Source organism: Mesocricetus auratus, unplaced genomic scaffold, assembly GCF_017639785.1.
Source record: "Mesocricetus auratus isolate SY011 unplaced genomic scaffold, BCM_Maur_2.0 Super-Scaffold_100020, whole genome shotgun sequence".
In the NCBI taxonomy this organism is placed as follows: Eukaryota; Metazoa; Chordata; class Mammalia; order Rodentia; family Cricetidae; genus Mesocricetus; species Mesocricetus auratus.
In genome coordinates this window covers 35,725,034-35,797,122 of record NW_024429201.1, presented here as the reverse complement: position 1 = coordinate 35,797,122, position 72,089 = coordinate 35,725,034, and the positions used below count along the sequence as shown (strand labels likewise).

General features: G+C 39.9%; 2 protein-coding genes and 1 long non-coding RNA gene across 3 annotated transcripts in view; all 3 read left to right on the top strand.

Moving 5' to 3' along the window:
- Positions 1-12,303, top strand: part of Cetn3 (centrin 3) — a 16,111-nt gene extending 3,808 nt beyond the window's left edge. The window contains exons 3-5 of the mRNA XM_005065694.4: positions 1,044-1,158; positions 6,077-6,268; positions 11,913-12,303. Coding sequence (XP_005065751.1) covers positions 1,044-1,158; positions 6,077-6,268; positions 11,913-11,956 — 351 coding nt within the window. The 3' untranslated portion in view covers positions 11,957-12,303. The remainder of the gene's footprint in view (positions 1-1,043; positions 1,159-6,076; positions 6,269-11,912) is intronic.
- Positions 12,304-42,060: 29,757 nt separating this feature from the next.
- Positions 42,061-68,900, top strand: LOC121133136. Its single transcript, XR_005869882.1, has 7 exons — positions 42,061-42,389; positions 42,784-42,857; positions 44,433-44,802; positions 46,135-46,368; positions 47,716-47,775; positions 65,649-65,731; positions 68,594-68,900. It is a non-coding gene; the product is annotated as an uncharacterized LOC121133136 (long non-coding RNA).
- LOC121133135 (S-phase kinase-associated protein 1-like) lies at positions 55,394-56,654 on the top strand. Its single transcript, XM_040729022.1, has one exon. It carries the CDS (start codon positions 55,409-55,411, stop codon positions 55,853-55,855), a length of 447 nt encoding a protein of 148 aa, XP_040584956.1. The 5' UTR covers positions 55,394-55,408; the 3' UTR covers positions 55,856-56,654.
- Positions 68,901-72,089: the final 3,189 nt, after the last annotated feature.

Below are 72,089 nucleotides of genomic sequence, written 5' to 3'. Positions count from 1 at the left end.
TCACTGCGTAGCTGGAGCTCCTTCACTCCTGGCTTGCCTTTTACACTGCCCTCCCTTAAGTTTATGTCTTTCCAATTCTTTGACCGTGTCCACTGCTCATAAGCCTTGGCTGTGTGTTTTCTTTTGAATACTTTTCTCTCTTGCTAATTACTTGTACCCAGACTCTTCCCATCTAGAGAAGGTGAACACCTGTTCATTGTCCCTCTGTCCTGCTTCCTTTCAGCACCTCTTGTAATCCCACACCCTCTCTACTGCCGCTTCACCTGCTCAGTAAGGGCTGAGTCAACTGTATACTTCAGTACTTTGTGGTACATCTTCCCTTTCCTGTTACTGACAGCAAGTGCTTCTGTTTAAATTACCCTGAGGCTCATTGCTTGGTAGCTAATCATGGTTGCTCTGATGAACACTGTTTGTTGAGAAAGGATTTCTTTTTCTTTGTTTTTTTGTATCCCACACTACTTTCAATTTATGACAATTGTGTCTCAGGATCCTGAGTGGTAAGATTATGATGTTCGTGCAATTTTATGCTTTTTACTACTTTTACTTTTTTTTTTTTGTGGCAGGGTTTTTCTCTGTAGCAGTTCTTGATGTTTTGGAACTCCCCTTTGTGGACCAGGCTGGCCTCCAACTCACAGAGATCCGCCTACTTCTGCCTCCCTATTGCTGGGATTAAAGGCATGCACCACCATGGCAGACTGCTTTTATTGTTTTGGTTAGCCTTTTAATATTTATGACATGTCTTTGATCCTTTGGTAACAAATGAATTGTTATCTGTGTATTAAGTGCATTGTGTTATGTATTTTGTGTAATTTTTTAATTAGTTGGTCATATAAAACAGCAGAATGTCAATGAAAAAATTTCTATTTAATTTCAAAATGAAAAACCCATATAATATTTTGTTATTTTAGAGATATAAAAATGCAGAGTAATTGTGCTTTAGTAATATATTGTCATCTGGTAAGATGTAAAGTTTCTTAGAAATCAATGTTTGCTTCTTTTGTAAAGAGAGCTTTATAATTTGTTTTTCCCTTTTAATCCAAAAGGTGGCAATGAGAGCCTTGGGTTTTGATGTGAAGAAAGCTGATGTACTGAAGATTCTTAAGGATTATGACAGAGAAGCCACAGGCAAAATCACCTTTGAAGACTTTAATGAAGTTGGTGTGTACTTAAGTGGTCTTTGTTACAAGTATTTGTTGGGAAATCATGAGGTTTGTTTGTTTCCAAAGACCACAATGCCTTGAGCTGTGCTATGAGAGTTACTTTTGATGACTTTAACAAGCATTATTGTGTCACTTCTTCTGGTTTACTAATATGTCACTAAATGGCGACCAAAACATAAAGTTTAGTATGCTGATGTTGAGGAAGTATTTCTGAAGACTGCTGCACTGTGCAATTTTTGTTGGTAAAGCAGAAGAAGACAGAGAAAGGAGGACTCAGTGTCTTGGTGGGAGATGGGGAGATAGAATACATCTTCTAAAGTGGACAGTTGCCTACAATGTTATACAAAGATTATATAAATATTTAGGTTCAGTTTTGGTAAGCTACTGTTCTAAACCAATGATACTACTTTATGTATCATAATCTAAGCATGCCGTGCAGTTATTTTTATATATTTAAAAAATTGAAAACTAATGCAGTTATCCATACATGCAAAATCTTTATTTAATCTTAAAGGCAAAGTACTCAGACAAAGAAAAAGAAATGGTAACTAGAAAACAGAAAATAGATTTATATTCTCTCTTTCTCTCATTAAAAATCTCATACCTAAAGGCCAGGAGACAGAAGTAAGATGGCAAATCTAAGAGGAATAAACATTTCTCGTAACACTGACAACCCTCAACTTAGGAACTAGTGCATGCCTGCTTAGAGAGGCAGACTGTCCACTGTAGCAGCAGATTTATTTCCCCTTCTAATTTGTAGAACTGTTTCCTTGAGAGGAGAGCAAGAGCCACCATTCCCTCACAGTGTAGGCGGCCTCCTGAGGTTGCTCACAGTAGCCAGGTGCTCACATGCGTCATTTACAGAAGCCAGTTGGCAGTTCATCGTGGAGATGATGCGGCTAAGACATCGCTGTTATGGAGCCAGATGCCCTCCCTGGCTTCGGGATCTTGGTTCTGATTCTTAAGTGTCTGTGAAACTTTGTTAGTTTACTTGTCTGTGCTTCGTTTTCTCCTACAAATGGGGATAGTGTAATGTGTCAGGGTTAAGGAGTTGATTAGAATGGGAAATGTTAAACGCTGCAGTATATAGGAAGAGCTACGTGCTGTTATGATTAGAATAATCCCCACTCAAGAGGCAGAGGTAGCCCATGCACTGTGAGTTTGAAGTCAGTCTGCTCTGCATAGTGAGTCCCAGGCCAGCTAGGGAGACCCTGTCTCCAAGAGAAAGAGAGGGGCTGGAGAATGAATCCTTTGTTTTGTTTGTTTCTGAATTCAGAAGTTGGAAATATATTTGTATTGTTGGGACATTAAAACATTCTATTCTATGTTCTCATTGTCTTATTTTGTTTTTCATTGTTGAAGGCTTCTTTAAGCATTGCTATTTATAGTTTTGTCAAACATCTTTTACATAAATACAATTTTTAGAGTTGTAATTTTTATATTTTAATACTTAAGAACAGAGTTCCATACTACCTAGACCTTAGCCTTATGGACCATTTGTTGTTGCCTAAGGACACTGACCCAGGGTATTTCCAGATGAGCCTGGCACTTCCTGAGCTTTCCCATTGTAAGAAAAAAGAATTAATGTCCATTCATTGCAAGGGTAGTTAGCATCATTCGGCTAATGAGTAACAGGTGTTTCAGGAGTTGCTGCCTTTAAAGTAAGAGTAGAAGTGAGATGTTTTTATACGTCATCTGTTCCTGGCTTGTACTACTTACATTTTAAATTCTATGTAAAATCCAATATTGTATTATTTCCATTTTGATTATTTATCCAGCACTGAAATTTTTCATTTGGTGGGAAGAATGGGAGTTAGTTAACATTACCAAGAAATTGATTTTAGGACCTTAGATTTAGGTATGGGTGACTAGAACAAACTCTGGTTCTGTGATAGAGGGAGATTCTTAGGTAGGGCGGAAGTTGTCAAGTGTAGCCCTGGGGCTGAATTTGACTGCATACTCTTTACTACCTCCCATTTATTTATGCTGCATTTCTGCTACCACGAATGAGTGACTACTTTAGACTGTGAGCTTAAGTACCCAAAGCCTAAAATGTTTTTCATCTGGCATTTTATGGGAACTCTCTCTCAAGGCTTCATCCAGAGGAACTAAGCCTTTGCAAAGGGAATTTTTGATTTAAATCTTCAGGAATCTAAAATTGCCAAGAAGATTGTAGGAGTAGAGGAGATGCAGTTGGGGCAGAGAAAACAAGGCTGAGTGGAGATTTGATCTCATGTGGTCCCTCTGCTGGAGAAGTCAGAACACTGGGAAGGCAGAATTGGGTCAGACTGATAGGCTTAAGTAATGTACTAAAATTTACTTTAGTCAGTAGAATTTACAGGTGGGGATACCATGTTTTACAAAAGTAGCTGATGCGAAGATTGAAAGTGAGCTGAAGAGATTCTGAGAAGACAGAAAGTTGTAGACTTTATGGTCAGGGTTTCTAGATGAGAACAAAGAGGGTTGAGTTTGAGAGTAAAATAAGACAGTATCTTCAGAACTGTAGTGTCCAGTGGCAAGTGGCACTTATGGGGCCAGAAGCCTGACCTCTGTGTTAGAGTGAGTAAATGATGCAGCTGCCATTCAGTCAGTGGAGGTCAAGGGGACAGCGAAGTCCAGAAGTGGCTACGGAGTGACTTGAAGGCCAGTATTTGTGAGTTTGAAATAAATGTTGTGTATCTGCATAGGCACTTTCTAACATTGTTTTTCATGGTTTTTGATTTACTTTTAATGCAGTGCTTCAGAATTAGCTGTTTCATTACATGATTTTTATAATGTCTAGTAATTTTGATGGGAGGACATTTCTGACAGTGTAGTTAAATCATGTATCTTTGTAGTTTGGTTATAATGTGCTTTATGTCAATAAAATACATTATTGCACTATAAAATTAAAACAAAAAGTGGTTGAATGGATAGAAATTTGGAATTTTGTGAAACAGGTGATACCTTGACTGTGTGGGTGTTACCTGCTTTTAAGTCCTCCTACTGGATTGCAGGTGTGAACCACCGTGCCTGGTTTGTTTCCATTGGAAAAGCTATTTCTTGCGAATAGTACTTGTAGAACAGAAATGGAAGGTGAAGGTGTGGAGGAATGTCACTATGAAAACTTTGTTGGATGATGCTCTAGTTGCTCAGAATTTATGGACAGTCCTAAGAAATCTGAACTCTGTGGGAGAATATTGGTAGGCGATTAGATAGACACATCTATCTGAAATCCTAATAGAGTGTCAGTGGGCAAGTGCTTGTGCATCTTGGTTTCCCATCTGTTGTTTCTTTAAGTGCATTAGTATTTTCGGCAGTCTGCCTTTCTGGTTTACCTGTCATGTATGTTACTTAATCGATGAAATTTCATAACACTTTTTTCTTGTCCTGCTTTCTTGTTGGCACTGAATTCAAAATAAGTTGAGTGTGTGCCATAGAGTTAAGTGTGGTATTTTATTTTGGTGTTATGGCTGTAGGTATGCCAATTCTTTTTACTGAATATTTATGAGCTTTGATTTGCATACTTAGTAATATACTTCAATTAGTTTCTTGGAAACCTTTTTTTGGATAAAATTAATGGCTAAAAGATAATTTTGGGTATATGTGTAGTTGATATGTACCATTAGCTTGGCTAGGTGCTTATTCAGCCAAATACAGATGAAATAGAAATAGACAACAACTTGTAGAAGACTTAAATCCTATTTTTTTCACTTTGGGGTCATTAAATATTCCAGTATTTTCTGACTACAGGCATTTGAAATTTTCAAATGAATCTATAGATCCCAATAGGACCAAATTACTTTTGATGGTGTAATGAAAATAATAAATGCCTTTCCCTGTAGTGGAACAGCACGTGGAGTTGCTTCAGAACTGTTAACCTAGATATTGTGAGAATTCTGTTAAGCAATATCAAATTTTATAGATGTCAATTTTTATTGACTATTGATTAAAGGCTTATGCTGTTGAGGTATATACACTTAGTATGTTGATATTTGGCTTTAATATATTAAGTCTGAAATGATTCACTTCTATCTATTTAACTCGTTTGAGAATTATTATTTTGTTATAAAAAGAAGACATGATTTAACCCCCTTCCAGAGCTGTGGGTTTTGTGATTAGTTTTAATTGTTTTAGTCCATCTTTAATGTTGCTGAAAGCCGGCTTTTTAATCATGAAGATGCTAATAGTATTTGCACGCTCTAACTTGTGTTATGCTTGTATTGGTGGTGGCAATATCTTTGATCAGTCCCTATGTGTGAGTTGGGTTAAATTTGAGGAAGAATCAGGGTGTCACCTGGCTAACAGCTTTCACCTGCTTAGTGCTCATTGTTCACTTAAACTCGATGGCCTGACAGAGGTGGAGCAGTAACTTTTGAAAAAATTGTTTTTATGGACTTAAAATTATTTTATATGTTATATTTTACTGTTGTGAGTGTCTTGTTCACATGTGAACGTGGTGCCTAGGTTGGAAGAGGACTTCGGATCCCGTGGAACTGGAATTATAGAACTGTTGTGATTTGCCATGTGGTTGCTGGGAGTTGAACTCATATGGTCTGTAAGAACAAGTGGTCCTAACTGCTGAACCATCTCTCCACCTCCAGTTTAATTCTTAGTAATAGTGGGATTTAAATGTATGTATGTATGTATGTATGTATGTATGTATGTATGTATGTATATGTATCATAGAGTGTATGTGTGTGTGTAGTCCCTTTTGACCTTTGTAAATATAGTTTTGCTTACATTTGTAATGTTTATAGACACTAAAAGATTACCATTTAGAGTCTGGCTTTGGAATTAGTTATCTCTGAGTTTGTGATCTACTTTGACGTCTAACTATAAGATGGAATGTTGCCAGACTCACAGCTGTCACCTCATTTAATAGCTGATTTTTACGGATGATTGTCCTCTGACTCAAAAGTTTCTTTTAACTCTAGTGACAGACTGGATATTGGAAAGAGACCCCCATGAAGAGATATTGAAAGCGTTTAAACTGTTTGATGATGATGATTCGGGTAAAATAAGCTTGAGGAATCTTCGCCGTGTCGCCAGAGAATTGGGTGAAAACATGAGTGATGAGGAGCTCCGAGCTATGATAGAAGAATTTGATAAAGACGGCGATGGAGAAAGTAAGCTTTGCTTTACTGTTTTCTAAAATGAGTTTGCAAGACTACAAGCAAATTTTCTCTCCCTTCTCCCCCACGTTTTCTTTCTCCTTGGTTTTTGAAAATGAGCCTCATGTTGCCTTGAACTTATTTCAAGTTTGATCTTGAACTGATAATCCTTTTGCCTCAGTCTCCTGAATAGATAGGAGTCCAATTGGGTGCCAGACTCTGTGAGCTTCTATTTATACTGAAGCAGATCTTTAAAACAGCTATGCAAGTTATGATGTGAAATATTATACATACTTCTCTGAAGATGAAATAACACCAGAATTTAGCTATTTACTAAAATTTTCATGCCTTTCCTCTCAACCTGCTTGTACTTCTGAACTATACGTAAATTAGTTGATTTTCTTTCAGCCACTTCTAATTTTTTTTTGTAAAGTTTGTTTTCTGCTTCTCTGATTCAGGCCCTGATTTCCTTTTAAAATATTATTGCATTCTTTCCCTGGCTGACTATGAGGTGCAGTACTCTGTGTGCTACCTGTCACCCACAGGCATGTAGGTGTGTCTTACAGTCTTCCCATTGCCCCCTGGACTTAGAAATCTCCAATCTCTTTCTTCATTCTACTGATGATATTCTTTCCCTAAACTGCAGTGTATGCTGTCGTTTCTGTGTTCAGACACTGAAGAGAGAGCCTTTCCTACCTGCAGAGTGCAGTGCAAAGCTCCCCTATGCCAGGCCTACACTCAGTACCTGGTTTATTTCTGCTGCGTTCTTCTTTGTGCTAGCTCTTGCATACAGAACACTGTATACCGAAGGCAGTTTGTGGTGCCTTTCATAATGATGCTTATTCGTCTTCAGGGCCAATTGCCCACTTGTCTGTTGAAGTGTTACCAACCCACTTTCCCAACCATGTCCATTTGAAGCGCCGTCTTGTCTCAAAAACCTCTACAAGGGTGCCTGTGGTTAGTGAGGGTTCCACTGAGCCACTAGCATTTAGAGGAGCAAATGGCTTTGATACTTTAATATATTTAATAGGGATCCTCTTGGCTGCAAACCAAATTTTGTATTTTTTTTGCATTTAAACTACTGAAGATAAAAATACTTGCCTTTTTGTGACCTTTAGTAGCTCATTTGCTCTTATAAATGTTTAATGCTATCCAGTTTTTAAGAATAACTATTTTTTTCAACTTTATGGACTTAAAGTAATAAAGACTGAATGAGGATATGAAGATAAATAATATATACTACAAAACAGACATAAATACATAGGCATATCTAATAATATAGAAGGACTAGCAACCTAGTCTCTCAATATAAGTATAAATAATATAAAACAAAATGCAGTGTGTGCTTTTATGAAGATGAATGCAGCATTCAGGAAGCCATAGCGGACTACTTTTTAAATAGTGATGGTAATGATGGTTGGTGTCTTAGCGTTACTATGGCTGTTAGGAAACACCATGACCAAAAGCAACTTGGGGGAGGAAAGGGTTTATTTGACCTACATACCTGAGTCATAGTCCATTGAGGGAAGCCAAGGCAGGAACTCAAACCAGACAGGAACCTGGAGGCAGGAGCTGATGCAGAGAGCATGGAGGACTTCTTTCCAGAGGGAAGAATGGCTCAGTCACAGTCAAAGCAAAACCAAACTCTCAACTGTGTAAGTAACTCAGTATCTGATGTCTGGGATCCATCTGCTTACAACCTTCTGTGTTCCTCCGAAGGGCATGGGTCACTTTTGGCTCTGCCATCTGCAGCCACACAGATTGTCTCCTAAACTCAAGCCAGTTCCACCCCAAGGCTGCTGCTGCTCTTGGTGGTCATCCCATGATACTGGCATCTTGAGCCCTCTGGGGTCTTTTGCTGCATTGGGTGCACGTCATCAGTTGCTTCTCCTGGCTGTGTTCAGGGACTGCAGCCCTGCCACAGTGCCGATCCTCCACTGCTCTCCATGTTCCCCTTATGCCTTCAAAACTTGTACCACCTGGATGGTCTCACATCAGACCAGATTTGCTTGCCAGCATGAGGTACAGACTTGGCCACCTCTGGGCCACAGTTTCTGTGTGCTAACTCTGAGGAAACTCTTTCTAGAAGACTTCACATGAGCAATGCTGGTCTCTTCTTAATCTCCACTAAGCTGACCAGCATCCATTGCCCCAGCAGAGCAGAGGCTTCACTAAATGGGTTTAGTGGTTTTCACTTTAGTGGTTTTGGTATCTTGTTGGTCACAGATGATTCTTCAGCCCCAGCTAACCAGAACCACAGATTCTTAACTCAAAATATGCAGCTACCCCAGTAGAACCTTTAAGTGATTCTCAAACTTCCATCTGGAAGGTCACAAGCCAGGCCTTCATTTTCTTCTTATCTTCCAGTCTCCCACAGAACAGCTCACCAAGCTTTAAACACTCCGAGGCTTTTCTAGACCAAACTTCCAAAGTCCTTCCACCGTTCTCCCCAAAGCAATAGGGTCAGATCTCTCATAGTAATAGCCTACTTGCCTGGTACCAATTTCTATCTTAGCGTTATTCTTGCTGTGATGAAACACCATGACCAAAGCAACCTGGGGAGGAATTTAAGTTACATATCTTGAGTCACAGTCCACTGAAGGAAGTCAAGCAGGAACTCAAAAAGGGCAGGGGCCTGTGCAGAGGCCATGAAAGATTGCTCTTACTGGTTTGTTCCTCATGCTTGCTCAGCCTGTTTGCTTATAAAATTTGAGACCAATAGCACAGGGGTAGCACCACCCACAATGGGCTAGACCCTACCTCCCATCAGTCAGTAATTAAGAAATGCCTATAGTCCAATGTTATGGAAGTATCTTCCCAATCAAGGTTTTCTCCTCTTAAATGACTAACCTGTGTCAAGTTGACATAAAACTAATCAGCCCAGTAAGCATTTTTTAGCAGCTCCTATATAGAAGCAAACATAGCTTTTAATCTATATTACTGTTTTCATAATCACTTTTGTAAAATGGATATAGGATTATATCTATATACACATAACATAGATGCATATATAGTAGATGAAGAGGCTAAGACACAAGTTATCACAGAGCTTATTCATGGTGGTACCAAAACTTAAACTCAGTTTTCCAAATGGCAGAGATTCTGTATTGTTTGAGATAGAAAGTAACATGCTCCCTAGACCTCCAGTTATGGGAAGCAGTGTATTAATGTATTGACTGGTACTTCTAATGATAAGCTTTGTTTTTTCCTCTTGAAGCCAGATGGTCTCTCATATACTTTACATGCACGTGTGTGTATGCACGCGCGTTTGGGAGTCATTTCTCACCTTCACAGTGACTGCTGTGTTTGCTCCTGCACTGTGACCCCGGCTAGCTAGTCTGTGAGGCGTTTCCCATCTCTGTAGGAATGCTTAAACCACAGGTGTGCACCAGCCCATCCAGCTTTTTACCTGGGTTCCAGGACTGAGCTCTGACCGTCAGGTTTGCGTACTAATGCTTTTACTGCTGAGCCATCTTCTTGCCACTCGGTGTTTATTTTGAGAAAGATCGTGTTAGAAGACCTGGCTTACCATCTGAAGCCTCTCTGGTAGTCAGGTAGCTCACTTGGTTCCCTTAGTTACTTTCTTTTTTGTACTTAAGTCTTATGGTTTTAGACATTAAATTATAAAATAGATTAAAATATTTTTGAAATACTTTTAAACTTTAAAGTGTATGTAAATAATAGAAAACAACTATTTGTGATTTAGGAACTTCTTTTTGAAGCTCAATTTGAAGCTTGATTATTAAAATTTTATATTTTAAGAAAAGTAAAAATAGTGACTAAAACAAGTACTTAGATTTTGAGTATCTTAATCATAATTCTGTTCAATGTTAATGATTTCTGATCAAATCATTTGAGGCTCTTTTTATTGCTTTCTGAAGAAGATAATATGTTCTGTTTTGGTCTAGAAGCCTCAGTGTAGATGGTTTCAGTCGAGAGTATTTATAAGGGTCCATTCATTTGGGATTCTTGTCTTGGGAATATTAGTTGGGGAAGAGTGGGTCCTGTTTTCATAAGCTCATCAGATGTGTTATTTAGCCACAGAGCTCACAACCCCAATTTCTCAGGTCCTTGACTTACGGGAAGAGTAGTGTAGGTTTGCATTCTGTTCCTCCATGCCTCCCAGAGTGCCTTGTAAGTATTTAAGACTGAACAGGAGTTCACAGACATCTGCCTGCTTCTGAGCATCTCATTCATCTTAACTCACAGTTGTTTTTCTGGGAACATGTTCTCTGCCTGGGCTTGCGACAGCATTTCCCCACCTTGGCTTTCTTTCCAATTTCTTTCCAAACGCTGTATTTTAACTTACCGTCCCATTCGTGATTTGCTTATATTTAAAAATTCCTCATTAATGGTTTCTTCTACAATAGTATTTCCATATTTATAATAGATTATTTTATGTGTCAAGCATTTGTTCTGTTTCAGACCTAATGTAGTTACTGAGCTAGCTCTGGAATTACTCCATTAATCCCTGATGTATATGCTTTAACTCAACATTTTCTAAGCTACTTGAGAGTAACTTTACCTTATACATAGTAAGGATGTGACTAATATTTTAGCAGTGACTAAGAATTAGATGTTTCAGATTTACAATACTATTGTTTCAGTTAACAGTAATTGACGTGTATTCACTTCTTCTGTTTGATTCATGTACATGTTTTGATGCATTATACAATACCTCGTGTGGTGTTGGCTTCAAAATGTTTGATTCAGTAAATCAATGTCTAGGATTTAAAGAGAAACCGTCTAAAAATATCCTCTTATAGTTTACTTTTCAGACGAAGAAGAGGAGATGCAGAACTGTTTCATACAGAGCTGTGATTAGAAACCAGGGCTTTATTTTCAATGTGGTGGTTTTTTTCTTTTTCCTTTTTTGCCATAGTGAAGATTGCTGTCCATAGCTTGTGTCTTAAGGACTTATTAAGTCTTGACATGCATATAATCACCTGCTTTATATAGGAAGCTTTCTTTTCTAACATTCCTGTATATTAGGGGATGTATACTTAGGAATTATATTTAGGTTGTTGTTTTAAATACATTTTATGCATTAAAATTTCTTACTAAATTTTATTTATAATTTTGGTAATGTGTCAAATAATTATCCTAGTGAGATTTCCTGTATTTTTAGTTTTCTAGTTTTCTAGTTGCTATATATTAATCTGTTTTTATTTTTATCAATTTACTATTTCTGTTAATGTTTTTGAAGGTACAGGACTTCGTTTCAGTTATTTCTTTCTTCAAATAAAGTTTAATGTCAACAATTCACCAAGTTTTATAGTTTTAAAATATTTTCATTATTTAGAATTCTGTTGGTTCACGTGCATGGTATTGGCAGACTTACTTATAAAGTAAGCCTTACTAAATGTATTAGTAAAGATTATAAAGATGGGTTGTTAGACTACTTACATTAGACTATCACTTTTTAAACTGTTTCAGCACTTTAAACTGTGACTGACTTTTATTGTAACCTATGTCATCTGTTGTCCCTACTGATACTCATCTATTGATAATGCTTATCTGTATATTTTTATTCTAGAAGTTATGTTTGACTTGTAGAGTTTTTGTATGTTGTGAAGTTTAATATGGTATAAAATGATATACTCACTGGTGAAAGAAAGTTTCTGTGTTTCTGACCATTACTTTGTCTTTCTTGTCACAGTAAATCAAGAGGAATTCATTGCTATTATGACTGGTGACATATAAAGGATTATAAGAATCAACACCAAAATGTTGCAGTTACCATCTATATTCTACTTTTGTGACTGAAGTCCTGTTAAAAAAAATCCAACTTAGTTCTTCATCCAAAAGGACCAAAACTAAACATCCTTTTATTTACATTTCACTGCTGTTAAGTTTCTTTGTATGAACAATCTTGTTAGCATCAATAGTTTTAACTTCATGTTTGTAATACAGGTTTATATAAAGCTTAAAAATATCAAATCATGTGTTGTATATTATTTGGAAGCTTTTAAATTTAGCTTTAGCTAATTGCTTTTATTTTGGTGCACATGTTTTTTAGACATTCATTAATAAAGGACTTATTTATTTTATTAAGTTTGGTAAATTTCCTATTTTGGATTTCCGAAGTCTGTTAATATTTGGTAGAAGATATTTCAAATCTTTTTGTCTTTACACTTTCAATTGTATTTGAAAATAAATCAGAAAATGCATATGACAATAGAACATTGACTATCACCTAAGGGTTCATCAAGCTTGACATTTTGCATTTCAATGTAGGATAATTTAGTATAGGTCTAATTTCTTCTTAGGAAGAAAGTTGAGTTGTTAATTCAGTCACTTTTCTTTAAATTAAACCAAAAAGAAAATCAGTACAATTTGAGACAGTTGAAATACTTTGAGCCTGCTAGAGTAGTTCAAACAAATAAAGCCAGGGCTTTATTTTATCTGAGGTATGTGTGAAAGTTGCCCCAATGAGGAACACTCAAAACGTTAAGTGTTAATTAGTTATTATATAATTATGTATAAAATCTGTTACATTTTTATTAGAATTTCAGAAATTACAAATGTTATACTGAGACTACGTAAACATTTCTCAGTATGCAATGATTTTTAGGAAGATGACATTTTATAGAATTGAAGATCAGCAGGTTACCTTCATTTTATACTTAATTAACAATATTTTAGAATAGATTTTCTTTATTCCATAATAAAAGAAACCAGGGATACTTAATAGAGTCCCTGGAGGTCGACATTTCTGATTTTAATATGCTTGTAACATTTGTCCAACTCACCACTGTGTCCTCTAAAAAAAGCGATCATTTTCTCTGTATGGCACTACCATAGACTGCCTGTCCCCAGGGTCTTCCAGAAGGTCCCTGCCAACCTTACAGGGAGGACACATGTGCACTGTAGATCATGAATTCTCCTGACTTACTAATGAAAGTCTACTTCTGATAGATGGCACTTTAGAAGAAAAACCATGCAGTGTACATCAACTGAATGCTGAGTGGTAAAAATATTTCCAAATCATATTTTCTACCATTGAAAGCCACCTCAAATTTAACAGCAGGGTAAAGGTTTGGGGTTGGCCTACTGAGTAGTAATCTTTCATTATAAAATACATTTTGATTATTCTCAAAGTTCATACATTTGAAGTTCCTGCCAAACAGTTAGTAGATGCAACCATATTTTAAGCAAGATCTACATTTCCATTTTTTCATTTTCTTTGAAGATTAAGTGTTCAATTAAATCTGAGTAGCTGGCCTAGACTACACTTTATGGGAGATTTCTTCTGTAGCAGTCTTGCTGGGTGATAATTGTTGGGAACCTAAATCCCAAGGGATGATGGGATCATTTTCAACATTGGCAATTAAAACAAAGTAACTCCTTTAAAATTAGTGGGGGAAATAGGAAAGATTTGTATTTTAAGATTTCAAATCTAATCGGCTTCACCACTGTGCCAAAGATGAATATGAGTTGAAAAGACAAATGAAAATACAAACTGTTACAATTAAACTTACTCTGTAGTTTAAATTATTGGTCCATGAGCCCAACTGCCTATAATTCTGTAATTATTTATATTTCTGTAATTATCTTGGAACGTCTGGGATCTTCAGGGCCTCTCAGAACCTTTTAAGTACACAGGCCCAGAATAGCTAGGATATTGTTTGGAGGTAAATTTTTATCATATTTTATTTTAATGCTAGGGATCAGACCTTGCACCTGGTGCACGCTGGGCATGCGCGCCACTGCTGAGCTGTCAACAAGGGTGGATGCAGCTGGACAGGCGGAAGTCACCGGGAAGCCCTAAGCCTGGGGGACTCTGACGGCAGAGAAAGGACCGCCAAGTCATTACTGGCCTGTGGCCTCAAGTGATTTGCATCTGACCTTGAATGTCTGAGGTCCCTCATGCATTTGAGGTGACAATTTTAAATTTAGATTAATTTCTTTGAGTGTTCATACTCGTGCTCCATTCATCTGGAGGAAGTACAATCTGAGGAACGCTATAAATTATACGCTTTTAACACCTGGTTGGAATAAGTTTAAAAATGATGATCTGTTATTCTAGTCACTTGGGTAGTTACTAAGACCCAAAGGTTTCGTTTATTTTTTAGTTGTCAAGATCCTCTTGCTTCTGCCATCTATTTGAGTCTCCACTTTTAAAAGGTGAACTGAGATGAAAAAGATGAAGAAATTCTTTAAAACTTATTTTCCGTTTTATAACTTATATATTTATTCTTTTAAAAATATGTGAGTGGCAAATTTCACAAAAGTATTAGGATTATTAAATTAAAAACAAAATGCCAACTAGAATGAGAAGGAAGAGTTCAGACAACTTTAGTTATCTGAGGTCAGGTAAAGGAATCTTCAGACTACCCACAGGATGACAGTAGAGACCTATAGATTTCAGGGCTCAAGAACCACACTGGGCTTTCATAGGGCTTACGTCCGCTTCCCCTGCTCTGCAGTGTTCCCATGGGCATGTTCCAGTACTCAAAATTTAGGTAACAGGCGAGAGTCTAGAGGTAACAGAGCTTGCTTTAGAATGTGACCTGCAGTGTGCCTGTAGAGTGCAATTCACATACTCCTGTCTCAGTGACATACCTCATATACCAACAAGAGCATAAGCCAGACATGGTGGCTCATGCTGCTGATACTGGTACTCAGGCCAAGGCAGGCTTGGTACGAGTTTGAGATCCATGGTGAATTTCAGGCCAGCCTGAGCTACAGAGTTGACAGTAGTTCAATCCTATCTTCTGCAGGTTGGTTAAGATTATGCATTACTTGCCCTTACTAACTTTAAATGTGGCTCAGGGATTCTGGTGGCTTGAGCACCAGATTACTACAGCAGTAGCTTCCCAGGGTTGCTTGTGTGGTTAAGGGAAACCAGATTTAGGGGAGACATAGAGGAAGCTGCTGGCGAATAATGAACTGCAGAGAAAGGACTGTCGTGTTTACTAGTCAGAGTTTAAGTGATTTGCACTTCTTTACAGGGTTAGGCTGTTTGGGCTCTCCACGACCTTTTAGGTTACAAGAAGCAGTTAATCCTGCCTTGAGAATTACTGTTGTTGTGCTGTGCTGACAACATACATTGATTTGCAGAAGGGCACAGAATGAAGGTGAGTTCCAGGATGCATTGAAGCGATTGAACTTGTGGGTGGTCCTCTGCTGATGAAATTGAGTGGGAGCACGTGTTCCTAAATTCACGTCCAGAACTTGTGCTTCCCTCATCCACAGAAGTTGGCACATGCTTCTCTGACTCTTAGGACAGAATATTGCCTCGTGTAACCTAATAATGTGCACACTGACTTGGTGATTCTCACGGGAGCTTTCAGCAAACAGTAATATTTCTGCCTCACCTCAGGGATCATTTGTCTTGTATGTACAAGAATATAGACCAGGCACAACAAATCTTTGCTAGATTTGCATAATCTAAATCTAGTTCTAAAAGGCATCTTATATTGCAGATTGTGTTAGCTATCAGTTACAGCTTCATGTTTTAGGATTTTGGGGGCAAAGGGGGTTTGATTTCAGCAATTATGAATATTAAGTACACATTTACATGTAGAGAGGATAAGTCAACCTTCATGCTGCCCACTGTCTTTTCTTGGTCACCTTTTTCTTACAACTTTCATGAAGCAATTGTTCAAAGAAGAACAGCACTTCATCAGAATGCTCACACTGCAATTGTTACTTGGAACCATAGAAAAATAGGACACATATTTTTTCAATCTCCACCAGGGGGACCTATTGCTGCAAAAAAAAAAAAAAAAAAAAACCTCAGAGGTAGAACCTGGCATTTTGCAAGACAGTTATATGCTATTATAGTTTTTTATTTTGTTTGTTTTATGTTGTTGGGGATCAGAATAAGAGCCTTGTGTGAGCTAGGCAAGTGCTTGAACCCTGAGCTGTGCCCCAGCACTGCAGGTATTATTTTTAAAATGTATACACCTGTTTGGAAAAAATGTATATTCTCCATAATGGTATTTCATGCTATTTCACCCTACAGAATATGTAATTAGATATACAAAAAATCTGAGGCTTTTGTTATTTGCTAGTGTCAGTTTGTTTAAGTAGAATAATTATGAGATCAAGGTATAGTAAATCTTTGATAATTTCTATTTAAAATATTACATAATTACATGTAGAAAGCAAGAAAAATATTTTTATAAAACATTTGTTTCTAAATTTTCCTAATTTACTATATTTTCTTCTTCCTTTTGCCTGGCATGTAAAGATGATTTTTCTGAAACATTTTCATACTATAACATTTATACTGACAAAAATGGGAAAGTTCTATAACCACAAAATAAATAAATCTATCCCCCATCCCCTTTGGGTTATGAGGACATTTTATTTTGTGATTTCAGTTTATACATGTCTCTCAGCATCAAGTACTACTGTGCTAACTTATACCCATTTTTCTTAATATTCCTTATTTTTTATTGTTCAAATATTGTTCTTGAGGAAGCTCTGTAATTTTTTGTATTGCATGTGTTTTTACCTCACTCATGTGATTACATCCTGACTTTATTGATTAGAAATACTTTATGTTGTGTTTTCAGTGGTGAACAGGTTACAGGCACAGAATAATGTTCCTTTCCCTACTTTTCAGATAAGGAAATGGGGCAGAGAACCATCACATTATTTAGCTAATGTGACATTTTCCGCCTTGTGCTTTTATGGCCAACATTCTTTCTAAAGTATACAGCTGATTAATAACATATTTCAGATAAATAGACTAGCTATTGATCCAAACATGCTTCCTTAAGCAGGCGCGACTAGTGACTTTGTAATTAGAGTGGGCATGTGCATGCTGTTGCAGATATGCTGTATATGAGAAATGCCTTGCTCTGGTAACTGCTTTCTGATTGTTTTAGTTGTCCTTACTAAATATAAACACGCATCTTAGATGTAGTGGAGATAGTTTTTTACACACTATAATTCTATATTTGACTCAACAATGTTGGAATTATAATTTGAACTAATGCTCACACTCATATACAGTATACATGACATAGACTTCCTTAATGCTTATCTGCACATACACAAAGCAGCCCAAGCACAGCAAATGAAATATATCTTAAGACATAAAACAATTCATAAGGGAATGTGAAATTAAAATGTTTTAGGAACCACTTTTTCTTATTTATTTTTATGTTTAATGCTAAGGAAGGGGTTGAAATTTAAGAAACAAACAAGCAAAAACTAAGCCCAGATACTGTTTTACTAATTGGCGATAATGTTTAGTGCAACCCTCATGCAGGGTGATTGGCAGCATTGATGAACGTACCACTTGACATTGCAAGTTCATTGAAGCAGCCTTTGTATGTATGCTACATTAGTTTTGTCCAAGACTACTTATTGGAAGTGTGTTAGAGCAAAGACTCTGCCATAGAAATACTCTGCCTTAGAAAATCGCCTAAACAATACACCATTCTGTGCGCTGCCTTTTTGTCTTGCTGACTGTGTCCTTTGACTTACAGAAGCTTCTCAGTTTCAGGAGGTCCCATTTATTAATTGTTGATCTCACTGTCTGTGCTAGTGGTGTTATGTTCAGGAAGCTGTCTCCTGTACCAATTCGTTCAAGGGTACCACCCACTTTCTCTTCTAAGAGGTTCAATGTGGCTGGATTTATGTTGAGGTCCTTGATCCATTTGGACTTAAGTTTTGTGCATGGCGATAAACATGGATAGATCCGCATTCTTCTACATGCCAGCCTCCAGTTATGTCAGCACCATTTGTTGAAGATGCTTTCTTTATTCCATTGTATATTTTTAGCTTCTTTGTCAAAGATCAGATGTTCGTACGTGTGTGGGTTAATATCTGGGTTTTCAATTCGATTCCATTGGTCTACCTATTTTTGTGCCAATACCAAGTTGTTTTCAGGACTATAGCTCTATAATAGAGCTCGAGGTCAGGGATGGTGATGCCTCCGGACGTTGCCTTGTTGAACAGGGTTGTTTTGGCTATCCTGGGTCTTTTGTTTTTCCATACAAAATTGATTATTGCTCTTTCAAGGTCTGTGAAGAATTGTGCTGGGATTTTAATGGGGATTGCATTGAATCTGTAGATTGCTTTTGGCAGGATTGCCATTTTTACTACATTGATCCTACCTATCCAAGAGCATGGGAGATCTTTCCATTTTCTAAGGGCTTCTTTAATTTCTTTTTTTAAAGATTCAAAGTTCTTGTGATACAGGTCTTTCACTTGTTTGGTTAGCGTATCCCACATCTGACAGAGGGTTGATCTCCAAAATTTACAAAGAACTCAAGAAGCAAGTCTCCAAAACACCGAAGGATCCAGTTAAAAAGTGGGCTACAGAACTTAATAGAGAATTCTCAATAGAGGAGTCTAAAATGGCTGAGAGGCACTTGAAAAAGTGCTCAACATCCTTAGCCATCCGGGGAAATGCAAATCAAAACAACTCTGAGATACCATCTCACTCCTGTCAGAATGGCTAAAATCAAAAACCAACGACAATTTATGCTGGAGAGGATGTGGTGAAAGGGGGACACTCCTCCATTGCTGGTGGGAGTGCCAACTGGTTCAGCTACTTTGGAAATCAGTATGGAGATTCCTCAGAAAAATGGGAATAAACCTACCACATGACCCAGCAATTCCACTCTTAGGCATATATCCAAAAGATGCCCATTCATACAACAAAGATGTCTGTTCCACTATGTTCATAGCAGCATTATTTGTAATAGCCAGAACTTGGAAGCAACCTAGATGTCCCTCAATCAAAGAGTGGATAGAGAAAATGTGGTACATTTACACAATGGAGTACTATTCAGCAGAAAAAAACAATGTAATCTTGAGATTCGCAGGCAAATGGATGACACTAGAAGAAACCATTCTGAGTGAGGTAACCCAGTCACAAAAAGAGAAACATGGCATGTACTCTCTCATATATGGATTTTAGACATAGATCTGGGGAGTGCCAGCCTACAATCCCATGGCCAGAGAGTCTGGGAAACAGAAACTTCATTTAGTGGCTGATCGAAGAAGAGGCAGACTCCCACAGCTAAGCACTGAGCTGAACTCAAAAAAGCCAGTAACAGAGAGGGAGGACTGATGACCAAAGGGATTAAGACTGGGCTGGTTTAACCCCCAGAAACAGCTGACCTGACAAAGGTTAACTCTTGAATCCCAGGCATCAGCCTGGGAATCCAGCATGGGACTGATCAAGACCCCCTGAATGTGAGTGTCCGTGAGGAGGCCTAGGTAATCTATTGAGCCTTGGGCAGCAGATCAGTACTCATCCCGAGTATACACAAGGACTTTGGACTCCCATCCAACAATGTGAGGTGCACTCTCACCCTGAACTCTTGGGGAAGGGTCTAGGCCCTGCCCTATATGAAATGACAGACTATGGACACCCCCATGGAGGGCCTCACCCTCCCTGGGGAAACGAGGGGATAATGGGGGGGGTTGGGAGGAGGGCATGGGAGGAGGGGAGGGAAACGGAGTGGGACCTGGAACTGACTTGTGAAGCAACCTTGTTTCTTATCTAAATTTAAACTGAAAAAAAAAAAAAAAACCAATACACCATATAGGGATTAAAAAGAATAAGCAGGAGTCTATGGTGACGTGTGAAGAGTGTCAGGTAATGTCAGATGAAACTGCAAAGTGCAGAATCCTCTACAGTAAGCTACCTGTCACTCTCCAAGGACAGAGGGTTACTAAACACTGGCCTGCTTGAGACTAGGGACAAAAGAGCCAACTGAGAGGTGTGAGAGGCAATTGTTTTCTTTAGGACAATGAGCGCATTCTACTTATTTTAAAATGTGAACATGAGCGATGATGGGGAGAATGTGCAAATCACTGTTTTACTAATACCAAACTAGAAGATTATATGTTTGCTCCCTAAAATAATATTAGACTTTTCAAAAAAGCATACACCCGCATTACAAAAGGAGTAGAAAGGAAGAAAAATTTGGAAGCTAGAAAGAAATTGAATGAATGGTACTGACCTCAACAGACCTAGGAAGCAAAATTCTTTGCTGACAGTGAGAAAATCTGAGAGGCTCTCACACTGCAAAATATCCAAGAGGTTCAGGAATTGGCATTTCCAGGTATGTGTGGAAATGGGTTTTAAGATAGAATTAAAATAGGATAATTAACAAACATCATAATATGAAAATTAAATAAATACCCAGTTGTATAGACAGAAAACTTTCCATCTACAACCTGATAAAGTATCAGGTTTAATTTCTACAGTAGATAAAATTTTAAAAAACAAAACCTCTATGAACTGAGAAACACACACACACACACACACACACACTTTATGGCAGGGAAGACAGGCAGTTACTTGAAATTGAGTTGAAAACAATGTGATGGGTTGGATATTTGTGTACTGAGTGTCCAGACCCTGTCTCATATCCATCCGCTTGACTATCAGAGTGGTGGTGATCCAGTACAGGCAGAAGATAACTTCCTGTAGAATCTGGCCTGTCCGGAGAAAGGATATCTGGGAACCAACATAATGAAATGATCTCTACTCACAGTAGAAGTCACAGTAGATAGCAGCCAACAGCCAGCTTGTATTGAATCCTTCCAGAACCATTTTAGGATGTCTCTTAAACGTGGAATACCAAGGATCACTAAGTAATTCACTGACATAAAGATCTGATTTGATGCGGAAGGCTAACCATAGAGGACGTACTGCATTGGGAAGATTTGCTCTTCCAGGACTGGGTATTTCCTGCAGCTGTTGGGCAAGGCTGGCAGCTGAGGGCTCACAGGTGAATGGTGCTGCGTTGCTAAGTGTTGCTTCCTTCATTGGGAGCTTCCTGGATGAGGTGCAAGGCAGAGATGGGAACACAAGGCCCTGCTTTGTCTTAATCAGGGAGCATCTGGAAGTCCAGTCCAGTCCAAGAACACTTCCATCCCAACTGTGGCAGCTGAATCACAGCTTATGTTTTCATTTGTCGCTGGAACACTCCCTCATTTTTTTAAAAAATACTCCTTAGACATGAATGTGAGAAATTTATGGAGAGGAGAGATGGTAAATGATGGGTTAGGGAAGTTGAGACTGGCCAGTATGCACAGTGTATATTTGAAATTGTGTAAGAACAGACTGAACACAATTTTTGTAACAAGTATTTTTCTCAAACACACTCACCAATTAATCATCTGCCTGAAAATTTGGACACAGACAACTACCTACAGTAGAATTCAGTCCTAAGAAAGAGAAGGTGTGGGATGAAAAGAGATAAATAGAGGCTGCATTGCATCTGCAATAGAAAGTCAAAGAACAACAAGAAACCAGCATTCAAAGAACATGAAAACTTTCAGAAATTAAAAGAAATGATTGTAGGAATGACAGACCTCAGCAGACAAATTAGGAGATGATAAAGTTGAGGAAAGCTCAGGAAATAGGGGGATAAGATGGACAAGGAAAACATTTAGGATGTAAATATTTGGCATTTATATAAAGGAGATTCCAAATGAATAGAGAAATGGGTGTCATGGGAGATGTGAGCAGGGAAGTAATTTTTAGCAAACTAATTAAATAACATTTCCAGAACGTGAAGCTGTAAGTTTCCAAGTTGAGTGCTTGACCCAATGATAGGTTATGATATGATACCTCAAAGCAAAAGCTTAGGGTACTGGTGGTCACAAGAGTAACCTGCAGGTACCAGGGAGTAGGTAAGTTGTATGTGCCGAACTAGGAGTCAAGGGAAAGGAGGCTGGCTTCATGGCCAAAACAGGCTGAAGGACCTGGCTTTGCTACACACACACAGACACACATAGACACACACAGACACACACACACACACACACCACACGCACCACACACACGCACTCACACACACACATACACACGCACGCATAACACACTACACCACACACACTCACACACACACCACACACACACACCACACACACCACACCACACACGCACCACACACACACGCACCACACACACCACACACACACACCACACACGCATCACACACACACGCCACACACACACGTACACACACACCACACATACCACACACATGCACTCATGCACACACATACACACGCACGCATACCACACTACACCACACACACGCACACACACACCACACACACGCACACACGCACACACACACCACACACACATCACACATACCACACCACACACACACCACACCACACACACCACACACACATGCATGCATGCACACCACACCACACCACACCCACGCGCACCTACACATACACCACACCACACACACACACATGCACGCACACCACACACTACATCCACGCACACCATACCGCATGCACCCACACACCACTCACACACTCACCACACACACACTCAACACACACACACAGACACCTACACATACCCCACACACACCTCACCACACACACCCACACACACACTCACCACACACACCACATACCATACACCCACACCCACCCACACACACTGACATGAACATACCAAAAAGTTAAATGTTTATGAAAGAAAATTTTTGAAAGGAATCTTGTTTTGTATCCCAGGCTAGCCTTGAACTCTCCACATACCTGCTTCAGCCACCTGGGATTATAGTTATGCAGTACCACGCCCGATATGAAAGACTAACTCAAAGCCAGGCAAGCTAAGCCAAACATAAATTTCCAGGATGGTAAAGCAAGATACAAGACTATGGCTGTGTTTTAGGCCTAGAGAGTAACTTGTCCAACCTGGAGAAGTTCTGAAGGCTCTGGCAGAAATTACTTCAATAAATTACTGGAATATATGATATGAGGAAAAGTGGAATGGAATTAACAAATTTCCAACTGCTTCTTGGCCTTTTGACGGGATCAAGTAGAGATTTCAAAATTTTCAGAGAGCTTAAGGTTAGATCAATAAGAGTTATGCAAAAATACTAAGCAAGAATAAAAACAAGACTAACTATGGGGAATGAAAATTCATGTGAGAAACAATGTCCTGTGTTGTTTGACATGTAATAAACATGACAAAATATACACAATATTGAATAAGTAAACTTTATGAAATACTATGAGAAGATGTGTGTGTGTGTGTGTGTGTGACTGCCATCATTAATAGTGAGAATTTACAAGGAAAGAATGGAACATGATTCTTTTCTCTATTCCCTGAGATCTCAACATTACCTTCTAATTAATCTATTACATTTGTGCCATCAAGTCTTTTCCCTTCCACTACAGAGCATGAATGAGGACATCATCTTGTGTCCTTGATGGAATCTAAGTCAGCATACATTAGAGGTACCCGAACACTCACGTGCCCAATAGCCTAGATATCCTAAGTGCTTACTAATAGTGAATAGATATGAACACACACACACACACACACACACACAAATCAGGTATATATGAGAATTATCAACCATAAAATACAAAATCATGTTATTTTCAGGAAAATTGTTGGAATTGGTGTTCACCATGCCCAATGAAATAAGCCAGATTCATGAAGACGAGCATCACAGGTCTTTTGTCATGAGTTCTGTGGAGTAAAGAAAGACAGAGAAGTAGAGAAGTGTTTGGGAAGAGGAAGGGGACTGACGGGATGGAGCGGGTAGGGGAGAAAATCTGACAAAACTGAAAATGTATACACATTATAAACGTGTATAAAAGTATCACAGACCAGGCATGATGGTTCATGCCTTTAACCCTAGCACTCTAAATGGCAGGGTAGGCACGTCACTGGGGCTAGCCTGTTCTGCACAGTGAATTCTAGGTCAGCCAGAACTACACAGGTCACTGGGGCTAGCCTGTTCTGCACAGTGAATTCTAGGCCAGCCAGAACTACATAGGTCACTGGGGCTAGCCTGTTCTGCACAGTGAATTCTAGGCCAGCCAGAACTACATAGGTCACTGGGGCTAGCCTGTTCTGCACAGTGAATTCTAGGCCAGCCAGAACTACATAGGTCACTGGGGCTAGCCTGTTCTGCACAGTGAATTCTAGGCCAGCCAGAACTACATAGTGAGACTTTGTTTAAAAAAAAGATGTAATGAAATACAATGTTTTATACAGCTAGCATACACAAAACAAAAAGAAAGGAACAATTTTCCAGAAGCTATAGCACCCCTGCCCCACATGCCTTCTCTTATGTCATAATGGTATTATATGCCGTTCTTACAGCAGCTAACCAGAGTGATACAACTGTCCTGCTTGTCTAACAAAAATTATATCTCAGTGTTTCAAATTAGATAGGGACTCAAGTCCCTCTGAACAACCTTGCTGCCCTAGACAGGACAAAATCACGAGCATGTCAGAGAGGAAGCCAGGACATGACCCCAGGGAAGAAGACATATGTCACAGAGACAGTTCTGGTCAGGTAGCAGGGAAAGTTAAACAATCGCTCACCGGGAGGAGGTGAGAGAAACAGTGAAGGGTCAGAAATGAGTTTCTCAGGTCTCTGGTTTTAAGCCTGAAAGGAGTGATACGGGCCAGAGCCCAGGAACACTGAATTCCTAGAAGGGACTGCTCAGTATTCCGTGTGGAACTGTACTAAAGCCAAACACTACTGATGTCATGGAAGACATAGCGTGACTGAGGGATCTAGCCAGATGGGTGGATCTGGGATATCTAAAGTTCCTGGGGGTGTGGGACCAGGTGGATGGGTCTGGGGTTTCTGAAGTTCCTGGAGGGATGGGACCAGGTGGGTGGGTCTGAGGTATCTGAAGTTCTTGTAGAGCATAGATTGTGGAGTCTGGCAGTGGCTACAAGATTCAACAGAACATATGGGACCACAAGGGTTCCTTTTATCTGCACTGCTTGAAAACATAAAATTCCTCTCCTCCATTCTCTCAAGAAATGGGAATGGGGAAGGGAAGTGAAAAACAAAGGTTTCATAGTTAGCCTTGAGTGAATATAGAGTTTTAAACATGAGTAAGTTGAGTTACATTTAAGAAAAGAGTCTGTTCTACTGGTACGGGGCTCTAGAATCAGAAGTCAAAACATACAGAATTTACTATTTTTCCTTACATCAAAATATTTGAATCATCCACATTCTATACATTTTACTGATGTTTTAAAAGCCTATTGGAGGGTAACTGGACAAGTAGAAAAAGAAGGGAATGTGAAGATGGAAGGTGTGAAACCTCCAAGAAAAACTAGATATTTATGCTCTCAGAGCATCATTTAGCATTATGTAAAAGTAAAATAAAGTTATTTAGCTAGTCAATTTTCTCCTAACAAGTTAAATGTTTAGTGAATATTTTTTAGTATACTAAAAGGCAAGTATGAGCTCATTTAGCTGAGTTTTTATGATGCATGCATTACAATGCATTTTCATTATGTAAAATTTATTATATAACCATAATTCACACAGAAACAATCTACCAAGTCACTGTTGTTTGTTTTGTTTGCATTATGTTTTTCCTTAGTATATATATTTAACCAAGTTGAAAACAACAGAAAATTTCTATCAGTTAAAACAAATATAGCCTGCTCAGTGATCAGATTTATTATCTAATTGCATTACAATAAATCAGTAATATTTATGGTCCCATGTAGTACTCAATTAAAACTCAATGTCTGTATAACAATATTAAGCAAATTTGTTGGCCAAAATGTTGTAATAGCTACTAAATATACATGAATAAATTTTAATATACAGATAGGAAAAAAACCAGACATACAGTATGTTTCTGAGGCACATGTATCATTTGAACAGACGCCAGAAGTTATGTAGCTAAAGATTAAAGTGTGATTTAGAGACACACTCCACTCCAAATGCAGAAGCTTTGCCTCCATTAACATTAATAGAATTTACATGTACCCGCTTAGAGGCAAGAAGTGAAATTTGTTGAAAGGCAAAGGGAGATGATTTTTAACTTTACCTATAATTCTAGGAGCATGGACCATATTCTTAAAAGCTCTGTGAAAGGCCTTAATTTAGGAATTGGGACATAGAACCTTTATATCAAACTATTACATGTGTACTGTGGGCTGTTAGAGAAAAGGGAGGCCAAAAAAACCAAAGGATTTGTGGAAGGCCGTTTTGGACTTCTGCATAGAAATGGGAGTTTTGGATGAGGTAATTTGAAGGAAATGAGAAATTGTTAATCTGAGACAAAATTTGACATGTCACCGTGGCTAGTAGGGTACACATGCATATGTGCACACACTTATAGTCCTTTACGAGCATCCATGTGCTACCCAGGGTTTAATAAAACACGATTGTGCTGCCCGTTGAGTGGCTTTCTTCTCCTTATTGAGTCCAAATGTCCTAGAATAGAGCTTCTGGGGAATTGGAATGAAAAGCACATTTGTGTCTTCCCATGCCCTACTTCTCAGGAAGGGGCTTCCACTAAGTATCTAGTCCTTTAGTGTTGCCAAGAAACACATCATCTAAGTATTGAATCATACCAACATGACAACATGTAATAGATTTGACTTCCTGTAGAACTAATTGTATTTGAGAACACTTTTATTTTGAAAAAGTGCCTAGGCTATGCACCCATTCATTCAGGTAACATATTCCCAGCAAGCTCATACTATGTGCAGTCACAATTTTGATGCTGTTGATGCACAGACAAATATGATAAAGTTCCTGACCTAGTGTGCAATTTTTGTCAAAGAATATGGGAGATTATGGTTAAAAGTGCATACTGCTCTTGCAGAAGACCTGGGTGTAGTTCCCATGACTCAAGTCGGGTGGCTTACATTGCCTGTACTTTTAGTTCTGGTAGACTAAACCCTTTCAGGCCTCTGTAGGCACACACTCATAGATGCCCACACCCCACACATATACCCATCAATCTCAGTATTGGGGGAAGGGCATTTAAGGTAGCCTCTCTACTGTTGCTTAGATTGCCAGCTGGTGTCATCCTTGTAGAACTCTGAGAATCTCACTAGTGTCAGATCTCTCCTCAAACCTATAATGGCTCCCTCTCACAAGAGTATCTCTCATCCTGCTCTCCTCTATTCTTCCCCTAACTCAACCTCCCTGATCCCCCAAGTCCTCCTTTCCTATCTTCTTATCCCTCTCTCTTTCTCCCAGCTCCCTCTCCCCTCTCCCCATGCTCCCAATCTGCTTAGGAGATCCTGTCCCATTCCCCTTCTCCAGGCTCCCATGCATATCTCTCGTAGGTTTCTCCCTGTTTCCCAGACTCTCTGGCGGTGGGATTGTAGGCTGGCAATCCTCTGCCCCATGTCTAAAATCCATATATGCATGAGTACATACTCACCCACACTTTATAGTCAAAGAAGCAGGGAGAAAGAAAACAATGAAAATTTTATCTACATCACTAATCTGGAAGTCTTTGAAGAAAATTTTCAAACTTTTCAAACTTGAGTTCTCCCTTCCTCCAAGAGGGCCAGGGCTGGAAAAGACATGAATGACACAGGATCCCACGATGCACTGGAGGAGCCCCACGGGCATCCAAGGGGGAAAAACCAAATAGATGAAGGTAACAATTCAAATGGTTCAAGACCTGAAAGCTTAAATAGAGAAAATAAAGAAAACACAAACTGAGGGAATGCTGGAATTAGAAATGCTGATCAGGAACTACAGATGCAAGCATAAGCAATAGAATACAAGCAATGGAACACAGAATCTCAGGCGCTGAAGATAAACTAGAGGAAATAGATTCATCGACCAAAGGAAGTCTTAAACCCAGCAAATCCTTAACACAAAATATCCATGAAATATGGGACACTGTGAAAAGGTCAAACCTAAGAATAATAGGTATAGAAGAAGGGGAAGAAGCCCAGTTCAAAGGTGCAGAAAACATATTCAACACAAAAAGACATGCCTATGAAAGTACAAGAAGCTTACTGAGCACCAAATAGACTGGACCAAAAAAATTTCCCCTCATCACATAATAATCAAAACACCATAGATATAGAATAAAGAAAGAATATTAAGAGTAGTGAAGGAAAAAGGCCATGTAGCTTATAAAGGCAAACCTATCAGAATTACACATGACTTCTCCATGGAAATACTGAAAGCCAGAAGGTCCTGGATAGATATTCTACAAAAACTAAGAGACCACAGATTCCAGCCCAGACTCTCAATTACTATAGATGGAGAAAACAAAACAAAACCAGATTTAAACAATACATATCCAGAAATCCAGCCCTACAGAAGGAAAACTCCAACCCCAGGAAGATAACTACACTCACAAAAACATAGACATTAGATAATCTCACTTTACCAAAAGCCAGAAATAGGTAAAAAACTCACACACAATGCCACCACCAAAAACAAATCCAAACAAACAAAAATCAACAATCAATGGTCATTAATATCCCTGAATATCAATGTTCTTAACTCAACTATAAAAAGACACAGGCTAACAGAATGGACACAAAGACAGAATCCATCCTTCTGTTGCGTACGAGATATACACCTCAACTTCAAAGGCAGTGCTAAGAGGAAAGTTCATAGCACTAAGTGCCCACATGAAGAAACTGGAGAATTGCCACACTAAAGAATCAACAGAACACCTGAAAGCTCTAGAACAAAAGGAAGCAAACTCACCCAGGAGGAGTAGACACCAGGAAATAATCAAATTGAGAGCTGAAATCAATAAAGTTGAAACAAAGAAAACAATATAAAGAATCAATGAAACAAAGAGTTGATTCTTTGAGAAAAACAACAAGATAAACAAACCTTTATCCAACCTAACCAAAAGGCAGAGAGAGAACATGCAAATAAACAAAATTAGAACTGAGAAGGGGGACATAACAACAGACACTGTGGAAATCCAGAGAATCATCAGGTCATAGTTTGAAAGCCTGTGCTCCACAAAATTGGAAAATTTAAAGGAAATGGATGATTTTCTGGGTAGATGTCATTTAACCAAAATTAAATGAAGAACAGATAAGCAATTTAAACAGACCTATAACCCCTAATAAAATAGAAGTAGCCATCAAAAGTCTTCCAGCAAAAAAAGTCCAGAACCAGATGGTTTCAGCGCAGAATTCTACCAGAAATTCAAAGAAAAGTTAATACCAATACTCTTCAAATTGTTTCACATAAAAGAAGCAGAAGGAGCATTGCCAAGCTCTTTACGAGGCGGTGTTGTTTCTATTTGGACACATTTTTCTTTCCTTTTTCACTAATTAAGAAGATTGGAAGCTAATAAGTCACTTCCCCTAGGAGATACCTTGCCATATTGGAAAATGAACTCTTTTGTCTATACCTAATAATTAATCAAGAAGATGTATTTACTCTAAGCAGTGACTCATGACTTGACGTGGAATAAGAAGGCCCAGGGGAGGGTGGGATGCCAGTGTACTGATGCCATATGCATATGAGTGATAAATCCTTAGTGATAATCTTCAAGGCAGTTTCCAATGTCTGCTCCCACACCTGCCACAACCCCTAAAGGGCCAGGGGAATCTAGGAAGAACTGCTCATTTGAAAACTCTCCTGTTCATTTTATGAGATTGTTTCTGTTTTATGTCACCTCTCTTTTGTTTTTATTTTTATTTTATTAAACATGATTGACTGAAACATGCACTTAATAAGTTTTAAATATGTATATTACATATTTAATATGTATTGTATATACTTAAATTACATGTATTTATGTGTGTGTGTGTGTGTGTGTGTGTGTGTGTGTGTAATGCCATTAGGTGTGGGACATTAATCCATGAATTCAGAGTCAGACTGATCTCTGTGAGTTATAGGGCAGCCTGGAGTACATAGAGAGTTCACAGAGACAGCCAAGGCTACAGAATAAGACCCCATCTTAAAAAAAAAAAACATGTCTCTTTCCAGCCATTCCCTTATAAATCACACTCCATAAATGCTTATAACTTAACCCTTCATATTTTTCTGCCAGAGAGTTTCTACAACCACAGCATACAAATCACATAAAAGCCTAAGTAAAATAAGGAGAGTGGGAAAACATGTGAAATTTTAAAATTGTGCTCATGGCAAGAAAAAGCAAGAAGAGATTAAATACGACAAATTCAACCAATGTAAGTTAAACGAGTCCCCCCTTGCTTATGATCAGATGATGTTCTGAGAAGTACATCATGAGGTGAGGTGTCCCACTGTGTGGACAGCCCAGTATGCACTCATACAACCCTAGCTGCTACAGCAAACCAAAGATGGCACACCAGGCTGATATGGAATATTCACATCACAGCCTCTTGCTATGACAGTGAAAGAAACAGCATAACACATAACTTCAGTCAAGAACAAGAAAAATCTATGAATTCAAGAAAGGAAGGAAGCACTGATGTATGGAGCTGTTGCAAGTGTATTACAGTGTGTCCACAACAAAAGGTTAGCAAGTAGGGGCACAGTCTAGAACAACGATGAAAATACAATAAGGAACACAAGAACTTACCATGTACTATTGCAGGATACTTGATCACACTGTTTGCAGATGCGTCTCTGTCCTTCCTTGCCTGCCTAAGGCATCTTCTGATTGTTTAAATAAAGATCTTAATGGCCAACAACTAGGCAGGAGAGGATAGGCAGGACTTCTGGGCAGAGACAGGAGATCTGGGAAGGAATCTGACTTTGCCAGGAGATTCTGATGAAGTCGGACATACAGAACTGAGGAGAGGTAGCAAGTCATGTGCAGAGGGTAGATAATCATGAGCAAGTTAATTATGTTTTATAGGACTAGTAGGGCAGTAGGCTTTGCTTTTCTAACCAGTTATCACCTGTGAGGAAAGCATTGTGCTGTGTCCTTAAGGCAGTGAGAAGACTTTTTTTTCTGTTTTTTTTTTTATCATTTTTTATTTTAATTTTAAATAGCTTGTTTTACATGCCAATCCCAGTTCCCTCTCCCTCCCCTCCTCCGGCACTCCCCTTCCCCCCCACCCTCCCACCCTATTGCCAAATCCTTCCACACAGGGGACATCTAGAGTCTGTCATTTCACTCTGGGTAGGGTGAGGCACTCCCCTAAGAGTCCAGGCTGAGAGAGCATCTCTCTTTGTGCTATAGGCACACGATGACTGTTTGTATTCCAGGGATAGACACTGATCCACAGCTCAGGGCCCCATTGGTTGCCCAGGCTCGAATGCCCATTCCTGATAATTAACTTGATGTCTATAACCATCCGGGAGCCTTCATCCTGTGACTGATGGAAGCAGAGGCAAACACACAATTAATCACTGAACTGAACCCAAGGAACCCAGTGACAGAGAGAGATGAGTGATGAGCAAATTGGCAAAGAATGGGCTGACAAAACCAGCAGAGACAGCTGATCTGAACAGGGGAGAGCTCTTGGACCCCAGAGCGACAGTGGGGAGGCCAGCATGGGACTGATCTGAACCCCCCAAATGTGAGTGTCAGTGAGAAGACTTTTAAGCTCCATTATAACCTTATGAGATCATTGTCATATATGTGGCCTGTCATTGGTCAATATATCTTCATTTTATAGCTGCAAGTTAACTTAATTTGAAATTTTTAAAGCAGTATATTACTCATACCACCAATTGTGTTTGGTATTCTATTTTACTGTCCCTGATGAAACACATCCAGTATTCTCTGGATGACAATTAGAAACAATGTAAAAATGATTATTTTATAATGTGTAATCTAATACCATGTGGCAAAAAGGAAACATGATTCCTAATGATATTCTGCAATACTCATATGAGTGTATTGTCCAGTTGTCATTAGAGAGGTTTTCTCCAACAGCTGATGGGAGCTGGAGCAGAGACTCATAGCCAAACACTATGCAGAGGGAGAATCTAAAATTAGAGGTCTCCATCAGTTCCCTCCCCTCTGAAATTGAGGAACCCTGCAGAAGAGGGGAAGGAAAGACTGTAGGAATCAGAAGGTATGGAGGACACCAGGAGAACATGGTCCACCAATCAACTAAGCAGGGCTCACATTGACTTAGAGTCTGAATCGGCAAGAACAGGATCTATATGGGGCTACATCGGGTCCTTTGCATATATGGTATAGCTGTTAGCTTAGTGGTTTTTTTTGAGACTTTTACCAATGGGAGCAGGTGTGTCTCTGACTCCTTTGCCTGCTCTTAGAGCTCTTTTCCTCCTATTCAGTAGCCTTGTTCAACCTCAGTATGAGTTATTTCACCGTGTTTTATTTTATCTTGTTTTGCTGTTTGGTTGTTGTCTCTTGGAGGCCTGTCTTTTCTGAAGAGTAGTTGGGAAGGGAGTAGATCTGGGGCAGAGGGGAGGTGGGGGCAGCTGGGAGGAGTAGAGGGAGGGGAAATCTATTTTTCAATTAAAAAGGAAAAGAAAAAAGAGGGAAAAGTTCATTGTTTTCATAATTTTTAAACATTTATTTTTTGTATGTGTATGAGTGTTTGCATACATGTATGTAAGTGCCTACAGAGTCCAGAAGAAGGAGTTGGATGCCCTAGAACTCAAGTTACAAACGGATATGTGCCACCACATGGGTGCTGTGTGAACCAAACTCAAGTCCTCTGCAAGGGCAGCAAGTACTCATAACCACTGAGCCATCTCATCTCTCTGGTCCAATTTCATAATTTTAATGGACTTTCTGTTTGCCTATTATAATGATTACAAGTAAACACTAAGTACTGTATCCTCCAAAGTTATTCACAGGAATATTTTCCAACGTCAGAAAGGAGGGTCTCTGTGCTACTTTCTCTGTTGCTGTTATAGAACAACTTGATAAGGAAGCATGGTCTTCTTTGGGAAGAATAGCAGATGGTGCAAATGAACATGGGCTAGATTACTTCCTTCACTTCTTGGTCAACAAGAACCAGAGATTAGAGCATACAGGAAGAGCCCAAGTAAGTAACTTCAAGGCCCAAGTCCCACTCCTCAACTTTCCAATAGTGCCATCATATTATGAATGCCTTCAATGATTAATTAAATGATAATACCTTAATGACTGACTTTGTCAGAGCTCCCATGATCTTACTGTCTCAAACTTTATTATGCCTTATTAATCTGGGTACATCTTAGAGCAATGAGTTGACAAGACTGACTATCACTGTCCACCTGATGTCCTTTGACTTTACAGTAGATATTGATAAATATCTAGAGAAAACCAGCATTATTTCACCTATTGACTTAAACACAGGAGCAGGCCATGCTATCTAACTTTGATCCTGATGGAAACCTTTATTTCACTTGAAGTTGACTGTTCTCCAAAGAGTTGCATTAGCACACATTCTTGGCTTGACAAACTCACGATATACCTTCAGCAACTCTTCTAAAGCAGCTTTTAATGCAAATAAACCTGCTTTTATGTACCTTTCCACTTGGCAATGTCTTCCCACTGAGTAATCTAAGATACCTGAGGGTAAAGACCGTGTCTGCTGTACCCTGGAACTAGACTGAAGCATTTGTTTGAAGGACATGAGGAGTACGATGATTTGAGCAGGACTGTTTCTTAGTTTGCTACTTTGATGCAGGTGTCCTTACATGAAGAGATAGATTACTACTGTGTACTATGAATAGAAAGAACAATGAATTAAGCAGAAAAACACATTTACTCAATGTCAAACTGCCTATTAGAAAAAATATAAACACAAATGGGAATTTGAGCATGACAAATGTCTCTAGTCAAGTTAAATCTATCTTAACAAAAATTAACTACAAATTGTAAAGGAAAAGAATGAAAATAAGACTGTAAGTCTCTATGTGTTGGATCCTAATGAAAAACTCATAGTTCAGACATTATCTTCATTTAACAGATGAGGAACTTGAAAATCACAAACTTATTGAATTTTCTGCCATCATACACCTATTATGGCTGAAATGGAATGTACAATCACGTTGATTCCAAAGCTAATGCTTTTTCTACTGTGTCACAAGAAAGAATCCTAATAAAATCTGAAAGTACAAAAATAAAAAAAGATGAATTTTTAAAATTATATTAGTACTAAAAGCAGAGCATAAAGACAAAAAAATCTTAAAAGGCAAAGACAAAACCTACACTAGCAACTAATATCACTGAAAAAGGATACCTGAGTTTTAGAGTACATTGTACTCCCTCATTCCTAATCATGAATGAGTCTACACTTTTGACTAAATTTGCCTCTGACATCTTTCAATAAGCACAGAGGACTTTACTGTATACAAACATCACTTTGGGGAACTTGCTACTGTAGATTCTTGAGCTCGACCTCAAGATATTCCATGACAATTTAGTAAGCATGTCCAAGAGTAGAACTCCAAGACTACTCTGATTCAGAATATCCTAAAACAACCTAGAAAAATAATAAAAGAACACATACTCTGTGTTTTAATCGTTACCTCAGAATACACACCTTGGAGTGTTGGCCTTCTTCTCTAAGAAAAAGCATCCCATCCACTGAAAGATGAATCAAGGAGGCAGAGTGATGTACCTGGTGCCATATCCTACAGTTAATCCAGTGATAAATAGATAGTTGATGAAAGGTTTCTAATAAGATTCTTTTTCCAGGAAGTAATTTTAATTTATTTCTAATGTTGGTGAAATAGGTTATTGGGTAAATATAACAGTGTGATTCTATGGAAGTCTCCTTTAAAGTTTTTATACAGTAGGCATAGGGGTTATTAGCTAGAAAGAAAGGAAAAAGTATAAGAGGTAGAAGTTATTAGCTGATAAAAAGAATACAAAACATTTAAAGTATGATATGAGATATAAAGACAATCATTCATTTACTTTCTCATGATCTAGATTAGATAGATACAGCTATATATATTCATATGTATCATGAGGTCCTACAAGAGGTTTGAGGTCTTGGAACCCAAAGGAAACTAATCAGCAAGGTTGCATGTCTTTCACTAACCACATTCAATCTCACAGTTACAGGCCTGGAATAAACAACTGGAAGCTTGGATTTAGACAAGTACATGATTTTGACTCAGTAAAGGCAATCAAAGAGAAAAAGGAAATCCTATGACAGAATTTTCTGGGGTGGATTAAGGTGAATATAAGTAAATTAAGGGAAGAAGATTGGCTGCCAAAATGGTGTGACTTAACATGGTGGGAGTCAATGGACAAGAAATCTTAGTGATGTTAAAGGACTACACAAGTTATAAAGAGAAAAACAAATTAGAAAAAGGATGGTAAGGGATGGTCAGAGAATGGAATTCTTGAAACTTTTAAAATTATTAATCAAGCTATACCTATAGGAATTGTCTGGCCTTTCTCTTCAATTTCAAGAGAGTGGTCCTGAAAATCTCTTAAGTGACAAAAATAACTTTGCTGTTACCCATGAGCCCTTATGGCTTATACTAACTAGTGTGGTGGTTTGAATAATTTTCCCCCATAGGTCCATCAGGAGTGGCACTATTAAGGAGTGTGGCCTTGTTGGAGCAAGTGTGTCACTGGGAGTACGCTTTGAGGTCTCAGATGCTCAAGTCACGCCCAGTGTGTCACTCCCTTCCTGCTGTCTGAAGATCCGAATGTAGAACTCTCAGTTGCTTCTCCGACACCATGTCTGCCTACAAGTCCTCATGCTTCCCACCATGGTGATAATGAAGTAAACTTCTTAAATTGTAAGGCAGCCCCAGTTAGATATTTTCCTTTACAACAGTTACTGTGGTCATGGTGTCTCTTCACAGCAATAGAAACCCTAAGACACTAGGTGAGTAATAATTTACACCAATGAAATGACACAGGATTGGGGCCTGGCTACTCCTCAAAGACCAATCATGTAACTAGAGAGTGGTGATTTTGAGACATGTGGCATCATCCTGATGGGAACAGACCTGGAGACTGAATTCAACCAGTGGTCAGTGATTCAATCACTTTGCCTACATAACAAAACCCTAGAAAATACTTTGAACACAAAAGCTTGGGTGATCTTCCTTGGTAGGCATTTTTCTGCATGTGTACATCATTGTGCCAAGTTGGTGGTTGTATCTTGACTCCATGGGGTAAAGACACTAGAAACTTCCCATGTGGAAGTTTTTCTATGGTGAAATAGTACCTTCCTATGCACCTGCCCTTAGCTGACTCTGATTTGTATCTTTTTACTGCAATAAAATTGTAACCATAAGAAAATCTAAACAAAACAGACCATAAAAATTCTAGAACTTTGGGATAACCCTTTGAATGACAAAGAAAAAAATGAAACCAGCAAGAGCAGTAAAACCCTCTTTCCTAAAAGTTAGGAGTGTGACATGTCTTTATATATAGATGACTTACAGGTAGACAAAGCAAAGTATCTTCAGGTTGTCACAACTTTCCTGAAATATAAGGAAGTTATAATTTGGTGGGTTCACTGATATCCACAGAATCATACTTAGAAACGGCTAGTTTAGCATTTATTATTTAAGTAAACAAATAGACAGCCTAAGCAGTTTGTATTCTCCTTTGTCAAGGTTTGGAAGATTCCTCACATACCTACTTCTAAAGCAAAGATTTCATCTACATAGGACTTTTTCGTTTGCTTGCTAAACTACAAAAGAGTCTACCAGGTGCTCTTTCCCCAGATGTTGGAGCTTTGTGTACAGGCTTTGCTGAAACAATTTTTACTGCAAGGAAAATGCATGTAGCTCATTGGAGCCACAGAGAAAGCTACGCTTAGAACTTAAAGACACCTCTTGCCCTAAGAAAGGAAACTACTGAAGGGATAATCTCTTTGATTAGGAGATTTTAAAGATCAATAACTTTCAGACTCATTATTATATAATAACTAGTTGGGTGTTTTTCATTATTATTAAGCCCACTTGAAAGAATATTTTGTTCAGTAATGGTTTGTGAATAAAAAAGTAAGCTCTTATAAATATTAAGAATCTCAATTTAGCCTTAATTTTTGCATTGGAATATACGATAATAAACCATTATTGCAAAATACAGCAGCACAACACTGGGAGTGGTGGTGTACATCTGTAGACCCAGCACTCAGGAGGCAGAGGCAGGAGGATCTCTGAAAGTGCAAGATCAGTCTGGTCTACACAGTAAGCTCCAGGCAGGCCAGGACTGCACAGGGAGACCCTGGATTAAAACAAACAACAGCTATAGGAAACTGCAGATATGTTTTTGTCTTTTTTTGATTTTTTTATTATTTATTTTTAAGTTTAAATTTAGATTAGAAACAAGGTTTCTTCACAAGTCAGTTCCAGGTCCCTTTCCCTTTCCCTCCCCTCCTCCCATGCCCTCCCCCCAACCCCCCCATTATCCCCTCATTTCCCCAGGGAGGGTGAGGCCCTCCATGGGGGTGTCCACAGTCTATCATTTTATCCAGGGCAGGGCCCAGACCCTCCCCCAAGAGTTCAGGGTGAGAGTGCATCTCACATTGTTGGATGGGAGTCCAAAGTCCATGTGTATACTTGGGATGAATACTGATCTACTGCCCAAGGCTCAATAGATTACCTAGGCCTCCTCACTGACACCCCCATTCAGGGGGTCTTGATCAGTCCCATGCTGGATTACCAGGCATCAGCCTGGGATTCAAGAGTTAACCCTTGTCAGGTCAGTTGAGGAAACAGCAGATATTGAGAGAGAGAGAGAGAGAGAGAGAGAGAGAGAGAGAGAGAGAGAGAGAGAGAGAGAGACAAAGACATGAAGTTGGGTGGATAGGAAACTGGGAGGATATGGGAAGAGTTGGGAGAAGGGAAAGACTGTGATCAAAATATACTATATAAAACATTAATAAAAATTTAAATTACAACATAATGCAACAGATTTAACTGCTTCTATGATAATTAATATTTAAGTTAATTGTGAAACCTTAAGGTTTCATTTTTTTTCCTTGAGAAAAGATCTTGCTTCATGTAGGCTAGTGTAGCCTAGAACTTGTTTTGTAACCCAGTCTAGCCTTTAACATGTAATCCAACAATTTCTGCCTTCTAAGTGCTGAGATTACAGGTGTGTGTTACCATACAAAAGAGTCTAACTAAGATTATCTGTGGAAGGTGTATCCAAACACAATGGAACTTGGTTAGTGACACACAAGCTGTTGACACTTAGTCTCACCTCTGGTTGGCAAACTGCCCTTCTCAGATTGCATTAGTTAGAACATGTGACTTGCTCCACTTAACTCCAGGAAGTAAAGGGACTTTAATCCTGATATGTGACTGGAAGCAGAGTGGAAGATGACTTGCAAATACACTATGAAATAGCTCGCATTTGAGCACATAAATTTGTTTTGACACAAGCTATGATACCCTGGCTGGCCTGGAGCTAACTCACTATGTAGACTAGGCTGACCTTGAACTCAGAAAGATTCTCCAGGCTCTGCCTCCAAAGTCCTGGGATTAAAGGCATGATCCATTATACCTAGCCTCATATCTCTTGATAAGAAGTAGGAAAACATTTCTTCCTTCCCAGTTGTACCTCAAGTGTGGTTCAAACATACAACAGCAGCTAATCCACATCTCAGTGAATTCAAATCAGAGACTTGAAACAACCTCCTAAGGTGTTGAGGCACACACAGGCCGACAGTCTTTCAGAAGTCAGGAAGGACACAGGCTTGCTTTCCACAAGTTGCCACCATACTCCATCAGTATTACATGTTTAAGTAAAAATGCATGTATGCTCAGGAATTTCAGAAGGGGATTGAAAGTTTAAAGACAGCTCAACGTATTCCAGACGTTTCTACCTAGAGATGCTTATTTATAGAAAATTCATGCAACGGTCTGGAGATGAGGCTTAGCCACAGAGCATTTTCCTCATATGTGTAAGAATTGGGGTAAAACTCCATCACTGCACACAGGTACACACACACGAATATGTTTAGCATGTAATATTTTCTACCAATGCCCATCTAAGGAGATTGCTGCTTAGAAGCGTCACAAATATTGGAGTGATGGCTCAGCAGTTCAGAGCATTTACTGATCTTTCAGAGGACTTGGGTTTGGTTCCCAGCATCCACATAGCAGCTCACAACAATCCATACTCTAGTTCCAGGGAACTGACACCTGCTGTCCTGACTTCTGTGGGCACCAGGAATATAGATTGTATACATAAAGACATGCAGGCCACACACCGTACACATAAAAGCCTTTTTTATTAAAAAATGATACAATAAAGCATGAATATGTCAATTTTGGGGAAATATTTCAGGATTTATAATAGTAATTTAGTTTTAAAAACCTAGTAACTACTTAAAAAACTACTAACATTTTAGAATTCCTTTTTATTTTTATTTATTTGTTTATTTTTCTTTTTTTATTTAAAGTTGAAACAAGCTTGTTTCCCATGTCAATCCCAGCTCCCTGCCCCTCTCCTCCTCCCCTGCCCCCCCCCATTACCCCCCCATCCCCCCTCTGCTCCTCAGGGAGGGTAAAACCCTACGAAGTCTGGGGGATCTCTGAAGTCTGTTATATCATGCAAGGCATGGCCTAGGCCCTCCCTCATTTGTCAAGGCTGAGAGAGCATCACTCCAGGTGGAATGGGCTCCCCAAGTCCATTCCTATGCCGGGGATAAATATTGATCTACTACCCGAGGCCCCAAAAGATTGCCGAAGCTTCCTCACTGACACCCACATTCTGGGGATCTGGATCAGTGGCCATGCTGGCCTTTCAGCCATCAGTCTGGGGTGAGATTTCCAGAGATCTGCAAGGATGACACCAACTGGCAATCTAAGCAATAATGGAGAGGATACATTAAATGTCCTTCTCAGACAATGAGATTGATGACTACCTTAAATGCCATCCTAGAGCCTTCATCCAGTGGCTGATGGAATCAGAGACAGACACCCACAGCTAAACACTGAACTAAACTCCTGGAACCGAGTTGCTGAGAGGGAGGAGTGATGAGCAAAGGGGTCAAGACCAGGGTGGTGAAACCCACAGACACAACTGATCTGAACAAGGGGGGAGCTCATGGACCCCAGACTGGTGACTGAGAGGCCAGCATGGGACTGATCCAGACCCCTCTGAATTTGGGTGTCAGTGAGGAGGACTCAGCAATCTATGGGGCCTTGGGTACTAGATCAGTATTTATCCCTGGCATATGAATGGACTTGGGGAACCCATTCGACATGGAGTGATGCTCTCTCAGCCTTGACACATGGAGGAGGGCCTAGGCCCTGCCTTGGATGATATGACAGACTTTGAAGATCTCCTATGGAGGATCAGAGGGTGCATAGGATGGGGGGGCTGGGAGGCTTGGGGGTGGGGGAGAAGGGGATGGAGAGGGAGCTGGGATTGACATGTAAAGCAAACTTGCTTCTAATTTAAATAAAAAGATTAATAAAGGAAAAAGAAGAAACAACTCTCCTTGTAAGACCTTGATATGAGGGAAGAGAAAGCCAAGAATCTGGAATTGCAGAGTTTATGACCTATGGATGTGTAGCCTGCATCCTTGCACTCACCAGAGTGGAATTTGGAAATACTGTTCAAAAAGGATGTTCAGAAGTTTGAATGTTTTCCAGAAGTCAAAAGAGGCAGTTGGAAGCTTTAAGCAGAGTGGTATTCTGATCCCATTTTGTTGTGGGAATGACAATGGAATGCTTCCAAATAACTTGAGACTTTTCCTTTGTCACGTCTGCTGCGCGGCCTGTGTCCGAGAACGTGCGGAGGGTGTTGGGGATTGACAACACAGAGACTTGTTCAACGATATAAAGAAAACTTTAAACAGGCTCCAAAAAGGTTCAAGAAAACCTCCTAAGAAAAGCTCCCACCAGAGAAGCTTCTGCTCTCTCCTCTCCCCTGGCTGGTTCTGCTCTGACACCAGAGGTGGATGTGTGTGGGTTTGAAGGTGCGGTTAGTCTTTGGACAAGGTCGAGGTCAGGGCGGTTTCCGTGGGAAGGCCTTTTCCAGGAACTTATTGCCCCAGACATTGTATCGTTTTTAGTAAACATGTTTTTACTAAACATTGTCTTACAGCTGCCTACTCCCAGGCAGAAGGGGAAGTGGGTCTCTGCTCAAGGTGGTGTTCCCACATTCCTTAAAGTGTCAGTCTATGTTGTACATATAAAGATCTGCTACATCATGTGAAAAGAGTAACACTCACTGGGCAAAGAATTGACTGTGATCTCCAGGTAGTCAGCAAAAGCAATAAGGCGTTAAGCAGGGTGGTGACACAGAGGGAGACTCCCAGGACTGAACTGAGAACGCTTCCCGGCTCCTGGTTTGCCTCCCTCTTGCAGATTTGAAGAGCACTAACTAGCAGGACACACGCTGCAGTCTGCAGGCATTTGAGCCACACAACTCGGCCACATTAACAAAGTCATTTAGTTGTTCCGCTAATGTCACTTTATCATTCCACACGCTTCATCAACTTCATTTTATTAGTTCAGGGAATTATTGCCAAAGAAGTTTCAAGTTGTAAGTAATTTTATTGTGTTTTTCAGAACGTTTCTGAAAGTCAACTTAAATAAATATTAGACTACACCATATTTTTACAACTATGAAATCCTGACTGAACTGGAAGCCATGATCTTCCTGCCTCTACCTCCAAGGTTCAGAAATTAGAGGTTTATACTACCATGCCTGTGGCCAGACTGTGCCAATTAAGGCAATAAGTACCAAATAGCTGTTTATTTTTCAAATATTGGTTTGAAATTCTTTTCTATAAGCCCCACCCAATTTACAGCTTCAGCGGGATTCCCAATTCATAAATATTTTGCATTTTCTTTTCTTTTCTGAGACAGCAATTCTAGTTAAGTTGGTGACTGCTCCTGCTTTGGCAAGCAGCTAACTCAGGTTTACTTAGTCATGAAGATGGTTTCATGGGCATAAAATACCTATGTAGTCATTTCTCACTGAATTCTGTAATACATTTTTCATAAATAGTGGCCTGTAGTTTGAACCCACAGGCCTAACTCTGTGCCCTTTGTAATTCTTTCTCTCAGGGTGACAGATGGCATTAAAGCCAGAGAGGAATTTGGGAGTGGCATCTATGGATCAGTCAACATTATCGCTTTTCCAATTAGTGAGAGTTATTATGAATACAGGAAGAAGTAAGTGAACCACGGTTCCTAGCCCACCAGCCTACGCCCACCAAAAAGACTTCTGCAGAAAGCTATGTGGATTTTATGTAAATTTGGTATTTAGGAGCAGCAAACTTTTAGCACTGACATCTGCCTGAGAAGAAACTTCATTTACAGCAGTGGCAGAGATGAAGTTCACTGTGAACTAGATTTGAAGACCATATGCTTGAACAAGCCGAGGAGGGGAGAGAGGCTCTTAAGAAACAGCTTTTTCTTGGTCTCACTGTGGATGATGCTGCATGACAACATTGTGACATCATAGCTTAGGAGCTTTTACTTGCTGTTGCACCAACGGAGCCGGGAGCCTTGGGAGTGTAACAGCACCTTGGAAGTCTACCGTGCTTTCGTCCCTGGGATTTAAGGCACTTCCCAGGCATTTTTCTTTCTAAACCTCACAACATCTCTCTAAGGTATTGCCAAACTGGAGACAAATTTCACAGTTTAATCATGTGGAACACATTGGTAAATATAGATGTGCCTTTTAGAAAGTTGCTTCAAAGTGTATTTTGCAGCTCCCAAGACGGTTCTCAGGGTGTAAACCAGTGGTGTAATGTAAAGCTTTTGGCCCTCCCCCATGTGAGCAGGCAGGATAGACACATTTGGCATAACACTCACGGTGGCGCAGGCGGGAAGGAGGGGCCGGCAGAGAGGCAGGCTATTCTGTTCTGTGTCCTCCTCCCTTCTCTTCCTGTCTCCCAGACTACGCAGGGGTGCTGCCTGCACCCCCCATGCTTTCCTTTTCATCTGCAAAGAAGGCTGAGATATAAATTCGATTTTTAATGAAGAATCTCTTTATATTCTCAGGGCTAAACAGAAAGCTGATTTAACTCACAGGCCTGTTGACTAATTCCGGCAATTAAAGCGGCATTTATAACAAGGTTAGTGGAGGATGTGTCTTTTCATGACCTGGGAGTGTGGTGATAATGAGGACAGGGGCAGAAAACAGTTAACTTAGGACAGGGACCTCAAGAGCAGCCGTTCCCCAAATGTCCTGGTTGGAGGCCAGGGATGCCAGGAGAGGATTCTGCTTCCCGGTTCCTTGTTTTATTTTCTCCTGCAGGGTCATCTCTGGTTTGAAGCTATACCTGAGAATATGCACGAGACACCAGTCCAGTCATTAATCCCTGAGGGCGAACAGCCTTGGACATGGACCTCTGAGCTTTGATGGTGTAAATCAGCCACAACTATCCCCAAATTTCAGCACTTCTGAATTATTGCAGGATCTCCACTCTTGATGGGGAATGTGGAGAGATCTTTAGAGGTCATGGAGGATGGGCCCCTCCATAATTGAATACCTCTGGCCCTAGATGGAAGACATGCCATTTTGATATACAATAAAGACTGAAAACACTTCCTCCTTGAGTTGGGCCTGTCAATCACTTGCACAAGGGATGACCCTCAAACAGGCTGATTCACCTAAAGCTACACTAAAGAGATAGGAGGAGTAATTCTCCCTTAATGGGATAATGTACTTTCCTTCTTGGAAATGCTACCTTTGGTTCAGTTGCCTACAGATATTTTATGCTTTCTTAATTCTGCCTGCCTATCTGAATCTGAACTCAGAAAAGTGTAGCTTTTCCTTTTTTACTTCTTTCTTCAGATTCTGGTCCGAATCTAAACATGCTTTCTTTGGCACCTTGGGCTTTCTCACTCCTCCTCTGAAGCTACCCCCTTTCTGCCATGTACCAGCTTGTTTCCCTGTGATGGCTTGCTGACCTCCATCACTGAGTGTGTCAGTCTAAGCCAGAAGACATGACGTTTCTTTCTCATTGCCAGAAACCTCCTCCCAGTAGTTCCCGAGACTTGCAGCTTGCTGGCCCAGTTGTTTTCTCTCAAATGCTGATAAAATTGTCCTGGAGCTTCCCACTGAGCCCACTTATGAGACTAAAAACCCCAAGGGAAAACCCATTATTTCCCTCGTAGCATATGACGTCCAACGTGAGGCTCCCCAAAGTTTCTGACAACAGTAACTTTTCATGCATGCCCATTTCTTGTTCTAATTTCTTAGTGTCAGAGAAGGGAAATGGGCTCTTAGAATGTTTTTTGGCAGGTGGAATGATTCATGTGTGTCGTTCTAGCATCCTGCATGGTGAGACAGAGGACTCAGTGCTTAAGGATAGTGTGAGCATCATAGTGAGACCTTCTTTCAAAACAAAACAGAACAAAACTCAAAACAATCAGATTCCTTCTCCTGCTCTAACCCAATTCTTTTTCTGTCAAGACCTCCACTTTCCCCAGTTTTCCATAGAAAGATGATATGGAGCAGAGACTGAGATAGGAGTAATAATTTGTTTGTCAGTAGCTGTAGGAGCCCATGTGAATCTCCCTGACTCACTGTATTTCATTGTTTTTAATTTACAGTTCTGAGTTTAGAAAAATATTAAATAAAATAATGCATGTTATGAAGTCTAAAGTGCCATCCAGGTAAAATGCATTGTTTTTGTCTACTGAAGAGCTCTCTAGCAAACAAGAGGAAGGCTAGTCAGAAATGTCCATTGTCCAGTTTCCTGGAGAACGACTTGCTGTGTCCTTTGAAAGAGAGAAGAGCACTAGTGGATAGTAGCTGGAGGAAGAAAGTACAACTTTTCTATGCGAATCAAACATATTCAGTCCACACAAAGGCACCTGACATGTGAGCAGTGTCTACCTGTTTGCAACAGGGACAAAGGACTCCCTGGAACATGCTGCAAAGCTGAGCTCTCCTCAGGTGAGCATGACTTTCCATCCTGAACACTCAACAGCCACCAAAGCCACCCTGAGCTGCTGCCTTATGGCTTCCTTGGCTCATGAATTTGAAAAGTGAATTTCATTGACAGTGGAATGGTGAGTTTACAAAGGAACTTCATTATAAGAAAGGACAGAGAAGGAAGCAGTCCCCTTGTCTAGCAGAAGTGGGTCCCAGGGATGCGTTGTCAGTGAGGACCTGTTCTAGTGGACGTGTGGGCTGACCAGTTCAACCTTCGCAGTGAGATGCTCCTGAGAATATCTGGGGACTAAGCAGTCCTCACACTGTTAGTTGTTCTAGGTCCCTGGCAATCAAATTTCCTGCTGGCATCTGGTCCAGTCTCTTCCATGCTAAGGGCAAACCCTCAGCAGAGAAGCACAGAGAAGACCTATTATCTTCCTCTCCCTGGCCCTGGAGACCGCACTGCCCTCCCTTGTCCTCACCTTCTTTGGTAATCTCTTCAGTGCAAAGGAGTTCTTCCAATTGTTTATGATTGTTTGCTTAAAATGGAAATGATTTACATACTGTATCAAGATGGTTGGTATGTGTAATCAGAAATCAGTTATTGTCAATTGCTTCCTATCTTAAAACACACCAAAACATTTGAGAGATGGCCACTAACGGATTGTGGGTACATGTGTGCACCAGAGCTCAGGTTCTTAAAACACACCAAAACATTTGAGAGATGGCCACTAACGGGTTGTGGGTACATGTGTGCACCAGAGCTCAGGTTCCGAAAAGGTACACAAAGTATTTGTGTGGGATTTTATGTGTATTTTCAGATTTTTTTCCTTGTGGAACTTTGAAAAATGAAGAGAATTAAGTTGTTTCTAAAAAGCCAAACCAGCCTGCCATCTCTTTTTCTTTTCTGGGCTACGGTCCAATTTGCACAGCAGTTGCAAAGAAAAAGCAAACGCATCACTAGATTCAGCGAGAAATATTGTAACAGTATGTAATCTCTGTCAAGATAAAATTGCTTTGTGATTTACATTACAATAAATCCTGACCTTTAAGCGCTGCAGACTAAGCTAATCTGTGAAGTACTTTATTCCAACCCTGAATCAGCGAGCAGCTCAACCAAAGCGATTGTATTAGTCCCACTGTGGTGTGGTTAAAGGGCCTATATATATCGAAGCAGATTAACACACTGTTGTTCTATGTGTACTATAATAAGGAGAATAATTGAAATATTCAGTCTGTTTCATCATTGTGAAATAATAGAATTATTTTAACCTCTCTTTTGTTTGCCTATTATGGGAATACAAGTAGCTGCATTTAAATATCATTAAGGCCTGATTTAGATTGACTAGAACAAGGAAATTCAGAATAAGGTTAAAATACCACATGACATTTCAGCCTTAATTCACTTCTGCAAGTGAAAATTGTTATTTCTGTTCTTTTTCTTTCTCTTTTTTTGGGTAAATATTCAGATGTCATGGAGATTTTCCAGTACCGCCCTTGAGTGTTTGGCTTTTAGTCTGCCCATAGGACAGACACAATACAAGGGTGAAATGGTATTAGGAATATTACAAACAAACAGGCAAACAACAACAACAAACAGTCATATGTGGGGATTCCCAGGACATCGCTTCTTCAGTGTCTTCCTCTTCCTGTGGATTTCGGGTCCATACCCCCAGGCTGGACAACTGGACAGCGTCTCAAAGGTAGTGCGGACTCTCTGCAGCCGTTTTGCCTCCCTTCTTCACTTGTCTGGTCACTGTCAGACATTTCCTTCATTAGCTGTGGTGTGTGGTGCCCGCTCTGCTTTTAGGTCCATCCGGGAGGTTTCAGGTGCTAAACTGTTTATTTCAGCCAAGTTCAATTCCAAGGGCACTGTCCTGTTCCTCTCTTCATCACATTCCCATTGCTAACTCCTTCGCCTCTGTCGCCTGCACCCTTCTACAGCTGAAGACTGGATGCCTGATACTGTGCTTGTGTTTGAGTTCTAGACATGCATTTCTTTGAGTAATGTGGCCTCTTGTCCTAGCTTAGTCATCACAGTCTCTGAAGCTTACTCTTGAATACTGCTGGGCAGAGCAGTGTTGTGGGATTCCTGCCTGGGTTCCATTGCTGGTTAAGCTCCCAAATAATACACAGGACGCTATGTTAATTTATGAAGCTGTTCTCCATTTGCTTGTTTCTTACTGGCTAGCTCTGACTTAAGTATTTAACCCATAATTATTAATGTAAGTATTTCTCTTACTGGAGAAAAGGGTCCAGACCTCTTACTCTGGCAGCTACATCGTGTCTGACTCTGTCTCTCTTCCGCAGAATCCTCCTCAACTCCGAGTCCCATCTATCTTGCTTCCCTATTGGCCAACAGTGCTTTATTCAACAACCAATAAGAGACAGTTTTACAGAATGACATCTCCCATCAGTAGCATGCAGGCAAGGGCAGAGGCAGTGCCTACCCAGAGACTTCTTAATTCTCACTTAAGAGATCCGTTCCTCTCTGGCTGCTGATCATACATCCCAACTGCAGCCTGGTAGGAGCTGTGGGATGGGGGAGGGGCTGTGGCCTTCTTTTGTATCTGGCCAGGTAGTAAGCTGGGCGAATGGTGCAGGTCATATTTCTTCTCCTAAGGATGATACTCCTGTGCTGTGGAACATATGAAAACAATCATTCTCAGTATGTTTTCATATTCTTCCACTATTAACACAAGAGTCAGACACTAAGTCTCAAAGAAAAGGAATTTACAAGTTGGTGTGTGATTCTCTGTAACTAGAGTCGTGTACCCTAAGAGCAGGAATCCACCTGAGAAACCCATGTTTACACGGTTCCATTGCTCTGCTAACAATGTATAATTCAGAGATGTATTCAAGAAGAATGTCTTACAGGGTGCTAGAGTCCACCCCTTCCATATGTCTTTTAGAAAAGCATTTATTTGTGCATGCATGCTCTGTGTGTGTGTGTGTGTGTGTGTGTGTGTGTGTGTGTGTGTGTGCACATGGGCAGCCCCTTGCATGAGGAGGTCAGAGGACAACTCACAGAAGCAGTTCTCTCTTTCCAGTATGCGGGTTCCAGGGATGAAACTCCTGTCATCAGAGTTGGTGGCAAGTGCCTTTACCAGGTGAGCCATTCCATTGTTTTTTTTCTGGCAACTGTTGCTCTGCTCTGTTTAAAAGTTATATTGAGTGAGGGGAATAGATTTGAGTTTAGTAAGACAAACTTTTTTTTGTTGTGTTGTGTTATTTATTTTAGATTTTTATAATTAATTTATAGGGTACCTTGAGGGCAGTGTAATTTGCATTGTAGGGGGCCACCTAAAGAACTCACTGGGGACAGACTACTCTGTTCTGCCTCAAGCACAACTGCCTGGAACCAGAATTGTGCATGAGATGTTTCATATTATAAATAGAGACCTCCTCGGGGCACCATCTCGATGTACTCTACAGGGTCTTCTAATACATTTTAAGAGGGAAAACTGAAGTTTTGATATTCCCAAGATGAGAGAAATATTCCTGATGCTACAAGGGCACTCGAGAATTTAGCCGAGACATTTGTATTTTGAAAGGTCAACTGCATAGTGCCAATTTTAAAGTTACAATATAGTGATTTTCTAGCATCACTGTAGTTTGCAACAGAGTATGAAAGTAATTGCTTAAATGAAAGATTATATGAGAATGTTGGTGTAGACAAGGCTACATGTACACAGTCATATTCTTTTAGTTTTATAACTAAATTCTAAAATAATGACAACTTATTGAGTGTTGTAACTTTTGACTTAGCTCTACAACAGTGCTCTGTGACCCAATCTTTGTAGGCACATCTCACCCATCTTTTGTGGCGTTAAGTAAGTCTACAAAAATCTTCAGAGCAGCATTCTATTTTCATGAGAAAGTCTTGTTCTAGCCTGTAACATTTCCCCAGGTTTAACAGACGTCTACCCTTTTATATTCACAAATGCTGATTCCACACAGTCTTGGAGTCAGGAAGCTTTGTCCCTGTTTATTTAAATTGGGACTTCTGGCATTTAACTCATGTATCTTGTATTTTAGACATTGTTTGTGGGTTTTGGGGTTTGCTTTCCTATCTTCTGCACTGTTTTATGTTGGAACTTGGTGGTTGGGATGGGGTTGGAGGTTTCGACACTCACATTTGTTATCATTGTCTCCCCAGAGTCTCCCTATCTGACTTAGCACTTTTATGTTCTTATCGATTATAGACAATTGAATCACCTCCAAACACTGTTTTTAATATCAGAGACTACCTAAGGTAACTCTGTTTGGATTCAGGTATACCCAAAATGGGTAGGAGGGAAGGACATAAAGTATTGTCATGATCTGAGATTCTGTATGTCTATGCTTAAGTTGCTCTTTGTATGGTAAGTTATGTCTCCTGAAAAAGTGTATGCATCTTTATATATCCACCCGTCTACCCCCCCCACTCCCCCATCCTTCACACCATGCACTCTAGCAGTGGACTACGAAGTTTCTTCTGTGGGCTCGCTTTGTTTGTAAGTGTGCTTAACAGACTTGGTGTGCATTTGACACTATAAATTGCCATACGATGAATATATATTTTCAGATAGAAAGTCAGCTAAGTAGACTTGATTGGGACTCTGAGGAGGGCTTGAGCACTATGGACATTTTGTTCTTCTCCAGCTTCTCTACAGAGGCTTCCTTGCCTGTAATCACAACCTGGACCAGTTAGCATAATGAAATCTAAGACTTGAAGTTCCTGGAAGATTTAATAATCAACTAAAGAAAGCCAAGGGACTTCACTAATTGGCCAGGAGCTGGACTGTTTATGAGCTTGGAAGAAATGAAAACAAACAAACAAACACAGGAGCACAGTTTCAGCAAAGCTCCTTTCCCACCGAATGACCTTGGTTCACTGTGGAACCAATCCCACTTTCACCACGCACCCTGAGGCCCCAAGTCTCTCCATTAAACATGGCGTGTGCCAGCTGCTGCTAGGAATTAGTTTTCCATTTAGATTTTAGCATGAAAAGTTCTTATTAAAACTTTACTTGCATTTTCTTAAGAAACCAAACGAGACTTCAACACTCAGTGGATCTTCTTTATTTCTCTTCTAATTCCTTCCCTCTGGAGACAACTGCTCTATTTTTAGCTATTTACTCTAATAACTGTTTTTATCTAAGTAACAACTTCCAGTACTATTTCTTGATTTGTCAGTTCTAAATATTATTCATTCCTACTTCTTATTGTAAAAAAATGATAGTATAGTTCTCTACTTTGTTTCTTTAATAAAGGAATATTACTCTTTCTCATCTTTAGAATGAAATCATATAATCATTTTAAATCCATGTTTGTTTACATATTTATGAACATACACCTATTTAGCATAGATAAATGAAAACACATTCTATGTATCATTTACTTTCTAGTAAAAATGTTTTCACTGAAATTAAAAACTCCTTCAAGGTATAAGCCCTGGGGTTCAATTCCCAACACTGAAAAAATATCCTTTTTTAATTGGTTCTTACTTTTCTACATGTACATTATTCAGCCCCCAGAATCCTCTAAGAGAATGGCTGCTCTGACAGCCAAGGCCTATGATAATGCTCTCTGTGGAAGCAAGGCCTGGACTCTTTCCCTCCTGCCTGACTGCTTATCACAGTCACAGGGCTTTCTCTTGGACATGGTCACTCATCTGTCACACCTCTCTACTGTGTCCCTTTATGCTTCTGCTTTTTCTGTTTTTTCAGTTCTTTATTTTCCTTATATCCAAGTATTTATTTTCATCTTACACCAAAGTTATTTTATCAATTCTAGAATTTCCATTTGATGTGTTTGAAAATATAGATGCCAGTTTAGATGAAAGTCTTCATCTTGCCATCCTTTTTCTTGAATATGTAATTGTATACATTTAAAAACTATTTTGGCAACTCTAATATGTGTGTGTTTCTATTTTCTATTTGGATTTCTCTGCTTTTGGTTAGCTCATTTAATGGCTTGTCCGCTAATATTTTCTGAATGCTGGACATTGTAAATTAAAAACAATTAAGATTCTGGATAATTTTATGTTTTCTCAGAGAGATTTCCCTCCACCCTACAGTGGGCATGTAGGGAGAGATTCCTTATCTTGTCTTTGATAATGATATATTGCCATTTTGTTTTTCCTTTAAGGTGGCTGTCAGCTGAAAATACATGGCTGTTTTCCACCCCTGTTTTGCCTTTCCTAAATCAGAACATTTTTTTTTTTTGGTTTTTACGAGACAGGGTTTCTCTGTATTGTTTCGGAGGCTATCGGTCCAGCCCAGCCTCAAACTCACAGAGATCCGCCTGCCTCTGCCTCCCGAGTGCTGGGATTAAAGGCGTGCGCCACCACTGCCCGGCATAAATCAGAACATTTAACACAGTCTATGACCACCTCTTTCAGAGAGTTTGGTGCGCCACCGTGCAAATTGGCAGATGTTCTGGGCGTGCAAGTTTTGGTGAAGGTATAGCTTGTCTCCAAGCATTTCCCCTCCTGCTGTGATCCTGTAAACCCAGGCTGCCTTGACCATCCAGTGATGGGGGATTGCTGGTGTAATCCAGCTTTCAGTTGTTTCGGGTGGAATGCTTGTGGTGGAAGGATGTGTCCACAGTAGTGGATGCTACACCTACTTTATATGTGATTTTCTTTTCTTTAGAAGCTGGTAGTATCTTATTCTCTCTTGATGGTCGGATATGCTAAGTTTGTATAGCTGCAAACTTTGTAATGATGTGATCATTCAGGACAGTTCAAAAGCTCATAAATTGCAGGGTTTAGGGAGCTTTCTTGCATTTTTTTCTTTCAATAACTCTTGATATTTTGATATTGGACCTCCTTAATGGGTCCCTTGATTTTTATGGTTGTCTTCTCCTATTTCCACACACACCTGGGCCAGCTGATTCATTTTATTCAGAGAGTCTTCCACTGTTCTGTCCTGAGGCCACTACTGTTTTTCTGACAGTCAAGTGAGGAAAGGTGTGAGTGTGTGCGTGCGTGCGCACATGCGTGAGTGCGTGTGTGCCTGTGTGTGTGTGTGAGTGTGTGTGTGTGTGTGTGTTGGGGTTGGGGGTAGGGGAGGTCTGTTCAGACTGCAGCTTCTCTGCAATGTTCCTGTCTTCACCTCAGTGCCACGTCCATGCTTTGCCATTCCTTCTGCCCTCACTACGTAGCTTCTTGAGTTCCCCATCTCCAAAAAGCACCATGGTTGGAGAAGGAAGACAACCTCATGTTGCTTCACTCCAGACCATCGTTCTGCAGGGCTCAGCCCTGTGCATTTGGGGAGTTTCCAAGTCTTTTGGTGCAGCTGGATGTTAGATGTACATTTTACAAAAATCTTTCTCTGAGATGTCAAGACAGTCCATACATTTGCTTCTCGTGTTTCCGAATTATGTCTTCAGCTCTTGTCTCTTAGAGGTTTTGTTTCCCATTTTTCTTTTCATTTCTTGCTTTTGTTCTTAAAAACAAACAAACAAACAAACAAACAAGAGTTTTAGGGGAAGAAACATAAAGCAGGTGTGTTCAGTTCACCATTCCTTCCTCTCTGGAATTTTCAGGTGCTTTACGTACGTACATCAAGAGAAACTTCCACAGCAGGTATTAATATAGATGTAGGACATGTGGAAGTAACAGGAAATGACAGAGTTAGAATTAAAATTCATACTATCTGGCACAGATGCCATCATTTTGGAGAAAACTTTTTTCCTTTTAACTTAAAATATCAAAGCTTTGTCCCTAAGTATGAAGATCCACTTTTTTTAAAGCCAAGTAATTCATGACATTAGAAAGATTGTAACACACATTCATTCACTCTCTCTGTTTAGCCCTTAGTTCTTATGTGCTTGTCCAACAAAAGTAAATTATAATTTTTAAGTCTATTTTAATATTACAGTTTTTTTTGTTTTGTATTTGAAATTACTAAGCTTGGCCTGAAGAAGTTTTGTTCTAATTGAAACTTTCTCTAAGTCAAGATTCTACTTCCTAAAGTATTACAGCTCTTTTGCTTTGCAGAGAATGAAGCTTCTTGTGTAACCCATGAGTTATTTGTTGCTAGTATCTGAAGGTATACAGAAAGTTTCTTATTCTGTTTCTCTTTTGCCTCTCCCTGAATTACTTTCTGCTTCCTGTTGGCATATCATCTGCCCAGTTTCTGGACATCCTTGGTAAAACATCCCCCACACAATGATTCAGACTTTTTCAAGGGGAACAGTGAAGATCCTGTGAAGCAAGTGAGAGCTGTTGCAAAAGACAACTTACTTAGATTGCCACAAATAGCATATTTAATGGCTGGGGAGTTTCTGTAAAATATCTCTGTCTCAAAAATGTAGCATCTTGTGTATTAAAGAAAGGGAAAGATTTCCCTACCTAGAAGATCTTCACACAGTGATAGGGAGTCATGATTATTCATAGTCATTTCAAATATTTCTTTTCATTCTATGGGATTTGAAAGGAACATGTTGATCTTTTGAGCTGTCATCTACTTTCAGGCCAGAGCTCCTCTGTACTTTGTTCCTATTTTCTGGAGGAAGGAGAGTTTGTATCTGCTGAACCAGTTTATATTTGATGAACCAGTCCGACTCCATCTTAGGCTTAACGCCTGCCATATTAGAGTAAAGTAGGTTCATTTCTGTTTGTGATTAAACCTTTGTTTCTCAAGGATGAGCTATGCCCCACCTGCAAACATGTTTTTGTTTCAAAATCATCTTGCAACCCGACCTTTGTTTCAAAATGTTGTTATGACGACTTTGTTATATTCTGCATGCAATTGTGTCTTTGCTTCAGGAGGTCATGATGAGTAATTTGTTATGCTTATACCCTGTTCCTGTAACCCTGCCTATTTTGCTTGCCAGATCCCTCATTTGGAAACTCCCACCCATGAGCCATGAAAACCTTGTCCACCTTCTGTCCAGCACTGATGTCTTAAACCCCGCTTTTGGGGAGAGGTAGCCCATTTACACAAATAAAAAAGCTCACTTCAATTAATTGCTTGCTTTAGTTAATTTGGCTGTGATGATTTGGGTCAGTTGTTTTTCTCCTTGAATCTTTGGGATTAACATTACAAGAAAATTACCCAGATAATCAGAGACCAGTGTGGAAACATCTGATAGGGTATAATGTTTAAATTGGGAATGAATTATACCCCAGCCCATTTGTTATTTATTTACTTGTTATTTATTGATTTATTGGTTGTGAGACTAGCCTTTAACAGCTGAGCCATCTCTCCAGCCCCTACCCCATTTGTTTAATTGGTCTTTAGTATGTCATTTCTCTTAAATGTTTACACTGTTGCTTGCCTAAAGAGTTAATTTTATTTTTTTTTTAGCGGTGTACAAGAGGTTTGGACTTACTGTCCAAATTTCTATCCCCAGGAATTTTCTTTCACACCATCAGATCAGAAGTATCTACTCAGTCTATTGCCTCTGAATACTTTGTATAATAATTTTGCTTGACTTTTCTTCCTCACTTACACTCTGGTGTCTCTCTCTCTCTCTGATCCTGTCTCTCTGTTTCTTTGTTTCTGTCTGTCTCTCTGTCTCACTTTCTCTTTGGTGATCTCTGAATAGCTCTTTTCTGTTCTTTTCCTTCCATCTTGATTGCGGTACTTATAGTTAGGGAAGGAATTCAAGGCTGACATTATGTAAAGATACACCAAATAAATGTTGTTTCCCTGCAAATGGAAGATGCATATTAATATTTTAATTTTATAGTGTGTGTTCTCTAGGTAAAGAGTTGGTGAAAAAGCATTAGGGCTGAAGGAGACCCTGCTGGTCAGCACAGATTCTGACACAGCAGGTGGATTTGTTGTGGTGTCTCCAGGCAGGGTGTTGGTATTTGGGATAGTCTCTGTAATATCCTAGCGGCATGTAAGCACCAGGAGATAAAAGTTCTTAAAAAGGAACTGATTCAAAGGAAAAATAGTGAAAAACCAGGCGAGTGAGTAATTAGCAGAAAGAACAGACTGAGGATTTTTCTAAAAACAAGTAAGCAAAGAGGAATCATTAAACCATCAGAGAATATGCATGCAGATTTATTATAAATCGCAGTGACCCCTTCTCCAGCAAGGGCAATTTCCACCACCCAGCCTGGCTAAGAATTTAGAAATTGCTATTAAAAACAAGAGTATGTAAATAAAAACATTGGGAAGAATAACTGCAAAATCACTTTGTTTTCAAGGCATTCAATGAAGAAAAGTAGTGGTAACGAGGAATAAACTCTGCCTGACTCCAAAAGACTGGCCCTATAAGGATTAAACCTATAAATGCTAGGAAAAGAGAACCGGAAGCAACTGATGTGGTCTTTTCCTGAAATGCAGGAGATAAAGGAGATCCAGTCACTTTGAAGGACCGTAGTCTCTGACATGTAGTTACTTTCTTCTTTTTAAATGCACAAGTTGGGTTGAAACACAAGTTCAAACTTGGGTCTGCTCTCCCTTACCTCACAGGTGTCTCCCTCCGTTTCTTTATGTAGTCCAGCAGGAAAAAGTTTGGGTGTCTGTCTTATGGTTTTTATTGCTGTGAGAGACACCATGACCACAACAACTCTTATAAAGTGAACATTTGGTTCAAGTAGCAGCTTTCAGTTTCAGGGGTTCAATCCATTATCATCATGAAGGGGAGCATGGCAGTGCACAGGCCGATGTGGTGCTGGAGCTGAGAGTCCTACATCTTGCAGGGAACAGGGATTCGATTGAAAGTCACACTGTAGTGGCCTTGTCTTCGGTATTTCTGGTCGTGTTGGAGCGCTGCCCGTCAGCCTCGCTGAGCACTATGCCTTCGATAAAGTTGCAGAGTTCTGATGGAGAGATATTTGAAGTTGATGTAGAAATTGCCAAACAATCTGTGACCATCAAGACCATGCTGGAAGATTTGGGAATGGATGATGAGGGAAATGATGATCCTGTTCCTTTACCAAATGTTAATGCAGCAATTCTAAAAAAGGTCATTCAGTGGTGCACCCATCACAAGGATGACCCTCCTCCTCCTGAGGATGATGAGAACAAAGAAAAGCGGACAGATGATATTCCTGTTTGGGACCAAGAATTCCTGAAAGTTGACCAAGGAACACTTTTTGAACTTATTCTGTCTGCAAACTACTTAGACATCAAAGGGAAAACTCCTGAGGAGATTCGTAAAACCTTCAATATAAAAAACGACTTTACTGAAGAAGAAGAGGCCCAGGTACACAAAGAGAACCAGTGGTGTGAAGAGAAGTGAAAATACTGTGCCTGACACTGTAACACTAGAAGGGTTGTTCTAAACCCTTGCACTGCTTTGTTTATAATTGTTAATATTAGAAAACAGTAGACAAACACAGCCTTGTCCTCATTGCCTGTGTAGTTCCAGTACAGATTTGATCTATGGCTGAGTTTCTTCTATGAGCAAAGTTTTTTTTTGTTTTTTCTGATTACTCTGAATAAAACGGAACTTTGGGTTCTCTGTGGAAAGTGGCATTTTGGGCTTTCCCTCTTTCTGTAAAGCAATTTCTGCCTAGTTCATTGTCCAGTTAATTTCAGTGAGCCTTTCTAAGTTGGCATTGTAAATAAAACAACTTATGAGAAGTATGCTGAAATAGAATTAACAAAACATGATCTTTGTTCATGGAGTCGGAAACTGGAACACAGCAACTTGAAGTTAATGTTGTGAATGGGGTTGTCAGGATTAGGATATCTTTCAGCCTCTCTGCTGCTGGTAAACTTGTACACAGTTGGGCTCTCTTAATTAGATCTGAGGACTTGTTTTTTCTTCTTTAATTTTTAATATGTTGCTAGATATGTAGTTTACTCTACCCAGTTTGGTTTTGGAGGGGCTGTAACTAGATATTTTCTTGCTTTTCAATTAAAAAAGACACTTACTTCATGTGGTATGTCATCTTTTTAATCATCATTGTTCCACTTGGGGAAAGACACTACTTGCATGTAAAAAATAATTTAATCTTTAACATTAAAGTGTACTGCAAAACCCAGAAAACAGCCTTACTAAATGCAAGATGCGTTTCAATAAAAAGTAATACAATGGGTAGTAAACAGTTGCTTTTGTGGATGAAAAAAAAAAGAAAGTCACACTGAGGGACGCTTGAGCAAAAGAGATCTCAAAGTCCAACCCCACAGTGACACACTTCCTCCAATAGACCACCCCTCCTAATAGGCCATTTTCCTTCAAGACATCACTGGAGAGGGAGCTTCCACTGGAGAGGGACACGTCAAACACTACAGTAAACGGAAATATTGAGGAATGTAGCAAGCAACTCATAGCTCAGATGACCAGAATAAGATACGGAGAGATACAGCATATGCAGATGGTTGCCAGTACCTCCCACATAGCAGGGGCCAATAAATACTCTGTGGAAGAAGGGAAAAACACAATTTTGAGTGCTGGAAGAAATTGTTCCAGAGTTGAAGTGTACACGGAGACAGGTAATAAAAGTAGCCAGCCTCTATCAAACCTTTGTCGCTGTTCCAATTCATAAACACCTTTAGAAACCAGGCAATTCTCTCAGTTTACCCATTAGGGAAACTAAGGCACAGGGATATCAAATATCTTGTCCAAGATCTTTTAAAAAAGTCTTAGTATTTATTGCCAGTCATATAAAGATAGACATATATTGTATATGTATGTGTGTTTTTCCAAGACCTTCAAGTAAGTAACCAGTGAGTGAAAACTGAAATTCTGATCTGTCTGCAGACCTCTGTTGTCAGGTGGCGAGCTGCCCCTCTTCCCATGAATAAAACGAGTGAGGTCAGGGTGTCGTCCACCTACTTGTGTGTAGCAGGTGCTAGGTTCCCGTAGGGAGGGTTCAGAGGGATGTCCATGTTTTACCTGCCTAGTAGACAAGTTTGCCTACACATTTCCCAGAAAGAAAATGAGGGTCTGACACACACAGGCATCTTCAGCAAAAAGCCTGGACCCCAGCTCAATTTCTTCCATGTCCAACACTTCTTTCTGCGGCTCTTCTGCCCTCCATTGTAGCCAAGGTCACCGTGATTTCCAGAACCTATAATTCTGCCTCCGTCTCCGTTGGTAGCTGAGTCACTGAGTACTGGGTTTTCAGCTTTACACTGTCTGGATTTTCTTTTTGTTCTTGCGGAAGATGTCTCTGTGTGTCAGACCCTCATTTTCGTTTCTGGCCCTTTCAGTGTGTTTCCATCTCCCATCACTGGCACCCCCCTCCAACTCAACCTCATCAGTGCAGCTGGACTCATTACCCTTGACTGAAAAACTGCTGCCCTAGGGGGAAAGAAATCTCGTTGCTCCCACAAACTGACTCACCACCTGAATGCTGATAAATTGCAAATTTCAGTCTGCAGCCGGATCCGTAGTTTCCACACTGTTTCCAGCTCAGTAAACAGCACCAGTAGCTTTGAAATGTCTCTGCCCTGCTCGCTTTACTCCATCCGTCCTAGACAACCCTCACTCTGTCCATTACTTTCGTTCTAGCAGACGCTAACCTGCTTGTCCCATACTTTGGCGGTAGACGGAAACACCAAGGCATCCTTGAGAGTTGCCCTCTAATTAGTCACTGTGTGTCCACTCTGTTTTCCACTTCTAACCTGTTTTCTTTCCATAAGTCTGTGCTTTTCAAAGTTTTTACCTTTTTCTTTCAATTTAACATTTCTGAAATCAGAATATATTTTCTACAGTCGATTCCCCCCATCCCCTTTTAAGGCCAGCACCACTGAGGATTGTATTGAAGGACATGCTGGGTCAGACACATCATCAATGACCTACATCCCAGTCTTTTTTAAAAAGTTATACTCCCCTTCTCTCTCCCCCTCCTTCCCCGTCTGCCTCCCCCTTCTCCCCACCCCGTGTGTGTGTGTGTGTGTGTGTGTGTGTGTGTGTGTGTGTGTGTACCAAGATGTATATGTAAAGGTCAGAAAACAACCTCAGTATTGGTCTTTGTTTGCTACCATATTTGAGGCAGGGTCTTCTGTTCATCACTGAATAAGACAGGCCATCTGGCCCTCAAACCCCCGGGGACCTGCTGGCCTAGTTAGTCACTGTAGGTACATTGGGATTACTTAATGTGGTACCACACCTTACCTGGGTTTTGGGACCCAAATTCAGATTCGTATGCTTGTGCAACAAGTTCTTTACCCATTGAGTCACCCCTCACAACCTTATACCCATTTTTACATACAGTTTGAAAGACATTTGTTTTAATGCTGCACATGGCAGTACATTTTATAGCAAATGAGATATGAAATATGATAACAGAAGAATCATCTTTCTGGATGGATGTGTGGCTGCCATGCATTAAAACTTTAATAATGTCCATCGTTCTAAGAATAAAATGGAACCATCTGAACACATCCATAACTTCCTCTATCTTCTGTTCCTTGATTACTGCTATAGAAACATTTTGTGCTACGTACCCAGCAAGCTGCCTTTCGTGTACATTTATACAGGGAATAATTCGTGGGTACCTACTGTGTGACAGGTACAATGATCCCCCAAATCAGGGTAGTTTCTGTGCTCGTCGCACTCACTGCTCAGAAGAAACTCACCCCAGAAACACACACAGTGAGTTTGGTAGTCTACTCCTCAGCTTTGGACTCTTGGGGAACCTCTCTTTGCCCAGCTGAATCCTGCCTCCAGCTTCTCCTTTAGAGTTTATTTTTTTATTTTTTATTTTTTTTATATTTTATTTTCCAGTTTAAATTTAGATAAGAAATGAGGTTGCTTCACAAGTCAGTTCCAGGTCCCTCTCCCATTCCCTCCCCTCCTCCCGCGCCCTCCCCCCAACCCCCCCGTTATCCCCTCATTTCTCCAGGGAGGGTGAGGCCCTCCATGGGGGTGTCCATAGTCTGTCATTTCATATAGGGCAGGGCCTAGACCCTTCCCCAAGAGTTCAGGGTGAGAGTGCACCTCACATTGTTCTATAGGAGTCCAAAGTCCGTGTGTATACTTGGGATGGGTACTGATCTGCTGCCCAAGGCTCAATAGATTCCCTAGGCCTCCTCACTGACACCCAGATTCAGGGGGGTCTTGATCAGCTTTAGAGTTTATTTTGCATAGTGCTCCCCTCATCCATCCTGTTAGATGAGCTCATGCATCCAGCATTTCTGCTCATGAGTACAGGACTTGTTTGCCCAGCATCTGTGAAGCATAGGGTTATCTGCCTAACTCAACAGTGTGCACTCCGGTCCCTGTTCTGATACCTGGAACACATTAGGTCTTGTCAAAACTTTATGGAGTGAGTAAGAAATTGTGCACCTGGAGGTACTTCCATTCAAATGTATTATTAAAACAGAACATTATGCAAAGGCAAGCCCTTAGCCTACAGGATTGCATGAAAGTCTTAGTTTCAAGTTATGATGCATCAGAGTTGATGCTAAATAGCATTGTATTTTCTTTCTTAAAATAATTGTAATACTCTAGCACCATAATTTTCATTGTAATCAACAAATACACTGATCGGAACTCTACTGTAGATTTGTGCTGTGACTGGCTACATCACCTTCCTTCTCTGCTGTGTTTATGAAGCTTTCTGTCTGTGTGTTCCTTGTCTTGAAAATGTGCTGCCTTTGTACAGTATGGATTAGTCAGGGGGAATGTTGACAAACTAGTTGTAGATCTAACCAGTCCTGGTGAGTTCACCTAGCCCTCAGACACAGCTTATGCATCTCCAAACATAAGTCTTGTTACGTACTGAGAAAGCAATTAAGAAAGAAGCACACTTTTGTCACGTTTAAAATGCAATGTGTTTTCTACTAGAATTCCAAGAAATCTTACTGTCCTTTCTTTGTTCTAGATATTCAGTTTTCTTATTATATATAGTCTACTTCATTATGTAATTGCATACTTCAAGTAATTGTGTCTATAGTCATATTAACATAATTCTCTGCATTACCAATTTTTTTAAAAAATAGAAAAAACAGCAACAAAATGTTCTTATCCATGATATGTTCCACAATAAGTAAGGAAAGAATCACAGCTTTGTGTTTTTGAATCATTGAATATTGGTTCTCCTGCTTTCAGTAACATGCCCCCAAATAACTGGATGAAAGTGCCATAGAATTTGAAATGTTATTACAACAACCTATAGCAATATACTGCCTCAACACAGGTATAATCAAAATGAAAATTCTTGTAACTACATTCATATTCAAAGATCTTGTGATATAAGCCAACCCCTGTGGGGTATTATTTCTAAACGTAACAGGTTGACATTATATAATTACACACTGCTGGATATTGAAATATCAAAAGAGAAGTGCTTATAGCAGTGCTCACAGGACACACACTGTTATGAGTATTCGCATTCATCCACACATTTTTAGAGAATTATTACTAGTTATGTATTACAGACTATAGCAAGAATTTGGTGATTTATTTAATATCAATATTAGGTTTTGATATTAATGTCTTAGCAAGCGTAGGGAGGCTTGATCCTAAGTCTCACCTCTACTCACTGAAAACTCCCTGAGGTAAAGCTCTTCTCATTATTCCATTCTCAGTTTTCTAAAAAGCTCTCCAGTCATATGCATGGCTGGCCAGTATAGACGCCATCCTATATATGCCCAATTCCTATCACTTATGTGTCCCGCCTCCTAATCTTTCACCCTTATTTTCTTTTCACGCTTGGTGATGGCATTGCTTCTCTTTAGTCAGTCTGGCCCCTTGGCTGCACCTTGTCGTCCATTTCTGCATGGCCCACCCTTTGGAGAAGAGGTGGGGGCTTCCAGACTTACTCTCAGCTTCCTTCCCCACTCATTCCAATGGAATATCCCTCCCATTTAACCTCTGGATTGCAGCCGGAGTTTGCCTTTCTCCTTTTTAAGGCCAGTCTTCTAATATTTCCATTCTTTCCCCTTTGCATGACCTATTTGGTTTATGTGGTGTACATTGAATTCAGTCTCATAGACATTTCTGCCCCAAACGGCATCTTTCTTGGGTCTTAGTCTCATTCTCAGGTCAGTCAATTGGGTGGTATTGAAGCTCCTTGTCATTCTGTTATGCAGGAATAATCTCGTGAATACTTTTGCATTTCTCTTTTATCTATTCACTGTTTAAAAATGAGTTAGATCACTATAACTCTGGGTTACATATTTCATATATAATATTTATTTTATTCTATTTTATTTTGAGACAGAGTCTTTTTCTCTGTTGCCTTGGCTGTCCGGAGTCATCCTATTTGCCAGGCTGATCTCAGACTCAGAGATGCTGGCTGCATGCACAATGTATAGGAAACAGGGAAGTTACTGCTTTCACCATAAGAAAATTCAGGGAGTCAATCCACAGACAGAAGTCCCCAATGACAGGGTAGACTACCCCAGCTAAGGAAGATTTAAGCGTGTGCATGCTCAATACAGGGGCTAGTGGGGGTGGGGTGGCTCAGTGGCTGATAGCTGTTCTTCCAGAGGACTGGATTTGGTTCCCAGCCCTCACAATGGATAGCTCACATCCTTTGTAACTCCAGTTTCATTAGCTGTCCAATGCCCTCTTCTAACCTCTGTAGTTAACTCCCTGCCGTGTAATAATATGCACACAAAACAACAACAATAACAAAGACAACAAGAAGTCTGGAGAAATGACTCAGTGGTTATGAGCAAGTACTGCTCTTGCAAAGGACCCAAGTGTGGTTCACGGTGCCTAGGCTGTGTGGCTCACAAGCTACTATAACTCCAACTGCAGGCGATCCAACACCTCCTTGTGAATCTCAGGCTCCTGTACTCAGGCACCACCCAATTAGAAACAATAGAAATATATCTTTACAAATGTGACTCAAAACTGTTCTCGGTAATTATGAGACCATCCACACAACCCTGACTTATACTGGGTTAGTATTAACTACACACTCTGCATCTTTTTTGGGACTTTTTTGGTCTCTGTTTCTATTGGTACCCCAGGTGCTAGGATACCACTTATTGTTTCTTTCCTCTGATCCTCTTCAGGGGCAGAGTAACGACTACAACAGGCTTTGAATAATGATGTGGGATATCTTCCTATCTGCTGTGAATATGTTTTGTTATCACTGGTTGATATAGAAGCTACTTTGGCCAGTATCCAGGGAGAACAGAGCCAGGTGGGAAATCCAAGCAGATATGTAGGGAGAAAGAATGGCAGAGTCAGAGGGATGCTAGCAGCCACTGGAGGATGAAGATGCCAGCAGACCAGTAATGCCACGAGCGATATTTAGAGTAATAGAAGTGGCTTAATTTAAATGTAAGAGGTAGACAACAATAAGCCTGAGCTATAAGTCAAACAATCATAATTAATATTAAGCCTCTGAGTGATTATTTGGAAGCAGCTGCAGGACTAGGCAGGACACATAAAATCTTCCAGCTACAAATGACTTACCAACATGAGGTTCTTGAATTTCCATAGGGCCTGAGAAAGCTTTAAAAATAAGCTTAAAAAAGGGGAGAGGATTGAGCACTGCATGACGGATTCCCGATACACTACACAGAGGCATATCTAAGACGTGCACCGCACTGCAGGGTGGATTTAGACTTTACTCACACAGACGAACAAAGGTTCATGGACAGTGTGCTACAAGCTGCTTGGCTGTGGCATGGACTCACTGCTTCCCAGTTGGGGCAGTGAACAAGGCTCCCGGAGCTGGCGGTGAACAAACCTCTGCCATGTTGGGAAGCCTAATGGGGCAGAGCCAGCATCCAAAGCCTCCTCTTTGGTCCTAGCCAAGCCTGCTTAGCAGTTTAAAGCAGTGACCAGAAAAGGATTACAGACTAAAATAAAGACAGATTTAGACATAAAGAAACCTCTAAATGGGTCACATTGTGTTTAGAAAGTGTGCATAGATAAAAGAGAGAAGAAAAAGGATAGAGACAGTCATAGACTGAAGGAATAATATAGAGATAATAAAAACAAAGTCCTTTACAAATAGAGTAATAAAAAACTAATAAGCCATGTAAAGATGGAAAATACACAGAGAGTCTGCATTATAAATGGAACCTACTTAAACTGAGAAGCTTCTGTAAGGCAAAGGACATAGTCAGCAAGACAAAAAGGCAGCCCACAGAATGGGAAAAGATATTCACCAACCCCACATCTGACAGAGGGCTGATTTCCAAAATATACAAAGAACTCAAAAAACAAGTCACCAAAATACCAAATAATCCAATTAAAAAGTGAGGTACAGAACTAAATAGAGAATTTTCAATAGAGTAATCTAAAATGACTGAAAGGCACTTAAGAAATTGTTCAACATCCTTAGCCACAGGGAATTGAAATTCAAAATAACTCTGAGATGCCATCTTATACCTTTCAGAACGACTAAAATAAAAAACACCAAGGACAGTTCATGCTGGAGAGGATGTGGAGAAAGGGGAACACTCCTCCACTGCTGTTAGGAGTGCAAACTTGTACAGCCACTTTGGAAATCAGTATGGTGGTTTCTCAGGAAAATGGGAATCAGTCTACCACAAGCAATTCCACTCTTAGGCATATACCCAAAGGATGCGCATTGATACCACAAGGACATCTGTTCCACTATGTTCATAGCAGCATTGTTTGTAATACCAGAACCTGGAAGCAACGTAGGTGTCCCTCAACCAAAGAATGAATAAAGAAAATGTGGTACATTTACACAATGGAGTACTACCTTGAAATTCACAAGCAAATGGATGGAACTAGAAGAAACCATCCTGAGTGAGGTAACCCAGACACAGAAAGAAAAACATGGTATGTACTCACTCCTAAGTGGATACTAGACATAGAGCAAAGGATTACCAGCCTACAATCCACAACCCCAGAGAAGCTGGAAAACAAGGAGAACCCTAAGAGAGACATAAATGATCCTCTGGAGAAGGGGAAAGGGACAAGATCTCCTGATCAAATTGGGAGCATGTGGGGAAGGGGAGGAAGGTAGGAGAAAGAAGAGAGGAGAAGGGGAGGTGGTAGGAGAACATGAGGGATCAGGAAGACAGAGTTAAGGGAAGAATAGAGAAGGAGAGTAAGGAAAGCGATACCTTAATTCAGGGAGCCATTATAGGCTTAAAGAGAAACCTGTCACTAGGGAAATGTCCAGAGATATACTAGGATGACCCCAACTAAGAATCTAAACAATAGTGGAGAGGCTTCCTTAAATGCCCTTCCCCTATAATGAGTATGATGACTACCTTACATGCCATCCTAGAGCCTTCACCCCGTGGCTGATGGAGGCAAAAGCAGAGATTCATAGCTAAGCACTGAGCCGAACTCTTGGACTCCAGTTGTAGAGAGGGAGGAGTGCTGAGCAAAGGCGTAAAGACCATGCTAGGGAAACCCACAGAAACAGCTGACCTGAGCAAGTGGGAGTTAATGGACCCCAGTCTGACAGCTGGGGAACCAGCATAGGACTGAACCAGACCTCCTCAATGTGGGTGTCAGTTGGAAAGATCTGGGCCTCTGGCAGTGGAACCAGTATTCATCCCTAGTGCATGAATGGGCTTTGGGAGCCCGTTCATATGGAGGAAACTCTTTGAGCCTAGACACACAGGGGACAGCCCAGTCCCTGCCCCAAATGAACCGACAGACTTTGATGATCCCCCTCACCCTCCCTGGGGAGTGGATGGGGAGGTGGGATGGGGGATTTGTGGGAGGATGGAAGGGAGAGGGAACTGAGATTGGTATGTAAAATAAGATTGTTTTTAATTTAAATAAAAATTAAAGAAAGATATAGGGTAGAAACAACTATTAACCTCAGACATTTTGCATTGGCATGGATTTTGGTATAATGATAAAAATTTAGAGTTAATTTTGTTATACTGTATATATGTTTCTATTTTTGTATATTGATACAAATTTAAGGTCAATTTTGTTATATTACTGTATATTTCTACTCTTGTTTAAGGTATTATGTTCATGCAGTTCATTTAAAAATGTAATATATAATTGAGAAATACAAAATTAATAGTTATCTGTAAGAGTCATGCATATAGTCATGTTAGGTATGTTTTCTAGATATGCAGGCCTATATTTCAGATGGGTAAGTAATCTTCAAACACTTCAAAGTCAAAGAATATGGCATTTAAAATGTGTTATGAACTTAGACTTTTCTCAACAGTGAGACACATCTGCTCCTGGCAGTACCAGTTACCTCAAGAGGATGAAGAAACTTCTTATGGAGTTTGCTTTCAATGTAGCAAGGTCAGCCATTTGGGCAAGAAACTGATCTTTTCTGGACTGTTTGATAATATGCTGTATAAGCTGGACATACAGGACCCACAGGAAAATTACTCCTGTACTTTCCAAAACAAGATGGGGCAGTCTTTCAGGGTTCTTACTTCATGAAAGGGTCTGCCAGACATTCTACAGGACACAGAAGAAAGTGACTGGCAAATTTTGCCAAAGTAGGCAGGACAGTCCTTCAAATTTCCTGCTTCACTGAGAAATCCGCCAGATACTCTAGGCCTGTAGGCTGAAGATGGATGCCCTAATGTTGTACAAGAACTTTGGGGCAGCCAGATGTCTCTGTAATTTCTAGAATTTTGGGAGTTGCTTTCAATGCACTTCCTGTTTACTTAGGTAATATTATAGCCTTCTGGGGACTTTGATGGAGTTGAAGACTGGATAGTTATAATTATAGTTTTCTTTAATTATGACAAAAGATAAATTAGATATAAAACTTTAGACTCACAAAGATAGGATGGAAGACAGAGTATTTTCTTTAATTTTGTCAAGTATAGCTGAAACAGTTGCTTAATAACTTTTATTATACATAATTTTGCGATATTAAAGTCAACTTTCCTTTTTGACTAGGCAGAAAAGGGGAAATGATGTGGGATGTCTCCATAAATGCTGTGAATATGTTTTATTACCATTGATTAATAATGAAAATGACTTGGCTAGTAGCTAGGTAGAATAGCCAGCCTCCTATAAAGTAAGATGCCCGCAGACTGTTACTGCCATGGCCACATGGCAATACTTAGATTAATAGAAATAAGGTAATTTAAATGTAAGAACTAGACAATAATAAGTCTGAGCTATAAGTCAAACAAGTATAACTAATATTAAGCCTCTGAGTGATTATTTAGAAGCAGCTCTGGGACCAGGCTACAGAATAAACTGAAATAGTAGTATGTGAGAGAAGCTAACCTCACCTGCCTTGCTTGTTTGCCTGTTATTTTAAAAAATTCTACTTAGAGAGTCTTTATTTAGGGGCACATGGAGTGGCCTTTAAAACTTCTGTGTTATGTTGCAATTTGTGACAGCAGTAATTATCTCTTAGCAGAAGTAAAATGGGAAAATCTTGTTATCACTAGAAAACTAGATAGACATGAGTGAAAATAAGCAGCAAGTAAGAAAACGACACATGAATATGCTGGAGATACAGGATAAGTGCTCTGATTTATCCCATCAAGTCTGGTCTTCACACCCTTTATTGCCTCTTTGGAGCGTTGGTATTCATGAATAAAAATGTTACTTTAAAAACAAAACAAACTTTGCTTTAATTAGGCAAAATGAAATCCTTCTGTTACAATTTATATTATTAAAATTTTGACATTTTCTAATGGCATACAAGAAATTCTATTTTTATAATGTCCTATATTAGAGCAGCATTTTAAAAATGCTGATTGAATTTTGGGGATTATTATTTGACACAAAAATCATGGTGTAATCATATTATTTGGTAGTCCCTTGTCTGTTTCAAACAATAATCAACTTCTGAGATGGTCTGTAATCCAGGACAATGTAACTTTAGAAGGGCAATTATCATTATTATTGAAAGTTACATGCATAATGGAAATGACTACTTCTGTATAGTTGAGTCTTGAGCATGAAACAGTCAATAAATTTACCCATATCCAAACTACTCAACAGAATTCTCTAATCTGAGTCTCCATGAACACCACAGCACTGAAGCAGATGACTGAATTCAGTTCAGTAACAACAAACTGTCAGGTTCCTTTACCAATGTCTCATTTATCTGTGTACACCTCACTCTCAGGCCCTGGTAACACCAGCCTGTTCTTTAATTCATTGATTTGACTTTTGAAGACTCCATTCCTATGCGAAATAACATGAACTCTTTCATCAGGAGAGGGCGGGAACCTCTATCACAGCATAGAGCTAGTTCATCCCCTCAGTTTGCTCAGTATAACTTCGGACATGGCTTGTCCTACATGGGACCAAAGGCAAGGCCTACGTACTGTTTATTGCTAAGTGAAGAAGTTCTTTCAAAGAGTGGTGAGCCTGGAAAGGCAGTGTAGGATACCCATAGAAAGTTATAATCTTGCTTGCACAGATGGAGGGGAGTGACTACTGAACAGGCATGTGACTGTGTCTTACCAACTTGCCTGCTTCTTTCTGCTTGTTCATTTCAAATGAAAGCAATATCTTGACCTAGAGAAGGAGTGCTTCAGCAGCTGGGGCAGAAAGGGCATGGTCTTAGTGGATCCTAACCCTTTGAACTCTGTGTGGATTGGTAATTAGGGGGAGACGAAGTCAGTGCTGAGCTGTCGAAACCATTGCTTCATGATTCCCTCTCTTTCCTTCCTGAACTGTAGTTACAAATTTATACATTGGTTTTTGTGGCTTACATTTACCATAGAGTAGAAAGAAATTGGAAGCATTTATTTTGCTTTAGAAAGTATTTTTAGATGTTTTGTGGGCTGTGTATCAATTACTATATAACATAGAATTAGGAAGGAATGTGCAAAATATAGTTAGCAACAGCTGATAATATTTTAAGAACATTTGATTCTGACACATGGTATATAGTTTATAGAGATTCAGGTTACATCATCAAAAGGTTATATATTGGGAAAGCTACAAAAAAAATCCTTAACAAAAATACCTTCTTGAAACACAGACTGAAGAATGTTCACACACACACACACACACACACACACACACACACACACACACACACACAAACCACCCCACCCCCCAAAAACCATGCAGTGATTGCTCAGGTTTTTTTCTCCTGATTGTAGTCAGAGGCTTATGACAGACAGATGACTGGAGCAGGAGGTATGAATGTCAATTCATTTTTTATTTTTTATTCAGAACTATTCTTCTCTGGCCACAGAAGGTGGAGTGACGTCTCGCCAGAGGCTGGACAAAGATGAATGTATTCACCTATGGAAGTGGATCCGAGCAACTGTATGAACAAATGCAAAAGATTTGTCTTGGGAGTCTGTTCAAGGCAACTTCCATGCACTCAGAGAGAATAGCAACAATAGTCAAAATAGAAAACACTAATTTGCACAGTATTGTATTTTCCAGACTATTTTGTGCATATTATCTCATGTGGTTGAGTAAGTAATAGAACGTTTTCACTGATTAGGGAACCAAAAGAATAAAGCTAAATGGAAATCAGGTTTGAAAACTAGAAGTTTTTTCCTTTTTCCTTGTGTAAAATTTAAAACATTTCTCTCCTCTTCCCTTCTCTCAAAAAGGAAGAAAAGAGAGAAAAGAAAAGGGAAAGAAAGGAAAACAGAGTGAAAACACGAGGGAAACCCTTGCTACATACAGTAAGCACGAATACGCAGTTTCTGGAGAAGGTACTCACTGAGTCAGAAGGTCCTGCTGGTGACAGCGGGCATGAATAGAAGGGGCATAGCAAACATTCTTAAAGGACCCTGGAAATGTACTGTTTCCTGTTGTCATCTTTCCCTTCCTCATCACGTGGTGACTTATACACCCTGTTTTTGTCTGTCCCCGAGTGTATTTATTCTCTTGTCTTTGGTTTCATGCTCTGAATTTCCTCCCTGACCTAATTGCACACCTTGCCTGAGAGATTTGGCTCCCACTGTTGCTTGTTTTCCATCCAAGGTGGATTTACTGGGCTTCGTGAGCTGTTCACATGATTTGTTGGGGGATTCATCTAGGAAAATACACCTAGGGGAAGAGGGATTGGTGAGAGCCCTTAAAATCTCATGTGTCAAGGCAGTTGCCCACTCCTGGAATGCCCTCAGACCTAATCTGAAAAAATTGATGATTAGCATGTAGTTGCTTGTTTACTTGTAAGTAAACAGCATAAGAAATGACTGAAGTTGCTGTTGGAGTGACTGTGTTATATGCTTTTATGTTTTCTGAATAAAAATAGAAATGTGAGTATAATATTCTTTTTGACGGCTGCTGATAATATCGGAGAGATAATTCAATTTGTCTGCAACTAAAGCAGCAGAAAAAAAGGAAGCAGTCAGAATGCCTCTTGTCTGTGGACACCAGTCAATGTGAGTGAGTTGCCTGAGGGATCAGGGTGCCTCCTTAGCAAGTTTCCTGAGGGAGTTGACTGTGGCTGCACTTCAAGGGTGTGTTTGTTGAAAATAAGAAGCACACACAAAGCTATTCATGGAGAACCTCACATAATACACAGATGGCTACCTTTGACTTGAATATTTGAGGGAACTGAGAGTTTCCTCATGACACTTTTCTTGCCCTTGTAGGCGACAAAGAAACATGAAATTCCATTTAATTCCAAAGAAAACGGAAAGTGGAACAATTCTGTGAAGGGCTCACTGTCTTGAACTCAGGCACAGAGGCTGTGTCTCTCAGTGGCGATGGACTGTATACTTGCCCCAAACAATCTTTTTCTAGCTCTGTATAAATTACCTACCTGGCAAAATGAAGACTAAAGCTGCGAGCAAAAATACACTTCTGTGGGTGTAATTGTATTCGTGGCCAAATAGAGTTTGGACTTCTTCCATTAGCAGGAATGCCTGGTGGTAGTACTAACTTTAAAACCCAGAGCTGTCAACAAACAGAAGGCGCCTGGCTGAGCAGGATCAGGGAAGAAGTGGAGAGACGGGAAAGCAGGCAGCAGCCCTTCAAAGGAGCCAACCCTACACCCCTCGAAGGGAAGTGACCTTGGAAGGGGAACTTTCTCAGGGTGAAGCTCATTTCTTTGTCTCCTTTTCATGAAGACCCCTCTCTCTCACTCCTGTTTTCCTCCTTGGTTTATGCGGAACCTCCAGGCACGAGGACTGGAACACCAGATTCCACTGGAAAGACTGGAATCATTGCCAGTACTCCTTCCTCCTCTTGAGATCTGTGAGCATTTCCTGACATTCTCCCCATCTCCCTGCTTCATTCTTCCATGGTGTCCTTTCCTCCTTTGTTGTCTTTCTTCCTCATCTTTCTCACAGCAGGTCTAGTCATACTGTGAATTGAAGCTCTTCTCAAGACAAAAAAGGAAATTATACTTAAGCTGAACATTCTACAAGGTGGATTAGAACATCACAATTATAGCGAGTTGGAATATTGCATTTTAAGTCCCCAAATTACCTTGGATACTGTTTAGTCCCTCTGGTACTTGTTTATTACCCACCTCTATATCTGACATAGCATCCACTCAACTAACAGTTAAGATCTTTTTGAAGGTATCCATTTAGTAGATCACTAACTTCCACCATCCTCAAAGCTTAGCGTATCATCTGACAGCATCAGAAACCTGTAGTAGAGACTCCTCCACCCTGCTATAACCCAGCACCTGCTGGCCTCACCAGAGCAGTTGGTAAACACACTGATCTATGACTTTCTTTTGTCTGATGACCATAAAAAGTTCATGTAGCTTCTATATCAGAACATGCTATTCAGGATAAACTGAGGATGTGGTCACTAATATTTAGTCCAGGAATTAAGGTCAACAACTAACAAGGGCAACCTCATGAAAGTAAAAAGCTTCTGCATAGCAAAAGGAAACAATCAAATGAAGTCCACAGCATGGGAGACAATAGTGTCTAGTTATACAACTGGAAGAGGATTAATATCCAGATGTATAAAGAATTCAAAAAATGGAGTTAAGAAAACAAATGACCCTTTAAACAATGGACAACTGGTATGAACAGAGAATTCTCAAAAGAAGAAATAAAAACATCTAACAAATTATCACAAAGTGTTCATTATCGTTAGCTATTATGGAAATACAAATGAAAATTACTTTGAAATTTTCATCTTACTGTATCAGAATAACTAAGGTCAAGAAAACAACTGACCACAAATGCTAATGAAGATGAGTGGTAAGGGTAGGCTTGGTTAATCGTTGATGGGGCTGTGAGCTGGTGCAGTCACTCTAAACATAAGCATGGATGAGTCTCAAAAAGCTATAAAATAAAACTAAGTTCTACCCCATGACCCAATTATACCACTCCTTGTCATCTCCCCAAAGATCTCAGCTTCCTACTCCTCAGATACTTGCTCTGTCAAGCTCATTGGTGCTTTACTCACAATAGCTAGGATACGGAAACAGCATACAGGTCCTTCGACTGATATGTATGCACTATGGAATACTATTTAGATCTAAGGAGAAATAAAATAATGAAATTTGCAGGTATATGGATGTGCCTAGAAAGATTATATTGAGTAAGGTAACCCAGACACAACAAGATAAATGCCACACATTCTGTCTTATCTGAGAATCTATATCTTTATGTTATATCCTGGAGGAAGCACAGGTGCAAGGACATTAACAGGGAATTATGAGGGCAGTGAAAGGGGAAGAACTCTCGAGAGATGGATAGTAGAGCACAGTACTACAAAATGGGAAATGGAAAAGTTG

Excerpts from the sequence above, each read along its gene's own strand:
- LOC121133135 (XM_040729022.1), top strand. The coding sequence starts at position 55,409 with ATGCCTTCGATAAAGTTGCAGAGTTCTGATGGAGAGATATTTGAAGTT.